This window comes from Pinus tabuliformis, chromosome 5_1 (genome assembly GCF_031772625.1).
Source record: "Pinus tabuliformis cultivar Carrire ecotype Pingquan chromosome 5_1, CPIR1, whole genome shotgun sequence".
NCBI lineage: Eukaryota > Viridiplantae > Streptophyta > Pinopsida > Pinales > Pinaceae > Pinus > Pinus tabuliformis.
In genome coordinates this window covers 83,922,430-83,994,518 of record NC_142305.1, presented here as the reverse complement: position 1 = coordinate 83,994,518, position 72,089 = coordinate 83,922,430, and the positions used below count along the sequence as shown (strand labels likewise).

Here is a 72,089-nt window from a genome sequence, read left to right as displayed (position 1 = left end):
GGAATAGTTTTGATTCTGGAGACAAAGACGGTTGACTCGTAAGTCTCCGCGAACAATGGGGTTTTAATTGACTTTCCTCCACGATTGCAGATTACTCGATCAACTAAAAATAAAGGGGAAAATGATTCCAAATTAAATGAATTTTAGATGCTTTGACACAACTTGTTTTTTCAATTTTTAAGAGTCGAGAAAAAACAAAAGATGACTCTAGTCGCCTTCGATTTTTAATGAGCCTGAAGTGACAAGTGCTCAGATGGACCTTTTCCTTTAAGGAGTCTGAAAAGGAATGAAAGAGACTACTCTGGAAATCTAGACAGAGGGATTACCAAACCAATCGCAAAACTGCAGAATACTTTTTACGGTACGGCAGTCAATCTTCCTGAATGCTGTGTTCAGTGCATTGCGATCGATAGGGCGGTAGACACGGCTTCCTATGGATAAAGGATATAGTCTGTTGTGGTCTCCCAATATATACTCGACGGTACATGGGAGCACAAGTCCGTACTGGCACTTGTTGTCTTCAAAGAGGAGGAATCACCCAACCAACAATGAAAGCGACAGTTACCAGGTTTTACGACGCCAGAATACGTCTCTAGCCTAGACTTCTAGATGGTGTGCGTTAGGTTCCAAAGCATTTTTATGTTCATTAAATTTATTTTACAGTTGATCTTTCTTAAGAAATTTTCCTTTCAGGTTCACCGCGTGATGTAGATATACAATTCTTAAAATGCAATCTAAGATGATAAACAATCATTTAATATTCTTTCTTGCAATGAAAATCCTAGCTACTAAAGAAAGAGAGATGATATTCTTTCAACATAGAGCAGAGGGCACACACTAGATGCACTGTCCTAAATCAAACCAACAAGTAGTCTAAATGCAAATGCACATGTATGTATTTGTTTTCAACTTTCTTAATGTGTGAATGACAAGAAGAATGCTAGGTACAAATCTGAATCATCTTTTCAAAGCGACAGTACTAACAAATTTCTCTTCAAAAACGAAAGGAAGATAATGACGACACTTTGCTATTTTGAATTGGAAATTGCTTTCGACACTTGAAAAAATACTAATTCAAATCAGATACAAGACTAACTGTATAATCGACCGTCAAGAACAATAGAATTCTTTTCTTTGACTGAAAACGACACTTGCGACACTTCCAAATCAAAAGACGACAGTTTGATTATGTTACTTTTTGTAAAAGAGAACTGTAAATGGCGCACAATACATAAAAACATTCACAATTCTTTGTACTATGGAGGTGGAATCATGCAAAGGAAGGGAGTTTCTATAGTGGTATACTGATCACAGACAGCAAAACTCCTGAATAGAGCTGAAAAGAGTGAAGAAAAACCAAAACCTGGAGGCAAAATTAGCCTTTTCTGATCATCGCACCTGTAACACAGGGATGCATCCCACTAAATTACAACCCTTTTCAGTACTTTGAAGCTTGCATGCCTCAATGGAAAGTTTCTCACTTCCGGTGACAGGTTTACATCAATGGCCTTCGACCAAAAGATTTTGCGTGGTGTTTGACGCCAAGCCCCTTTTCACACCATGCGAATTGTACTATAGTACCTTGAGGGTCATCATCATTATCGGTGATTCCTCTCGCGCTTGTTAACGACTTACATAATTGGCTGGTAATCAGGCGATGTCTTTCCATGTTTGACTCCAGAACATCTTTCACATGGATCGACTTGTACTCCGAGTGAAGATTGGACGAGTTTGAAGACCCTGGATCTAGTTTCATCCATCCGGGATGCAATATATTCAGGAAAATAAAGACATCAAATGTACATCATTGCTGCACAGATGATCATCCGAATCAAAAGATGATGGCTCTAGCAAAATCATCAGTCTGCCACACAGACAGTTGTCTGTCTTATGTAAACGGAAATGAATTTATAAAGCTGAGCATGGGAATGCCCGCCTCAGCTAGATTATGAAAAATATTATGAAGATAATGTATTGTATTGTATCTTATTACAGGTCGCCTTCCAGCTCGAAAAAACTTCGGATCCTCATGATAAAGCATTTCACCTGACATCAAAGGATTAATGACCTCATGCTTTAGGGGGCAACTGTTATAGACATTTTTGGGCACTGCAATCCCAATCAAACATGTCCATAAACCAAGGGCTCCTAAGTCCCTAAAAGTGTTGCTTCACACCCTAAATGAACAAGATCAGCTGATTACATCATCTCCCAGAAGTTCTCCATAGAAACTGCTCAGAACTGGTCAAAGCTGGACCATACAGGCTGCCCAGTGCAGAGGGTGTGATGCATCTCACCTGCCTAGTGTAAAGGGTGTGATGCATACTGGAAAGCCCTTCTGTAGGGTGCGATGGGCGAGAGTAGACAAATGGCAGAGACAGTTTGCAAGGTGGATCGTCATGGAATCTTCTAGAAACTTCTCCTGTGACACTTGCCTCTCTGAATTCGCCCAGGGATGAGTAAGAGATCATCAATCTCCAAGTGGAATCAAGAACTATTAGAGAGAGGACACTAATCAAAATCCCAGAAGCTGACTCACCCCCCTGCAATCATCTATATATGGATCCCTCATCCCAGAGATCTAGAGGCTGGAATTTTGTATCTTGTAAGGAAGCGCTGTTGGTTTTTTGGTGGAATATCATAGTGTTGGGTGATCTAAGATTTTCATGAGGTGAAGAAGGGCTTTCATGCTGGGAGGATGATGCTGGGTCGGAACAATTGGTTGTAATCCTCTTTGCTATTCTTGATGTTAATAAAGCTATTCAAGTTCTTCTCCACATTCTTGTATGTTTGATGATATATGCATTTGTGTGGTCAATATATATCTGGTCCTATATTGTTTATGATTGTAGATCTCTATTCTTCGATAGTATTATGCTGCTTTGATTCCATAGGTGCTCTTTGAAGCTAGGTAGACGAAGGCAAAGTGGTAAGGATCTGTCAGAAGGGAGAGGAACCAAGCAAGGAACTAAGCGCAAGACTGAGGTTGGTGTCCTTTGTTCCCCTCTTATCTATTTCTCATAAAGGAAAGCGAAAGTAGTTTTAGTTTGTTTGTTTCTAAGATAGCTACCGGTCTTAGTGGGACTAGCAGCTCTGAGTGGACACTAGATTTCCCGATAACAAAATGGAGACTCCACTGGAAATCTAGTGTCCACTCGGAGCTGCTAGTCCCACTAAGACTGGTAGCTATCTTAGAAACAAACAAACTAAAAGTACTTTCGCTTTCCTTTATGAGAAGTAGATAAGAGGGGAACAAAGGACACCAACCTCAGTCTTGCGCTAAGTTCCTTGCTTGGTTCCTCTCCCTTCTGATAGATCCTTGCCACTTTGCCTTCATCTACCCAGCTTCAAAGAGCACCTGTGGAATCAAAGCAGCATAATACTATCGAAGAAAATAGATCTACAATCATAAACAATATAGGACCAGATATATATTGACCACACAAATGCATATATCATCATACATACAAGAATGTGGAGGAGAGCTTGAATAGCTTTATTAACATCAAGAATAGCAAAGAGGATTACAACCAATTGTTCTGACCCAACGTCATCCTCCCAGCATGAAAGCCCTTCTTCACCTCATGAAAAGCTTAGATCACCCAACACTATGATATTCCACCAAGAAACCAACAACACTTCCTTACAAGATACATAATTCCAGCCTTTGGATCTCTAGGATGAGGGATCCATATAGAGATGATTGCAGGGGGGTGAATCAGCTTCTGGGATTTTGATTAGTGTCCTCTCTCTGATAGTTCTTTATTCCACTTGGAGATTGATGATCTTTTACTCATCCCTGGGCGAATTCAGAGAGGCAAGTGTCACAGGAGAAGTTTCTGGAAGATTCCATTACGATCCACCTTGCAAACTGTCTCTGCCATTTGTCTACTCTCACCCATCGCACCCTATAGAAGGGATTTCCAGTATGCATCGCACCCTTTACATTGGGCAGGTGAGGTGCATCGCACCCTCTGCACTGGGCAGCCTGTATGGTCCAGCTTTGACTAGTTTTGAGCAATTTTCTGTGGAGACTTCTGGGAGATGATGTAATCAGCTGACCTTGTTCTTTTAGGGTGTGAAGCAACACTTTTAGGGACTTAGGAGCCCTTGGTTTATGGACATGTTTGATTGGGGTTGCAGTGCCCAACAATGTCTATAACAATGAGGCCCTTTTTTTAAAAGGCCTATCTTTTTGACTTTAAAGTTTCTAATGTATGAAATGTAAATAATTATTTTCTAAATTTAATAATTTTTGAAGTGGTCTTCTTCTTCATATTTTCTTGTTTTTATTTTTATTTTTTATTTTTTGTAGTGAGGTTTTTATTGTTGTGCATATTTAAAGAAGAAGGTCAATATTTTGAATTTTTGATATTCTACATATTGATACATCGTTAATTAATTTTTCAATCCACATGAAATAATTGTCTCTAAAAAACAATAATTTTTAATAATTGACATAAAAATAACCATTTTCAACATAGATATAATTAGAAAACTACACATTTTGATAATTTTTTGCTAGAAATGACATGTCAAAATCACAATTTTTATAGGAAAATTTTAAGTAAAAATGGTTAAATAATATTTTTTTTTTTTGAATTTCATGTCAAAAAAATAATAATAATCACTGTTTTTTTCAAAAAATAATGATTAACATAAAAATTAATGCGAAAATCACATAATACAAATATTGAATGCATAACAACATTAATTGAGTGCTTATTCTTCTCATAAAATGTCAAAGTCAAAACATTACAAGTATAACTAATTAATAGTTACAAAAAATGAGTTTAATTTCCAAACATAACTTAAATTTAATCAACAATGTCACGTAATTCAAACTCTTTGTCCTCTAGAGTTTCATCATTGTCTTCTCCCACAATATTTTCTACTTCATTTTGCTCATTTTCCTCTTCTAATGGATCTTTGATGTTTGTGAATCTCCTAATGTATGCCTTTCCAATCATTCCGTGTAATGGTGGTTGGGGTTCCTTTGCCCTTTTTGCCACATGTGATTCACTAAAGTCCCCTTTCTTCAACCCAATTTCTTACATTGCATCTAGAAGAAATTGAAGAGCATTAATTCTTTACTGAATAAAATTGCATTGTATTGGATCTTTTCAATGGCAATGCAATTTCTTCATTTTTGAAGGAAACGTGCCAGTGTTGTACCTAATTATCAAGCACAAAAGAAATAATGAAGTAAATTAGTGCAATGACATATAAATTAAGAAATAACATATTGAAATTCAATTCCATATAATAAAACTTACCTGAGCCAGAAAATAAATTCAGAACCCAATCTCCTTCATTTGAACACATGTCTATAAGATAGTTAATCAATAACTGTGGGTTTTGATAAATGTTAACTATCTCTCCATTTTCTTCTTTGTCTTCATATGTTAGTTTTCTTACGACAACATCATAAGTCAGTATTTGGCTATGACTCTTTCCATCTACCCGATTAAAAACCATAGACATATAGCTATCATCTTTTTCCCAACTATCAATATGGATGAACTCACAATCATTTATAAATGGTTGATCTTTGTAAAGTTCCTGCAGAAACTCCGATAGATCTAGAATTCTAGTTAAATTAAACACAAGTAATTTGTTGATATTGAAGAGTAGAGAGAAAGAATTTGCTCCATAAAATCAATGTATTAAATTAACGAACCATAGTAATACATGAGAAACCAGACCTCTAATCCCAAAGGGAGGTGGTTATATAGAAATTGTCGAATCTAGAAAACTAAGGAAAAACTAGTAAAGAACTAGAAAGGCTAAGAAAAGATAAAGGGAGGCCTAAAATAGAAACAATGACTCAAGAAAACCTATGCCAACTATCAACCACGAGGAAAGCATGAGGAGGGGGACATTTCCCAAGGAAGACAACTTTAAAACATGCTAAAATGGTCCGGGGGACCAGATCCCTTGATTTAAGGGGTAATCTTCATGTGGGGCGCCAATCTTCAAATAACTCAAGTGGATGAGGTGTGGTTAGGTGTGAACATGCACTTAGATGTCTAAATGGTTTAGGAAAGAGGTTGGACCAATATTTCCATAATATTAAGCATTTAAAGGAAAAAAACAAGGGAAACTTGGTCCACCGAGCTAGTTTACCAAAAACCAAGTGTGAACATGATTTTTAGTGCATGTGGCTAAGTCAAGGATACTTAGGCTAAAAAATAAATGTAGATGTTAGGATTATATTCCAACACCCCCCTTCATCCTAACTCACTTATCTAAACTGAGTCCCTGCTAAGATGCCATGTTAGGTACCCAGGTACAATAAATAAAAGATTCTCATAAAATGAAGGAGGGAAAACCTCGTGGGAACCCCCCACCCCCCACCCCCCCAAAAGAAAAGAAAGAAAGAGGAAAAATGGCTAAGTGGCTAGAAGGGCCTACTCAGATATCTCCACCACTCCAAGCATAGCTCTCAGTTCTGAAAATTTCTTTTCAGTGAAAGACTTGGTGAAGATGTCTACAACCTGCTGCTCAGTGGGGCAGTACTGCAGTGATATGACTTGGTCACGGATCAGCTTGTGGATGTAATGCATGTGAATCTCGATGTGCTTGGTCCTCTGCCTCTAAACTGGATCAATAAATATCTGAATGGACCCCTGATTGTCCCAAAATATGACAGTCGGAAGTGGATACTGAATACCAAACTCAGAGAGGAGCCCCTGCAACCAAACAGCCTTTGTAGTTGCATCCACTACACCTCTATACTCTCCCTCAGATGTGGATTTCTTCTTGCTAGACCAAGAAAAAGGCCTTGAACCATAGCTAAAAACATAATCAGAGAAGGACTTGCAATCTGTACCATCACCGGCCCAATCAGAATCTGCGTACCCAATCAGTGAAAGTGGGAAATCTGCAGCATAAAAGATACCAAAACTGGAAGTACCTTTCACATATCTAAGGATTCTCTTTGCAGCTTTCTAGTGAAGCTCATGGGGCTCCTGCATATATCTAGAACAAAATCCTACTGCAAAAGATATATCAGGTCGGGTGTGAGTAAGATACAACAAACTCCCAACCAACTGTCGATACAGTGTACTGTCCACCAAAGGTGTAGTACCTGCATCCTCAAATTTGATCCCCGAAAGAAAGGGAGATGTTGCTGGCTTGCATTCTATCATCTGAAAGTGGACAAGTAGATCTAATGCATACTTAGACTGTGCCATCTTGATCCCTGAAGTAGACTGAGAAACTTCAAGACCAAGAAAGTAGTGCAACAATCCCAAATTTGTCATGGAAATTTGATAACGCAATGTTGATTTTTCTAAATCAATAGCTTAGGTAAGGTTCCCTGTCATCAATAAATCATCTACATAAAGTACTATCAGAAAAAGGGAATCATCATGTTTCAGAAAATAAACATTCGGATCAGATTTTCATCAAATGAATCCAAAGGAAAGCAGGAAAGAGTCCATCTTTGCATACCAGGCTCTGGGAACCTGTTTTAGGCCATACAAAGATTTCTTTATTTTGTAAATGAGGGAAGAGTTCTGAATGTGTCCCTATGGATGCTCCATATATATCTCCTCCTTGAGATCTCCATGAAGAAATGAACTCTTCACATCCATGTGATGAACTTCCCATCTGCGAGAAGCAGCAATGGCTAAAACTAGTCGAATGGAGTCCATTTTTGCAATAGGTGCAAATGTCTCTGTGTAGTCTATGCCATGTACCTGTGAGTATCCTTTTGCAACAAGTCGAGCTTTGTACTTGCTGATCTCACCATCTGCAACAATCTTTGTTCGATAGATCCATCGACATTGAACAAGCTTTCTTCCTTTCGGAAGTGGAACCAAGTCCCATGTGTTGTTTTCCATGAGAGCAGAGTACTCTTCATCCATGGCAGCCTCCCAAAGCGGGTTTCCAATAGCCTCAGAGTGTGACTGTGGATCTGAACCAAGTTTCATATAGCAATGTATGGGAAGAAATGGTTTGGTGGTAGCCAGGGCTTGAGGAGCCCCAAAAAACTGTGATCTAGTCCTTCTCGCATCCGCAGGATCACCGACTAGTTCACCCGCATCTTGCAGGGTTTTCTCTGCCCAAGTTGGTAGCTACGTTGGAGTAGCCATGAATTACTCCTCATCCTATAAATAATACCCAAGAGGCTTCTCTAATGGCTACTCTGAAGTGCTCGAAGAAGTTTCAGACTCCTCCTCATCAGTGGTAACAAGCGGTTCCTCAGCAGGGTTTGTTGAAAAATCATGCAGTGATTCTTCTTCAAACTTCACACTTCGAGCTACAAGGAAATTTTTAGTGTGAGAGTCCAGAAATCTATATCATTTGAAATTTTCAGGATATCCAACAAAGATACATTCAACACTTTGAGGCTCCAAAGCCTTCCTCTTATCTGTTGGAATGTGAGCCCATGCTCGTGAACCAAAAATGCGAAAGTGCGACACTTTCGGTGTCTTACCGATCCAACATTCAAATGGAGTGGTGCATTTGATTGCTTTGTGAGGAATGCGGTTCTAAATGTATGTTGCAAAATTAATAGCTTCAGCCCATAGCTTAGGAGCTAATGATTTGGACTGTAGCATACAATTTGCCATCTCTTTTAATGACTGGTTTTTCCTCTCCGCGACACCATTCTACTGTGGTGTATATGGCATTGCGTGTTGTAGCTATATACATGCATCAATACAAAGTTGCTGCACATATTTCTTGACATAACTCCCCCATTATCAGTACTGAGTATCTTAATCTTACACTCAAACTCATTCTAAGCAAGTGCTTTAAATTCTATAAGGCATTCAAATACTTTCAATTTTAATTTCAGAAAAAATACCCAAGTAAAGTGAGAGAAATCATCTATGAAGGTGAGTACATATCGAGCCTTACTAATTGAAGGCTGCGGGAATGGGCTCGTGATGTCACTGTGAATCAACCCAAGAGGTGAAGAAGCTCTTTGTGCCTTCCCTTTGTCAAACTTTTGCTTCGGATGCTTGCCAAGAATGCATCCTTGACATACACCACTTGTGAATTTAATAGCGGGCAATCCTTCTACCATGTTTTCCTTGCTGAGTTGATGCAAGTACTTATAGTTTAGATGGCCAAATATTTCATGCCATAACCTGTTGATATCATTATATTGTGACATAAATACAGTGCTAATATATTTAGGAACAAAGTGGGAGAAGAAATACAAACGAGAACCGTGATCTGCAATTCCATGTGCAAGCTGTGAGCCCGTGGAAATTTCGGTAATCATTGCGGAGTCCGGAGTGAACTCCACCTTCCTTCCAGAGCCGAAATGAGTGATTTGATATATCGAGAGAAGATTTGCGGAAAACAAGGGAAAATGAAGCACATTTTTGAAGCAGCGCCCCTTCAAGGTCTACAATTCCTTCTCCGCACACCTTTGCGGATGTGGAATCTCCCAAGTAAATTGGGGATCTAGTGCTTTCTTCGATGCAGGAAAATTCATCTTTTGATGCAGCCATATGGTTCGATGCACCTAAATCAAGGATCCAAGTTGATGGAGTGGATGTGACAGTCATTAAAGCATGACCATCTCGTGCTCTCCCTCTCCCATCTCCCATTCTGTTATCATCCTTCTTCTTTGCATTCTCAGGCACGGTGAGATTGTGCTGTTGCAATTGCTTAGCCATCTCATCGATTATTTTCCTCATGCAATTTTCTACGGGATAAAACCTTTGGAACAGTAGCTGAAAAGTGTTCTTTCCTTCTTCTTCCGACCCTTAGGAAAAGAAGATCTCTTTGAAGATTGTACGGGTCTCTCCTTCTTCGATTCATTAAATTTACCCTTCCCTTTTTGCTTATCTCTTCCACTGCTCTTTGGGGCATCAGTAGCCGCAAGTGCTTGGTTCTTTGAATGCTTGATGGCACCCATTTGGACTAACTTAGCTTGCTGTTGAGTCAATGCTGAAATGAAGTCATTCAATTGAGGCATTTTCCATTTTTCACGAGTCAATTGAGATGCTTGAAAAGACAATACAAATACAAAATATTCAGGGCCTAATTTCGAGAGAATCGAAAGGATGAGTTGATCTTCCTCTTTCTTGACTCCACATGCATCAAGTTAAATGAGGAGGGATTTAAACTTGGTGAAGTATTCTTGCAGATTGCTGAAATGAGTTGGACTGAGGGTTGTGAGTTCATTCTCCAGGTGATGCACTCTCATTTCATCCTGCTTGCCAAATAGTCCTTCCAATGTGGTCCAGACCGCATTGGGAGTAGTGGCTCCACTGACATGAAAGAGGAGTTCTCTGGAAATTTATAGGCATATCAACCCAATTGCTTCATCTAATTTATTGAAATACTTTCTCTTCTCCACTGCAGAATTCGGTTCAGTCTCCACTCCCATTGTTACCCTGTAAAGCCCTTTGCTTCGGAGGAGCAGCGTGATCTCTGTCTTCCATTCAAAGTAATTGAAAGGATTTAGAACAAGTTGTGGGTTGAGAGAGATTATCCATTGTTGCTCGTTGTGCCTCCTAATGATCTATACCTACAAATAAAACTGTGTACAATCCATTAGATTTGAACTAGATCTGATACCATGTGGAATTCCTGCAGAAACTCCGATAGATCTAGAATTTTAGTTAAATTAAACACAAGTAATTTGCTGATATTCAAGAGAGGAGAGAAATAATTTTCTCCATAAAATCAATGTATTAAATTAATGAACCATAGTAATACATGAGCAACTAAACCTCTAATCCCAAAGGGAGGTGGTTATATAGAAATTGCCAAATCTAGGAAACTAGGAAAAAACTAGTAAAAAACTAGAAAAGGCTAAGAAAAGCTAAAGGGAGGCCTAAAATAGCAACAATGACTCAAGAAAACCTATGACAACTATCAGCCACGAGGAAAGCATGAGGAGGGGTGCATTTCCCAAGGAAGGCAACTTTAAAACATGTTAAAATGGTCCGGGGGACCAAATCCCTTGATTTAAGGGGGAATCTTCATGTGGGGCGCCAATCCTCAAATAACTCAAGTGGATGAGGTGTGGTTAGGTGTGAACATGCACTTAGATGTCTAAATGGTTTAGGAAAGTGGTTGGACCAATATTTCCATAATATTAAGCATTTAAAGGCAAAAAATAAGGGAAAGTTGGTCCACCGAGCTAGTTTACCAAAAAGCAAGTGTGAACATGATTTTTAATGCATGTGGCTAAGTCAAGGATACTTAGGCTAAAAAATAAATGTAGATGTTAGGATTATATTCCAACAATCTTCACGGTTAAGAAGATTTGACTTTTGCCTGTAAAATGAAATAGTAAAAGTTCAATTAACTTGTACGTAAATGAATCTTTTAACATTAATCAAATATACATTTTAAACGTCTTACCATGTAAGCTGCATCCTTGAATTTGTTTTCCCCTTGAAGCTTGACAATAACATTGCCAATTGTGTGTTTGAATGAAATGTCACAAATCTCCATAATGGTGATGACGTGACTTCTAGAAATCCTGCAACCACTTTACTAAGAGCTTGATAAGTATAAGGGTCACTATCATAGTCAATGTTTGGAATATTGAAACCATGGGGAATATCTGCAATAACTAGGGCATAATCCCTTTTAGGTATGATTTTAGCAATGTCTTCACAGTTGCCTTGTATTACTTGATATTGAATAGTGTCAAGACCATTCCAAATGAAATGAGTAAGAGTTGGATCAAGTTCAACATTCTTAAGACATTGCTTCTTCAGTCTTTCGATCTTAATTTTTTCAATAAAGGTTCTGAAACTATCTGGTGCTCCATTTGCATCCTTCTTCATATTTTATAAAATAAACAAATATATGTGTAAGTTATAAATTAAAAATAGTATACAAATGAATAAAAATGAATGTATAAATCAACATACCTTTTTAAATGCAAGATTTTTTTTTTTAATGTTGATGTAGAACTTGAATCTGGATAGTTGCATACAACATCATCCCAACTATCTTCATTCAACAATTTAACCATTTGTTCTTGAATTTTCATGTAAACTTTGTGACTACATAGATAAAGTAAAAAAAGTTAATATAACGATATGTATAACAAATACTACCAAGAACAATATGTTATATTTAAAAGAAAACTATAATTTATAAATAAATAAAAATAATTCAACAAACCTACTTTTGAAATTCCTCAGACATTTCCTCCAATGCTAATTCCCTTGACCTTACACGAGATAATATTGCCTTGAAAAGTTTTTCATCCTTCACTCCTTGCAATGCTCTCCAAGGTGTGATAGTCATATCTTCTGGAAGCTGCTTCCTTTTAGGACCTGATTTATTGTTGCTACATATCAATGGTTTAGACCTTTTGAACTTTTGGTTTTTAATGCCAATGTTCTCCGACATGCTAAAAATCTCATTAATCAATTCCCATGTCTCTCTAATTCTAAATGCCAACTAGAAAATGTTATCAATAGCTCTGAATAAATCACTAACTCTGCCGCCTTTTGAATTGATTTTCTCTTCAATTTGATAATCTATTTCCATACAACGTTCCTTGTGGAAATCTACAGTAACATTTAGCTTATCCCCACCACATTTTTCTTCAAATTCACTATGAATAAATCTAACCCTTTGGATGAAAGTCATAGACATCCTATATTCATTATCTGAATTATGATCCCATGCCACTAACTTTGCTTTTGTATCTGATAAACTAGCATAAATGATACATTTCATTGTTTCAAAATGTGGGTTATTGGGATATTCCTCCATCATTTGTCTTTGAGCTTCTATAGAATGGTTCCCCCTAAGCACATAATAATTGTATTCAAAACATTTTCACTTATCAAATGCTTCTTTGTTAGGTACTTGAATTGGATCAACAAGAAGCACATAATTAACCACATGGTCATATGGATTGTAGCTCATCAATGTCTTCAAGTTGTGAACATGCAGATGGTGTGGCTTTCTAATTTGTTATTTACATTGTCCTTCACTTGCCTTATAGATTTGTCTGACATTAAGCTAAAATGTATGACCACCCTCAATTAAGTTTCTCTTTGTCAAGTTCTGTCGAATGACATTTTGTTTTGTTTTGATAATGCCATTCTCTAAATCAGCTCCTGGTGTAATGATTTCTCTGCTTTCTTTTGAAGTTTCACTAGGTTCTTGACTATTGGTAATGACTACTTCAAAATGTTCAACTTTACTTTTCTTCCTCATAACATTCTCATCATTAACTGGAACAAATTTATTCTTGGGCATTGTTACTTTTGGTCTTTTACGGCTCTTCTTAGTTCCAATGTCATCCTTAGTAACGACAACATATTCTTCACTGCTAGTTTCAACTTCCTCATCTTCAAAAGTAACCTGTCTACCTTTGCTAGATTTATCCACTAGAGGTTTTTTTTTTTTGATCCCTTGGATGTAGTTTTGTAGCATCATGAATTACTACATTTTTCTTGTTTGCCATATCTTCTTCTGACACTGAGTAGAAACTGCTGACAACTTTCATAATATCATGCTCTATGAAATGAATGCCTCTTAACCTTATTGAACAACTTTCAACAAAATTCTACCAAACAAAATATCATATGTCAATAAAAACAAAGTTATAAAAATATAGTGAGACAATTACAAGAACGCAAAACACAAATATAAATAACGATACTCACGATATTTTGTATCATATCATTTATGATTTGTTTACACAACTTTGTAGATACCTCTCTTGTGTCATATAATGAATATGATAACTTGTATTTAATCCTTTCATGTGACTTGGGCGGTTTTGTAAGTATGTAAACAACTTCACTGTCCGGTACTGAACACATGTCTATGACCTTTCCCATCACCTCATAAATTCCATTATCATTAGGTATATCAACATATAGATATATCTGCACATTTTGGCTTTCTCTTTCTTTCACATACCAGACATTTGTTGGAAGTTTCATTTCTTTTGATTTCTTCTAGTATGAAATCATCTTCTTATCGTTTGAGGCACTTGAAAGATTTGTAGCCATCGGCTCAGGTGGGGTTCGTTCAATAATGTTTTTTGAAGATCCACCTTTAAGAGTCTTTGGTACAGAAAGATTCATAGAAATCTTCTTTGATGCCATTTTCCCGAAAAAAAGACACATATAAATCAGTAAATCACAAAAATAATAACTTAAATTAACAATGAAAACGATAATTGATAATTAATTTTGTAAACCATAATAGTTAAAAAAAATAATAAGAAATTTAAAAAATACAGTGCCCTACCGCCCCACCCTGAAAATCGACCGGCCAAGCAAGCTGACTGTTGGGTCCGACCCCCCTACCCCACCGTGGTGGCCCAACAACTGCCCCCCCTCTTGAACCCCAGCCTCACCCCACCCCAGCGGCCTAACAGCCCGTGGGGGTCGGCCCCCAAAATCAGCTCATCACCTCTGTGGTCCGTTGGGTCGCCAAGGTGGGGCGGGGGATGGCAGCAATCGAGTCACCACCCTCGCGGGTCGTTGGGCCGTCAGGGTGGGGCAGGGGGTTGTGCCTAGCCTTCGCCCCACCTCAGCGGCCCAACGGCTTGCGGGGTGGCCGGACGATTCCGAGCATCGACCTGCCACCCCCGCGGGTCGTTGGGGTGGGGCGAGGGGCTGCCAGGGTGGGGTAGGGGGCTGTTGGGGTGGGGCAGAAGGCTGCGGCCAACACCCACCTAACCTTGACGGCCCAACGACCTGTGGGGGTGGCGGGTCAATTCCGATAATCGACCTGCCGCCCCTGTAGGCCATTGGGCTGCCAGGGTGGGGCGGGGAGCTGGGTAGCTGACCGCACCGCCCCTAACCCACGGGCCCCTTTGGCCTCTATGAGCATTACCGGGCCCATCATGCCCACTGCGGACGTAGTGGGTAAATTTGGCCCAAATTTTTTTAATTAAAAAAAAATTAAACTTCACTAAACTTATTTAATTTTAAAAATTGCAAAGCAAAAAAATTAACTAACCTTTCAAATGTGGGAATCCTCCATTGAATATGTTGTTGATATCAATGTAGCTGCTCCACAAATGCGCTCCAAGTCTTTTAACGAACCTCGGAAAACCTTGATGTGATGTGAGTAATAGTGATAATGAAATTTATTATATAGGTGAAATTATGGAAATGTTTTACCGTACGGTTAATGTGGGATTAATTTGTTTTTAAAAAAAATTAACATGTTAATTTTGTTATGGCAATATAGGAAACTATGATAAAGCGAATATTATGGAATTGTTTTACAACACAGTGAATGTGGGATTAATTTCTTTTCAAAGATATTATGAAAATAAAAATAAAACATTCAATTATCTAGTAAATATTATATAGTTTAACTATTAAATTAATTTAGGTAAAAGATTTAGTTTACAATTTTAAATTTAAAGATTTATTTCATAAAAAATATTTAGTTAAAATTTTTCAATAAATTGTAGAAGAAAATAATGGAGTGAAATATATGAAACGAAATTTTTATGGAGGAATAAATTTTGGCGAAAATGAGGAATGGGGTATTCCGTACTTGGTGGAAGAAGAAAGTGAAGAAACAGAAAACAATCAGGATCAACAACAGACAAAGGCAAAAGATGAAGAATAACAGCAACAACAACAGATACAACAACAACAATAGTAGTAGCAGTAGCAGCGGGAAGAAAAAGAGAATGATGATCAGACAAGGTTTGAAGCTACCCCACCACTTAGGAGATCAGGTAGGAAAGCTCAATTGCCTGCAAGATATAGGGAAAATGCTTTTATAACTAGTATGATGAATATTGTTGAACCTTCTAGTTATAAGGAAGCAAATGAATGTAGCGAATGGAAAACAGCTATGGAACAGGAATATGAATCTATAATTAGAAACAACACTTGGGAACTGGTTGAACTTCCTAGAGGGAAACAAACCATAGGTTGTAAATGGTTGTATAAACCAAAGATTAATGCAGATGGAACTATAGATAAATTAAAAGCTAGATTGGTAGCAAAGGGGTATTCACAAAAAGAAGGCATTGACTATGAAGAAACTTTTGCCCTTGTAGCTAAACTTAATACCATCAGAATGTTGATTGCTTTAGCTACTAAGAAACATTGGATGATTCACCAACTAGATGTAAAGTCTACATTTTTAAATGGAGAATTGAAAGAAGAGGTTTATTTAGAGCAACCTAAAGGGTTTTTCTAGAAAGGGAAAGAACATTTAGTCTGTAGGTTAAAGAAAGAACTTTATGGACTAAAGCAAGCACCTAGGTCTTGGTATGAAAAGATTGATTCATTTTTTCTACAATTTGGCTACAACAGAAGCAAAAATGACCCTAATCTTTATACCATGCAAGATGAACAAGGGCACATAGTGTTGATTTCTTTTTATGTAGATGATTTGATTATTACAGGTGATGCTACATATCTAATCAAAGAAATCAAGAAACAGATGTCACAGGTGTTCAAAATGAAACACCTTGGTGAATTAAGATACTGTTTGGGTCTTGAGATCTGGAGAGATTCAGGAAAAACATTTTTGTCCGAAGGAAAGTATGTCAAAGGACTACTAGAAATATTTAGGATGGATCAGTGTAAGCCTGTAGCAGTACCATTACAACAGAACATCAAACTACAGAGTGAGGATGGCTCTAAATAGGCAGATGCGACATTTTACAGATAGCTGGTTGGGATCCTAATCTACTTGACCACTAATAGACTAGATTTGGCTTATGGAGTCAATGTGCTAAGTCAATATATGTCCAAGCCACTTGAAAGTCATTGGAATGCAGCAAAAAGTGTTTTGAGGTATCTACAAGGTACTGTAGATTATGGTATTATTTATACTGATTCCTCTGATGTTAGATTGACAGGATTTATAGATTCAGACTGGGCTAGAAATGTAGACGATCACAGATCCATAATAGGCTATGCATTCAGCATTGGATCTAGGGTGATTACATGGAGCAACAAGAAATAGAACACAGTTTCCTTGTCTTCAGCGGAAGTAGAGTATCAAGCTATGTGTGCAACAACATGTGAGGCAGTTTGGTTGCGGAGACTTCTCCAGGATGTTGGGGAAGAACAGAAAGATGCAACAACAATCAAATGTGACAATCAGAGTTCAATCAAACTTGCTAATTGTGGAGTATTGAAGAAGGTATGTTTTCATTGACTATTTTTCCATCTTTTCTCTAGAACTCGTAACATATTTGCATCATGAACTAGGTAGATAATGGAGAATCATGAAAAAATCTATAAAGATTTATATGCAACATAAAAATGCTAATAATTACTATTTCTTATGCAGGAAAAACGAAAAGCTAAAGATTTCCGCTCCAAGGAAAAAGACAGGGCCAAGCTAACCGTTGTCCCTTTGGAGGGGAACCATATGCAAACACGACAATCTAAATTAAAACGTCTCAGCCAAGGAAAGGAAAAGGAGATATCAACTTGGCGTAAGAAGATGATTGGATAACTGAAGGATTAACAACCTGGCAAATCCCTCAGGATCCTTTGATCTTGAGGGATCACTGCTTTAACTATTTTTGCATCCTTGGTATCTCCGCTTCAGCTGTTATAAGTAGGGGCAGCATTGCTAGCCTGGGAGAGACTGTTAATTTGTCATGTAACTTTGCTCTGTACTAAAAATTTGATTATCGACTCTCGTTGAGAAGAGATTTACTGTAACTCTGTTTCAATGCTTTAATATAAATCTGGTTGCTGTTCCATTTGTAATTCTGGAATAACTTCAAGTGGTGTATCCCTGGAGGCTAAGGGCCTGACCCTGGTGGAACACTTTCTCCCGTATCATTATCTTTGGTTCGTGTGTGGTTTGTATTATCAGCTTTAATCGGTAATCTGGTGTGTTTTGTTATCTTATATTGCAGCTCTATTATATTTTATATATCGTTCTCTGCAACAAGAAAGTCGTATCGTGCATTCTGATCTTATAACGCATTGTTGTTCTTTTAAAGTCATTAATGTAATATCGCTGTTCTTTACAGAATGTTATTGTTGTTCAATTGCAGAGTAACCGAGCTGTAATCTTCTTAAGTTGGTATCACTATATTCGTCTATGGTTTATACTTCATACGATTGCTGTTCAATTGGCATTGCTGTTCCATTATGAATTGTGATCGTTGCCCTTTCTAACCGGGATCAGTACTCATGGTATCAGACTCAGATTACTGTTTTCCCTAATATTTCTGTGTGCTGTGTGTATTGTCTATTCCGGCACCGTGTATCTACGATTGGTACTACACGCTGTTCTATATTTCATTGGTAATTGGTTGTCGTTCCATTTCTATCTGCTGTCCGATTTATCCTTTGAGTAAAGATTGATATTTGATTCCTGCAGGATAAGGTTGTTATACTCGTTTCTGTAGATTAAGGTGTTGTTGTTCCTCAGACTTAGTTGCTGTTACATTTTCTAGTTGCTGTTCCATTTCTGGTTATTTGTGTTACTGATTGCTTCGGTGTGCAGAACGATCTAAAACTGTAGTGGGCATTGGCATTTGCTGTCTAGTCCCCAGATTGATGATCTATTCCTTGATTACCTTTAGTTACATCAGTTTCCAAAGGGATGAGTTATTGTTACTGGACCCTTGACTGATAAATTGCTTAGTTTTCTGAATGAATGATTTAGGCTTCAAGGTATTTTTCCGTAAGTAGATTTTCTTTCAGCGTCCGTTTACTCTTGTATTTTCTTGAGCACTATACTACTAGCATTACTCTAAAAAATGACCGCCTCAGGCTGAGTACACTCTTTGAGATAACAAATCGTTCCTAGATTGACAAGTTAATGTGAGGTAATTAGAGGTGAAAAAGACCCTTTTTACGGCTCGACATTTTGGCATCGTTGCCGGGGAAGAGTGTAGCCATTTGTTTCTTTTCCAGAGTAGTGTAAAAGCCTGCTAGGAAAGAGCTGGGTTTTAAAAACGGAAGACAAGAACATGCATGTGGAGTATGTAATAGCCCTGCTCCCCTACCCACTTTCCTATGGATTTGTTACTGTTTGTTTGGGTAGAACCTAGCTGTTGATTTGTGTGCATGACTAAGCAGAAAAAGCTAGAAAATAATCCCAAACCTCTACCCAAGCCTGATAAAGCTAAAGGGCCGGTGACCCTTGGCCGATCGACCTTTATAGACGAAATCCTTAAGAAATCAGAATCTCAGCCTTCAGTAGGACCTAGGAAAATTATTTCTAGACAGCCTACTAGTTCCCTTTAGGCCACAGGATCACCATCTGTAGCCTTTGCTGAGGTGCATAGTCAAACCGAAGAGCAAGATTTTCAAGAAATTGAAAACTCTAGCCCAAAATCATTGCAAGAAGGGAACCTTAGCAATCTCTGTGAAGGAAGGGGAGAAACATGAGAAGCAGAAGAGCCAAAATCTCCTCTTAGGGTAATTCAGCCCAGATAAGGGAAGTGCTGCAAAAATCATTTATAACAAAATTCAAGAACCCAAACCCCCTCAGACATTAGGCACTCTCATCATTCCAGATAAAGGAAGTGCTGTCAAGGCCATTCCCATTAGAGCCATTCCCTCTCGACAACCTAGGAATACCCTCCTAGATATCCCAGAAGGCTATTGGCACATATTTGACCAAATGGCCCAGAATCAGCCTAACACCCAAACCTCTACTCTGCAATACCCCATTGTAGATACTGCAGCCAATGCACCTATGAAAGAAATTCCTCTTCAGCATATCCCTACATTCCACGGCCTTACATCAAAAGATCCGGATGCATTTCTGTTTGAATTCGATGTGCTGTGTAGAGGATATGACTATACCACCGATCCCCAGAAACTAAAATTATTTCCTTCTACATTAAAAGGAGCTGCTTTGAGATGGTTTATGGGATTAGGTGGTGGTGTTATAAATAATTGGGATCAAATGAAAGAGTCTTTTCTAAAAAAGTATCAAGACTATTGCAGGTCTCGAGAATTAAAAGATGAAATATTTCAGATGGTAGCTAAACCAAATGAAACATTGGAAGAGTATGTTGAACGATTCCAGTATAATCTTCAAAGATCTCCTTATGCATCATTACCTTTACCTGATAATGTATTAAAAACAACATTAATTAGGGGAATGAAGGAACAATGGATTGAGGCATTAAACATTATGGGGAAAGGAAATATTTATCAAGAAAATTTTGCTGACATTGTTGATTTATGTATTAGGAGTTCGAGAGGCAGCACAAGACTAAAACCAGCAGAGCATGATCGATTTGTAAGAGATAAAAGAATTTCGGTAGAAGGAGTAACTCGTGCAGAAATTGGAAATTAATTATTAGAAAATTTTAAAACTGACGTATTGGGGACGCTGACAACACAACTTGATATTATGCAAGCTAAACAGAAGCAAGTAGAAGCAGAACAGAATTTGGAAATCTTCTGTCCTAGATACAGGAAGAAACATAGCCACAAGGAGTGTCCATTAGATGCAGTTCAAGTTTGCACCATTTGTACAAAAGACCACTCCACAGAGAGCTGCCCCTCACTTCCTGGATTGAAAGCAGTATACAAGGAAGCAAAAGAAGAGCTAGAACCAGTGTATCTACTTAATCAACGCCGTCAGTGGCAGCCGCAACAAACATGTATGTTTTCAGACCTAGCTTCTTCTTTCCAGCCTTAGCAATACCATGCTCAACAGTATAACTCAATGTGGCAAAATCAACCTCCCTTCCCGAATTGGTCACAACAATCATTCCTTCATCATCTCCATGGCTGAGTCAAGTAAGCCAGCCCAATTGGCCAAATTTTCCCTATACCCCCCCATATTGGCAAAACAATGTTTTTCCACCGTAACGGACTCCTCCTACTTCACAGAGTCAAACCTGGCAGACAAACTGGCAAAGACCGATGAATCAGCCAGTTGGAACTATCCCGCTCCCTCAACCTACACTGCTAGCTCTACAACAAAATCCCCAGTCTAATTTAAGGCCGCAACTCCCAGCCCAACCCAACCCCAATCCAAATAACAGACCGGTCCAGACCATTCAAATAATTGAAACATCAGAAACAGGAACCGATCTAAAGGAGTGTGATGACCTTCAATTAAGATCGGGGCGTATTATTGAAACAGAGGGAGATAAAATAGTTCAAGTTGAAAATCAGTTACCTATAGAACAACCGTTACAGGAAGAGGATGCGCCCAGACAACAAATTCATGATCCAGCAACCACATCCTCTCCTCCATTCCCAAAATGCTTAATTATACCCCGACCTATACAACATCCTGATTTTGACATTCTGGGAGAATTACGAAACCTGTACATAAAAATCCCGCTCCTCCAAGCCATTCAAGACATTCCGATATATGCAAAGACTATCAAAGAACTATGTATAAAGAAACCAAGGAGGACAATAACAAATAACCCAAAAGTCCAAGTAGTTGGCACTTTATCTGACTTACTATCAGGAAAAGAAACACCCGTTAAATACGAAGACCCAGGAAATCCAATAGTAACAGTACAAATTTATGGCCAAACCTTCTCAAATGCCTTAGTTGATCTAGGAGCTGCAATTAACATCTTAACAACCGCTACTTGCCAAAAACTGGGCATTACCTCAGTAGAACCAACCTCCACTTTATTAGAACTAGCTAATCGATCTGTAGTTAGGCCAGAGGGCACACTATAGGATGTCATGGTATCTGTTGATTCCTGGGAATATTCGGCCGATTTTCTGATAATAAACCCCAAAAACCGACTTGATGGACACCCATTGATCTTAGGCAGACCTTGGCTCGCAACTGCCGATGCTTATATTGGCTGTCGACAAGGAAATATGACCATTTCTAGGGGGACAAATATTAAGAATCTAGCTTTATACCCCCCAGCGCAGCCAAGTGTCACCATAATAAAAACTAACAAGCACCCTGTATCATACCTTACAGAAAATATTAGATCTCCATTAACCATACAAGAGGCCCTTGATTTCAAGGACCAAACAGAAGACGATGCCATTAATAATTTCATTAGCCAAGACGAACCCAGATCCCACGTACAATGTCACATGATAGAAGCAACATTTGATAATGAATTAGAAGAGGACCTTCTTAAAGACACGCATGATCAGCCAATACCTACTACCTCTGTCTCAAATAGAAAAATTGTGGAAATTGAGCCAAGAAAAACTTTAAACATCAATGCCAACCTGACTTTACAACAAGAAAAGAAACTCATCCAGTTATTGAGGAAACATAAAGAGGCATTTGCATGGGACTACCCTGATATGAAAGGAATTGATCCCCAGTTATGTACACACCACATTTATATAGAAAAGGATGCAAGACTTGTTCGCCAACTGCAAAGGAGACTCGATCCTCATCTAAAAGACATTGTAAAAGCTGAACTCCAAAAACTTTTAGATGTTAACTTCATCTACCCTATCTTCGATAGTAAATGGGTCTCTCCACTTGTTGTGGTACCGAAAAAGAATGGGAAGTGGAGAATTTGTGTAGACTATAGAGAATTAAATAAAGCAACACAAAAAGACCACTTTACCCTTCCATTCATCGATAAGGTATTAGACACTTTGGCAGGAAAGAAATTATTTTATTTCTTAGATGGCTTCACTGGATACAATCAGATTCAGATTGCCCCTGAAGACCAAGATAAAACTACTTTTACTTGTCCTTGGGGAACATTTGCCTACAGAGTTTTACCTTTTGGCTTATGCAATGCTCTTGCCACATTTCAAAGAGCTATCCTCAGCACTTTTCAGACCTAATAAATGAAGGGCTCGAAGTCTATATGGATGATTTTACACCATACGGAGATGAATTTGATCTGGCATTGGACACGCTGGAAAAAGTCCTGCAACGCTACATTGTCACCAGGATTTGCTTAAGCCATGAAAAATGCTATATGATGATCACTGAAGGGCTTATTCTAGGCCATTATATCTCAGCAGTTGGCGTACAAGTAGACCCAACCAAAATTCAAATAATTTTGCTAATTCCCACCCCTACGACTCAAACAGAGGTACACAGTTTTCTTGGATTCTCTCATTATTATAGAAGGTTTATAGAACATTATTCACATATTGCTGCACCTCTATATGCACTAACAGGTAATGTTGACTTTCTTTGGACAGAAAAATGTGACCGTGCTTTTCAAGATCTGAAGAAGCTTGTCTCCACAGCTCCAGTCCTTCGTGGACCAAATTGGAACCTACCATTCCAGATTTCGTCAGATGCCTCAGATACAACTATTGGAGTAGTCCTTGGGCAGGAAGAAGACAAAAAACCATACGCAATTTATTACATTAGCAAGAATCTATCTCCTGCTGAATTGAATTATACTGTTACTGAAAAAGAATTTCTAGCTGTAATACATGCTATCAATAAGTTTAGGCATTACATTACTGGATATCCTGTTATTTTATATACAGATCACGCTGCCATAAAATATTTAGCAACAATCACAACTGGTAGAATAACTAGATGGCTGATTTTGTTGCAGGAATTTGGTATTACAATCAAGGGCAGACCCGGAAAAGAAAATCTTGTAGCTGACTTTCTCTCACGAATGCCAAAACTAGTGGATGCAACAGTAGTTGAAGATCAATTCCTAGATGAGCATTTGTTTGCTGTCACTGTTAAAACACCCTGGTATGCTGATGTTGTGAATTACTTAGCAGTAGGTAAATTACCAAAACATCTGACCCCCAATGAACAAAAACAGATTGTCCAGAGAAGTGCTTGATTTTCCTGGATTGGGGGCTACCTGTTCCATACAGGAGAAGATATGCACATCAGGAGATGTGTCCGGGAGGATGAAATTTTTGATATTTTGAAAGCTTGTCACGACGGACCATGTGGTGGACACTTTGCCGATAAGAGAACTGGACATAAGGTGTTGCAAACAGGGTATTATTGGCCTACGATCTTCAAAGATGCAAAGAAGTTCGTTCAAGCTTGTGATAGTTGTCAAAGAGCAGGATGCCTTGGTCAGGCCGATGAAATGCCCCTGAACCCACAACTGGTTATTGAACCATTTGAACGATGGGCACTTGATTTTGTTGGTCCAATCAACCCATCCTCGAATCAGAAAACATATATTCTGGTGGCAATAGAATATGTCACCAAATGGGTTGAAGCAGAAGCATTACCGAGAGCTACAGAGGATTTTGTCATACAATTCCTGTTTCACATATTTGTGCGATATGGGCTCCCAAGAGACATAATTACAGACGGTGGACCACAGTTTGCTGGTAATAAGATTGCTGCAACACTTAAAAACTATCATATCCAGCATAAAATTACTACTCCATACCACCCACAAGCAAACGGTCAAGTAGAAAGCAGCAACAAAATAATAGAAGCAATCCTGACAAAAACCATTGCATCACATAGACGCGATTGGGCTGCAAGACTACCAGAAGCCTTGTGGGCTTACAGAACAACATGGAGAAGCACTACTGGCTATTCGCCATACCAATTGGTGTTTGGAAAGCAACCCATTTTTCCCATAGAATTTGAAATCCAAACACTGCGAACAACACAAGAAGTCGGCCTAGATCTAAACGAGGCACAGATTAATAGATTACAGCAGATCAATGAGTTAGATGAAATCAAGCTCTCTGCCCTTCAACATACCACATTAATCCAACAAAAGCGAGCTAAATGGCATGACGCTCTCATTAAAAACAAAGTCTTTCGCGAAGGGGACTGGGCACTCTTATACGATTCCAGGTTTCAGGATTTTCCCGGGAAACTTTAGACTCACTGGTTGGGGCCATATGAAATCCAGAAGGTACATGATAATGGCACCTTAAATCTAGTCACTATTGACGGATTTGGACATACCTTTAAGGTAAATGGCCACTGAGTTCAATTATACCGCAAACCACTTACTCGGGAATCCTTCTGTCAGCAACTACGCGAGGACTCCGATATGCAAATTCTACAGGGGGAAGAGCAATCTTCCTCACCTGTGATTCATTAAGTGATTCACCTTTTTTATACTTTGTACATAATTTCTTTGTTCTGTATATATTTTTGTATTTCCGTTGTGTTCTTTTTCTGAAGAAACAACGTTTGTGTGCACTTTTGTCACCTTTGCTGTTCCTTTTCTAGAAAGACAACATTTTTGTTTGCTGTTCCTTTTTCAAAAGAACAACACCTTGGTTTCAGCCGTTTTTTTTTCTTTTTCATTTTGTTGTTCCTTTTCTAAAGGAACGACATTTGAGTGTTCTGTTGTTCCTTTTCCAAAGGAACAACACTTTTGATCTTTGTTGTTCCTTTTCCAAAGGAACGATATTTGTGTGGTTTGCTGTTCCTTTTCCAAAGGAACAACATTTGAGTGTTTTGCTGTTCCTTTTCCAAAGGAACAACACCTTTGATTTCCACTGTTCCTTTTCTAAAGGAACAACACTTTCGATTTTTGCTGTTCCTTTTCCAAAGGAACAACACTTTCGATTTTTGTTGTTCCTTTTCCAAAGGAACAACACTTGTGATTTTTGTTGTTCCTTTTTCAAAGGAACAACATTTGGGTTTTCTGTTGTTCCTTTTCCAAAGGAACGACACTTTTTGATTTTTGCTGTTCCTTTTCCAAAGGAACGACATTTGCGTTTTTTGCTGTTCCTTTTCCAAAGGAACGACACTTTTCAGCACTTGCGTTTCTGCTATTCCTTTTTCAAAGGAACGACACTTTTGGTTTTTTGCTGTTCCTTTTCTAAAGGAACGACATGTTCGGTTTTTGTTGTTCCTTTTTCAAAGGAACGACACTTTCAGTTTTTGCTGTTCCTTTTTCAATGGAACAACACTTGAATTCCTTTGCCCTTCCTTTTTCAAACAACCACATTCTTGTATTCCTTTTACTTATGCTTGTAGATCCCTACTGTTCCTCTTGTTTCAGGTCTTTTGGAGCACAACTATACACTCATGCAATGAATACAAAGCTAGAGCATACCGAAATCAGCAAATTATGTAAAATCACTACATTTACAAGAAATTGCTGTGAAGTGATAAAGAGGAACAAAGAAAGGACACAATTATTCATTACTTTTGTTGTCATTACCCTATTAATACCAACATGATTGGTCATCTTTATCATGCTGGTTCTTTTTAAATTCCCATAATCTTCTTTGATAATTATTAAGGAATAAGAACAAAGGATTTATATTTTTCTATTGAGATGTTAAGACTTTTTCCAAAATTCCTACTCTTAAGGAGGGTCGAATCACCCTTTGTGTATAAATAGGAAAGCATGTTATAAAAATAAAAAAAAGACGAATGTTTTGAATTGTCAAATGCAGGATAGGGGGTCTCATCAAGAGTCAGCCTACCATGATCATAAGGAAGAAAGTGAAGTGGCATTCCCACTATGGCCACCACACTAGGGATATGGTCCAAGAGGCACATCAGAAAAAAATAAAGAGTCCTTGGAACAGGAGGTCTCATCATGAGCCAGCTTACCCACCTTTCACTCCTTCCTGGTGAATGGCATTATGATTTAACTGGTTACCAACCCAGCATAATGACCTCCATTTTGACATTGAATATAACTTCCTACGCATACGAAAAGGATCATGGTTCTATGGGTGAAACAAACAACTCTGCCAAGGTTATGGACACCTGTCGGCAGCAGAGCTCTGTTAATGGCATTAAAGTCACATTTCTTATACACCAATAGTCATCATTAATACCCTTCTCTATCTTATACCTTGATAATCTGTCAAATAACATTATGCATATCCCTTCCCCAAACCATTAAACACATGAAAATCCATTATAACCAATCATGACGGCAAAAGTAGACAGTGACCGCATTACACTCGTTATGCACGTCAACTGTCCTATCCTCCCAGCCTCGCATCATATAACTGCATTTTCTTATTTATTAAGTGACCCTATTATACACCTCAATTTCGGTAACCTGCTACTTTTGTAAACATGGCATCCTTGCATACGTTGTTCCTTTATGACCCCTGTACTAGAACAGATCGGCCCGTCGCTCCTTCATTTGACGGTCGAGGATGGCCTATCACATTGTGGGGGGGAGGGCTGACTTCATAATTTGTGGATATACGTGTCAAGCTATTACTCGTCAAATTCTTACTCGGGAATAGCAAGGCTTAACGGTATCTCGTTTTGCATGCCTTGCTGTTCCTAAGATATTTCTGTCTGTAACAATTAGTAAGATTTGAACGAGCATTGTGATTTTACTATTTTCTTCTGTGTTGCTAACAGTTCAAACAGATTTCTATTCCATTGACGTTTCTATGTTTTTACAGTGAGCTAAAGCATGGGAGGAAGGTCAATTCGAAGAGAACCATAGGTATTGACAGTTTCCGATGCAGCATGGGAAATCCTGGCAAAGGCAAGATGGTTAGTCTATCTTAATCGCGTATAGGAATCCAATGAGACTGTGGCAATAGAATTCTTCCAGAATTTACAAGAAATTCACTCCACAGTAAGGGGAAAACATATAAAAGTCACTGATGACGTAATTTCAGAGGTCTTGGGACTGCCAGCCACTAGACCTATGTGGACTCTGAAGAAGGAGAGACTGCAAAAGATCATGGAGATCTTCCAAGATGAAGGCTAGAACCTGACAGTCAGAGGAAAGGGAGTCCTACCATCGGCATTAGGAGAACCGTGGGCAGAATTGGCGAGGATCATCTAGAGCTACATCACCTGTGAAGGCAGGAAAGACGTGGTAAGACCATGACACCTTAAACTCTTAGCTGTATTAAAATAAAAATGCTCTGTGACTACTTGCATTTTTAAATTCATTACTGCATGATGTTGCTCGAAGCATGAAAAAGTCACAACATGTGGAATCTGTGTGAGTCACCATGGGCTGATACGGCTGATAGTTAGCCACAGTTTGGCTCAGCAACAAAGTAGCTGGGAAGAACTACTTGCTATAATAGATGGGGCACCGACTCCGCCAGCCCCAAAACGCAAACACACTGTCAGTACACCAACTAGACCATCAAAATGGAGAAAATCAGTTAGATTGGCACGAATTAGAGGAAGGTTGGAAAATCCCCAAGGGGGTACCAGCTAGCCTGTGGAGATAGACGATTCGGGGGATGAGCAACCCCTGTAATTGGAAGGAAAAGAGAATGAGAAAGAAGTAGAAGGAAATAAGGAAGGAGAAGCAGAGGAAGAGACTGAGCAACCTGAGCAAGTGGAGGCAGAGGCAGAACACCGTGAAGAGAGTCCATTGCAAAATCCATTGCAAGAGGACGAATTGGCCAAAATTCTGGCCAATATGGGTGAATATGGCCAGCCTCCCAGCCTGCTAGGCCTCCAGACTGAGGAAGGACCGAAAGAGCATTATGCTCAGGATAAAAGTGCACCTGAGGAATTGTGTGACGAGGAAGAAAATGAAGAGAATCATTTGGTTCATGATGAAAGCATGATAGGAGAAGGAAATGATGAAGACATAGAAGGGGAACAATCCGCCCCTAGCCAGACTACACTAGAAGAATTGCATGAAGAAGAAGGGGTGGACAAGGAAGTTACCCAGGAAGTAATAGAGCCAGCTAGGGTTTCTACTCCTGAGCAGCCTGAACAAAACATTGAAGGAGCACCCCAAGAGGAAAACCAGGGAATGGGTCAAGGTGACAGTCCAGGCCCAAAGAAATAGATAGTTGTTCCTTCTAAGGAAGCAGAGGAAATCAAATGATTACAGAAAGAACAATAAAGGTTGCTAAATGTGATAGCCTGACTTTGACAACAAATCAGGGTTTTGAGAATGCGAAAGAGAGCAAAAAGAACTTCAGGGGAAAGACATGTGGCTACTCTAGTGAAACCCCCCAAGAAGAAGATTTGAAAGTCCCCTGTTCAGCCTGCTGTTCAAACCGTTGTCGATGAATAGTCTGCTGGAACACAGTCTGTTGTTCAAATTGCTATTGACGAATGGTCTGTTGTTTAAACCGCCGAAGAACAGTCTGTTGTTCAAACTCTTGTTAAAGAGCAGACTGTCGTTCAAGAGCAAAAGGAACAGCACTCCACTGTTGCTCATATTGAAGTACAAATGGACGATATATTGGCCTGTGACAAGGAAGTTCAAACAGAGGCACAACCCTCTGAAAGGATGCAGACTATGAATACAAGGCAACGCAATAGGAAGATTCAAGTAAATCTTCCACTGGCCACTACTATGTGGGACAGTGATCCGAGGACGGTAACCCTACGAGAGGGTTTGATGCAAGCACATCAAGCAATTGAAAAACTCATGGAACAAACAGTTTCTCGAGAAAAGTATGAAGAATTGCAACAACAGCTAAGGAATGTCAATTTATCTGAGAGCGAAGCCTTTGAAGGATGGTGAAAAGAACAAGAAAAAGTCGCAAAGGTAACTCATAGATTAGATGTAGTTATCAGACAAATGGATACCTTATGCTCTTTGTACACTAACGTCCTAGCATGTAGAGGCCTTGCCAAGAATTATGCCTTGTTTTTAATGGAACGATACTTGCAATTGAAAATTAAGGCCGTAAAAGCAGGAGCCCCTATCCAAATTGATACCATTGATGATTTTGTAAATTTTTGTAAGCATTATGGAGTGAAGGTTCAAATATTACTGTGTGAATTCTATTTGCATAACCTTGTGCTAGACCAAGACACATAGCAGAACCCTGGCCCTTTCGTTGGGGATATCCAGCTGCAGGCATTTATTTCGTTTGGAATTAATCAAATTAAATGGCTCAAAGCCTATAATGCCTTCCAAAGACAAGAAAACGGATTAGACTTATGGGTAAGAGCTGAGCCTGGAGATCCATTATAGTTATGGAACAAAGATAGGAGCCTTATGAGGACTCCGGGCGTGATTGACGCATGAAAACCCATTCATACAACAATCAATCGGCAAGGGATAGAATACTTCTTTACCATTAAGGACCTTGCCATTGCAGCTGCTAAATTTCGATATCAAACCTCTAATCCGAACATCCAACTTAGGGAACCATTTAATTATGAGAATTTTAAGTTAGTCGCTGATCGTTTGAACCTATGTGGCGAAATTATATTAAGGCCAGGGCCATCTTGGTTAGGATATAGGTTTTGAAGTCCGATTATTTGGCACCCTACACCTGGATACTAAGCCCTGTATGAGATGTCTGAGGGTCAGACATGCCATCTTTTTGAACACCTAGTTAGGCATCATGACTGTAGGCCACCACATGAGATCCCATCTCCAGCCTACTCTCTCACTTCCTTACATGTCAACTACAATGTTTTCATGAGGGCATGAAAAAGGGTAAGCAGGGGGGTGTGTGGAGTATTGAGGAAGGTATGTTTTCATTGACTGTTTTGCCATCTTTTCTCTAGAACTCATAACATCTTTGCATCATAAACTAGGTAGATAATGGAGAATCATGACAAAATCTATAAAGATTTATATGCAACATAAAAACGCTAATAATTACTATTTCTTATGCAGGAAAAAGTAAAATCTAAAGATTTCTGCTCCAAGGAAAAAGACAGGGCCAAGCTAACCACTGTTCCTTTGGCGGGGAACCATATGCAAACGAGACAATCTAAATTAAAACGTCTCAGCCAAGGAAAGGAAAAGGAGATATCGACTCGGCGTAAGAAGACGACTGGATAACTGAAGGATTAACACTTTAGCTATTTTTGCATCCTTGGTATCTCCGCTTCAGCTGTTATAAGTAGGGGCAGCATTGATAGCCCGGGAGAGACTGTTAATTTGTCATGTAACTTTTCTTTGTACTAAAACTTTGATTATCGACTCTCGTCGAGAAGAGATTTACTGTAACTTTGTTTCAATGCTTTAATATAAATCTGGTTGCTGTTCCGTCTGTGATTCTGGAATAACTTCAAGCGATGTATCCCTGGAGGCTAAGGGCTCGGACCTGGTGGAACACTTGCTCCTGTATCATTATCTTTGGTTCGTGAGTGGTTTGTATTATCAGATTTAATCGATAATCTGGTGTGCCTTGTTATCTTATATCGCACCTATGTTATATTTATGTATCGTTCTCTGCAACAAGAAAGTTGTATCATGCATTTTGATCTTATAACGCATTGTTGTTCTTTTAAAGTCATTAATGTAATATCGTTGTTCTTTACAGAATGTTATTGCTGTTCAATTGCAGAGTAATTGAGCTGTAATCTTCTTAAGTTGGTATCACTGTATTCGTCTATGGTTTATACTTCATACGGTTGCTGTTTGATTGGCATTGTTGTTCCATTATGAATTGTGATCGTTGCCCTTTTTAACCGGGATTAGTACTCGTGGTATCAGACTCAGATTACTGTTTTCCCTAAGATTTTTGTGTGTTGTGTGTATTGTCTATTCCGGCACCGTGTATCTACGATTGGTACTACACGCTGTTCTATATTTCATTGGTAATTGGTTGCCATTCCATTTCTATTTGCTGTCCAATTTATCCTTTGAGTAAAAACTTCTGAATTGATATTTTATTCCTGCAGGATAAGGTTGTTATACTCGTTTCTATAGATTAGGGTGTTGTTGTTCCTCAGACTTAGTTGTTGTTACATTTTCTAGTTGCTGTTCCATTTCTGGTTATTTGCGTTACTGATTGCTTTGGTGTGCAGAACGATCTGAAACTGTAGTGGGCATTGGCATTTGCTGTCTAGTCCCCATATTGATGATCTGTTCCTTGATTACCTTTAGTTACATCAGTTTCCAAAGGGATGAGTTATTGTTACTGGACCCTTGACTGATAAATTGCTTAGTTTTCTGAATGAATGATTTAGGCTTCAAGGTATTTTGCTGTAAGTAGATTTTCTTTCAGCATCCGTTTACTCTTGTATTTTCTTGAGCACTATACTACTAGCATTACTCTGACAAATGACCGCCTCAGACTGAGTACACTCTTTGAGATAACAAATCGTTCCTGGATTGACAAGTTAATGTGAGGTAATTAGAGGTGAAAAAGATCCTTTTTACGGCTCGACACTAATAATCTGGTGTTTCACAAAAACACTAAGCACATTGATACATAGTTCCACTTTGTCAGGGAGAAAGTGCAATCAAAAGAAATCCATTTGGTATATTGTAATACATGTGATAATGTTGCAGAAATTTTCACTAAGCCTCTTGGAAAAATCAATGTGAGGCATATTTGTGAACCCCTTCTCCATTAAGGGGGAGTGTTATAGATAATGGAGAATATCTTACAATAGTGAGTTGGTTCACGAGACCTCAAGATAGAAACTAATTCCTACACTCGCGACTCATGGAGTTGGTTACCTAGTTGTCCCGATCCACATGACTAGGATCGCAAGAACCTACATGTGAGGGGCCTTGCCTTTGAACCCAACCTAGATAACTACAAAGTATGATTCAAAGTCTCGCACTCGCATCACAACAATGGATCATGACTACAGAGCCTCAAAGTCTCACACTCGCAGCACAACAATGGATTGTGCGTACAGAGCCTCAAAGTCAACCTGTCAAAGCCTGCTTTGGATGTAACAAATAGGCATAGAGAGAAAGTACATCAAAGATGAAATTAATAATTTCAGTGGTCAATATGTGTTGTAAATTCATGAGTTCCAACCACCTATAATAGATCCACCTGTATAGAATGTCATTTATTAATTTCAGTGTGATATTGGCAGTCTCATATAGTAGCAAATTTGTGAGAGGGAAAGATAGCCATACATTATAGGCTCTCTTAGTGGCTAAATGGTGACTTGGATCCAATGTGTTCTTTATAGGATACGTATATACTTGGGATTTTTAAAGGAGTGAATAATGAGTAAGGTCATGTGCTGTTGTGCATTGAAAGCTCTATTTTATTTATTAATATTTTATTTTAAAACAATTTACACTATGTTAACTTAGTATAATAGTGTGCATTTACATAATTTGCACTATATGTATTTAGTATTTTATTTGTAAGACAAGCTATATATATAGACTGAGACTCTTATCTTACCTATATATATATATATATATATATATATATATCTATAGATATGTCAAAAGAATAAATGGATATTTTGTTTGAAATAGTAATTACTCTTGCATGAAAATTTAGCAAGATTCAAGTCAAGTGATTGATGAAGAGATAAGCTAAGTTAAGTGAAATATAGATTTAGAGTGTAAGTTAACTAAGTTAAGTGTGAGTCAGGTTGAGTTCAATCTATATTTGGAGAAGTCCAAATTTAGTGTGTGCATGCATGTTAATTTATTTTAGGCAAGTCACTAGACAAAAAGGTTTAATACCTCTCACTTGTTCATTGTAATCAAGTTGAAATCAAGTTTGGTTGATCAATAGAAAAGCAACATCTCTTCTTATTGATTGTATGTGAATTTTGTGTCTTACCTCCTCTGTCTTTCCAACATGTTTGGCATTAAAATGATACCTTGGTTTGACTCTTACATAAATTTTCATGTTCAAGGAAGTTCAAACTATAGCTATTCGACTATTTTTTCCTTGCTCTAAACCTTACAAAAAGCCCCTAATAAAAGTATATATTTGCATAACATAAAAAAAATGTAGAAATTTATCTGAAATGGGAGGATCTTTTTGAACAGTTGCTCCACATAGCCAGATGTTCATTCTTCCCGTGTTGTGTTTTCTACTCTAGATTTTTTCTTCATGGGTTTTGCGGTGGTCCAAACTTCTTCCATGATGAATTTAATACCACTGTTGGAGTTTTCCTTGATTTCAGTCACTTTACTATCCATAACTGCCAATCTCGATTGAACCTCGGCTTGAAATTTCTCCATTTTGTTCTGCAGCGATTATAATTTGGTATTCATTAACAGTTGATCAACAACACAATTTGGTCAAAGAAGAACAACAAAGAGCCATATATAACCTCTATTTCCTCTAATGCATTTGAATCCATACCTAGATCCAGACTAATTTCATAGATTGATAGTTGATAAATAGGGAGGGAGAATAACAATAACTCCATTATGTGTTGAATTGAATGCTTTAGCAAGGCCGAGACTCCTCTCACTTGTGTGAACTCCTTCCCTCCTTGAAGATTTAAAACTTGTGGCCACCTTTGCTCGCATGTTGTTTCCTCCATACACCAAATGTTACTCTAGAGTATGGAGGGATAAACATTCTTTGGATTGTGTGGTTTAAGAGTTATTGCAGGTCATCTATCCATCCTTACAAATGTCAATATTCTCATTGAGATCTAGTTGCTAAACCGAAAAATAACTTTGGTGAATTCTTTATTGATTGCTTGAATTTTAATTTGGTTGTGGTAACCTTTATGGCTAGAATTTTGGACTTTCTGTTTTATATACCGAGTTCATGGAAGAGGTGAGTTCAATATCTGTTGATCCACTTCTAGGATCCCTTGCTCCATGGTGGTTCCTTTGTTTTCCAATAAATCAACCTTTTCATTCAAATGTCTATAGACATGGAAGAATTCAATTTGCTCAAATCACAATAATTGCAGTGCAATTCTTTGTAAAATAGGGGGAAGAGCTGAGTTTTGTGATCCCTTAGCTTTCTACACCTGTCAAATCACAATCATAGAGTCTCCAAACACTAGGACTTTGGTAATCTTATTTGCTATTGTTATTTATAATCCTTGCCAAAGCACAAGATATTCAACTTCATTATTGGATGCTACACCCAGGGCCTAAGAATATTGAGTCTCTATTTGATCCTTGAGGTGAAGGATAACCCCTACCACTCATGCCACCCCTTAAGTATATATTAATATTTTATTTTTAAACAATTAACACTCTGTTAATTTAATATAATTTTGATTAGTAAAATAATTATATAATAAAACATGTTTAATAAATTAATGAATTGGGTTATTTATGAGGTAATGAATCATTTACATATTTTATTTTATATTAAATGACTTAATGGTTAAAAATATATGTTTTTTAAATAGATAATAAGTTTAAATTCAAAATAATAAAATATCAAATGGTATACAATATCATTTATTCCATGTATCACATTTTTTTTATAATTTATATTTTATGTAAAAAATATTTAATTTATTTTATATTGCATTGTGGGTGTAAGAATTGTATTTTAAATAATTTAGATTGGGTAAAACTATTTTGAAAAATAATTATTTCGTCTAAATCAAATTTACTTTTTTTTTTTCTTCTTCTTCTTCTTTCCCCATAGAAAGAAGTCTATAACTTTCATTATGTTTATATAGAAGTTGTGGTTATCAACTGAGAGGGAGAGATGGCGTAAAGGTTGACGTATCTCAAGTGCCACAACTATGCGATGAAATATAACTAACTAGGTTCTAAGGACTCCACGTGGGAGGCTAATATACTAGACCAAAAAGAAGAGAGCTATTGGACATAAATGTCAAGCAAGAGAATTCATGGGGTCCCCCATCTAAGGCTATTTGAGTACAATAGGTCAATGCTTAGCAGGAACATGAGAACTATTGGAAAAGCATAGGAAGGTGTTTTATCTGGTTAATTTTTTTGTGGCCAAATTATTCAAGCATTCTTGAAAGAAGAACAAAATATTGTCAAGAAGTTTTTGAAGATTCAAAAGTCCAAGGAAAAGTAGACTGTTAGGAGTTAGGTTTAAGGTGTTCCTTTTTCTTCTTCGGGAAATGAATGTTTTCCTTGTGTTTGAAGGTTGTAAACAAAGGTTTTGATATGTTCCTATTGTGTCAAATACTACTGATACATATGATAATACGAATCGTATTCTTATGTTTTAATTAAGAGCTGTGAGATTTATTTCTCAGGCAAAAAAAATTCATTATATTAAAAAAGAAAAAGTTACATTAGTATATGCATGAACATTCTTTTTTAGGACATGACCCCAAATAAATAGTTTTTTCTATTATCATCTATATTCATTAGTAGGCCGATATGAAAGAGTCCCTCATCACTAATTTATCAAGAGAAAAATGTTGGAGAAACCAACTGAAAATATCCCCTACAAATATGACAACATAGTTGTCTTTGACGATCTCCTAGAGGTTGTGTGTTAGATACTATTAAACCAAAACAAAAAAGATATAGAAATTATGGTATCTATGAAAGTACAAAAAAATGATATGATAAATAAACTTCCAGGGAGCTAGTGAGACGCAAGGGTCAAAAACAAATTATGTCCCTGGGCCCTCTTTATTTTCAGTGACCACAATTGTTCCTTGGTTCAAATCCATTCCACTTTTCAAGAACCTATCAGTTGTTCTAGATGTAGATGTGATCAAGATTAATGCAAGAGAAAGATGAGATCTTTTTTGCGATTCTTTGATGAAGAGAGAGTATGGAATAATTACTAAGGAAAAATTTCCCTTTCATTCATTTAATGACTACCTGTGAGTTACCATACATGTGTCAAGTGTGGACATCTCAAGCAATGACCAAGAAAATGATGGTATGGAGGGAAAGTAGTTCTGCATATTTATTTGTGGTTAAACCAATATTAGAAAACAAATATAGAGAGTGGGTATCATATAGGTTTAGTATGCCATCGACTACTCCTTGAGAAGGCAAACCTTCTACTACCCCATCAAAAAAATCCTAGGGGGACTTAGTTTGAAAAATCATAGGAGCATGAAGGGTGGATGCACTATTATGGCAGGGAAGAGAAGAGGAAGCAATAACTAAACTTTGAGATGAAAATTTGGATTAGCTTGTATCTTTCTTTTCAAAGATATCTACATTCAGTTCCAACCAAATACCCCATCTAACACACGAAGAGAGTCATAGTGAGAGAGCCATGTTTGTAGGAAAAAAATGATGCTTTCTTCTTTCCAAGGTGGAAACTGAGGATAATAATATTTAATGTAAGACCGGACCCTTCTAGTAAAGGGGCATTTGATGAAAATATGGATGATAGATTTAGCATCTTGTCTGTAGAGAGATCAGAAATTAGTGCACATAAAATATCATTTTCGTAGATTTTCCCAAGTGGGGACTTCATCTTTTAACATGAGCCACATTAGAAATTTCACTTTTGAAGGACAACCAATTTTCCAAAGATATTTTCCCCTCTAGGTAGGATTCCCATACTCGTGAACCTAAGAAATGTAACCATATTTCAAAGCATAATTTCTAGAAGGGCTTGGTGTCCAAAGAAGTTGATCTCAGAATTAGATATAGAAACATTTGTAAATTTAAGGACCTTGATGTAACCATCCTCGATGCAGTGGCATTCTGACCTTTAAGTTGAAGGTCATCAGTAGATAACTAGGGTTGTGGTCCATTTGGAGGATAGGCTTAAGATATGTGTGCTAGAACAAACTTCCCAATATCAGCAAGGTGGTGAATTAATGGATCTAAAAGTTGATGTCCTTGTAGGATCCCGATCCAAGGAGCCCTCCCCATAATAACTTTTGTGCCACTACCAATATTCCAACAAAGATGATCACCTATGATGGGGAAAACTTTTACGATGCCCTTCAAGACTATAGATGCTTTCGAACTTTCTTTCAGAGGGGAAACTATCCAATCTAATATTGATAAAGGTTTGATTATTTTTATGCATGACTTGCAATTCGATGCCTTCCCCCTATATGAGACACTAGACATCCTTGGATACCAACATAGTTACGGATGAAACAGGAACTATTACCTCAAAACGGGTACTCGAGCCCAAAAACCCCAAAAAAACATGAGAAAACACCCAAAAATGAAAATTATTTATTCCAGAACGATGTTTTTTTTTAGGGTAAATTTTCAAGATGTTTTTAAATGGAACTAAAAACTTTTTTTTTTGAAAAATGGTTGAAAAAACACCCCTAAAAGAAATTGTTTATTCTGGAATAAAAAAAAGAAATGGGTTATAATTTTTACATTTTTTAGCAATGGAGTTAAAGAGAAAATATCCAGACTTTGAAAAACTGTAAAATTCCAAAAATTCTCGGACATGATGTTAAAGATAAAATATCATGTCTACTAATTCCAACTATTTCCATCCATGTTGTTAAAGATAAAATATCTTGACTCTACAACACCTTGAAATTGTAAATGTTTTCGACCATAGCATTAAAGATAAAATATTATGATTGAGAAAAACATCAAAATCTTGACAAATTTTCAACCATGCAATTAAAACCAAAGATTATGACTACAAAAAAATCTCAAGTTTTCAAAATATTTCAAGCATGACATTATGGAAAAATTTTATGACTAAATTTTTTTTAAAAATGAACACCTGAATGAAAGAGTTATTATACCAAGAGTATTTTTTTTAAATGTTAAATGTATAGCGATTTTAAAATCTTAGCCTAAGACAACTTGAGACATTGCAAAAAAAATTTAAAAATCAACTATCAAATTAACACGTAGTGTAGGTGAGCTCAACCCATTGTAATGAAAACTTAAAGAACAACCATGAAATTAACACATTGTAGGGCTCACTCGATTCATTATAACGAAAAATTTAAAATCAACTATCAAATTCCACATAATGGGATCGGGTTGCTAGACAAGCATCGACATGGACCCTAATATATATATATGAAAGATACATAAGAAAACAAAAATTCAAATATTGAAAAATAAAATAAGAAATAATAACAAGTAATAAAACATAAAAAAACATGATAAAAAAATTCAAATATTGAAGGTGAGGGGGGTGAGGGATGGGGAAGGTCGAGGGTTGGGAGGGAAGGTGGGTGAGGGAGGGCCGAGGGGGGAAGGATCGGGGGGGAGAGTCGGGGAAGAGGGGAGGGGAGAGGGGAGGCGAGGGGGGTGAGGCAGGGCTGAGGGAGAAGGGGAGAGGTGAGGGGGAGGTGAGGGGGGTGAGGGAAGGCCGAGGGGGGAGGGATTATTTGTTTATTTTTATAATTTTAATTAAAAAAATAATTCGTAATTTTAATTAATGCTTTTTTAATTTTAATTTTTTATTTTCACTTTTTTGGTAAATATTATTATTATTTATTTATTTAATTTAATTTTTATTTATTATCATTATTATTATTATTTTTAACTTAAAAAAAATTGTTTTAATATTTTTTTGTGGTTCAATTTGTTTTTCTTTATATATATATAATTTGTTTTTCCATATATATATATATATATTATTTTTTTAATTTTCATTTTTTATTTATATTTTGTTTTTTTGTTAATTTTTTATTCAATTTTTTTTACTTTTACGAGTTAATTTTGGTTTTTTTTTTTTTTTCGGTATTTGTATTTGATTTTGTATTTTTATTTTTTTGTTTTATTACTAACATGTTTTAGGATTTTTTTTGTCATGTTTTGTTTTTTGTTTTTTGTTGTTTTTTTTTTTTTATAATTTAATTTTATACATGTTTTTATTATTTTTATTTTTTTCATGTTTTATTTTTTTGTTTTATGTTTTTTTTGTACATTTTTGTAGGGATTTTTTTTTTTTTTTAAGATATATATATATATATATATATATATTTTGTGTATTTGATTTTTTTTTGTCATGTTCCTTTTTTTTTTACTAGCATGAAAATCACCAACATTTAAAAAAAAATTATCCACACTTAATTCATTAGAAAATTTAAAGTATAAAAAGTAAGCCCTTTAAACAGAAAGGGTTGGTGCTCATTGAAACTTTTCAAAATCAAGATGAAAATCACTAACAAAAAAAATGTTCACACTTGATACATAAAAAAATTTAAAGTGTAAAAAGTAAGCCCTCTAAAAAATGTCTTGATGCTGCATCAACACTTTTCAAAATCAGCACGAAAATCACTAACATTTAAAAAATATGTTGAAACTGCATCAACACTTTTCAAAATCAACATGAAAATTACTTACATCGATTTTTTTTTTCATATTTGATACATAATAAAATTTAAAGTGCCAAAAATATGCTAAAAAAAATGTATTATGGCATCACCACTTTTCAAAATTGGGTGATTTTTTGCCACCTCAAAAAAATGAGTACCGGTTCACTTTCTCATTTGATTGGTAACTATGTTTACCAAGCCTTTTATGAAATAGGGAAAATTTTTGAGCCCCTGTTACACTAAAATTTGTCACCATGACTATTTGCAATCAATATGGCTCCATTAATTGTCATACTGTCCTCCTTGGCAAGTCTTATACCTCTGCTCCTCATGTCAAACCCCAAGAAAGAGAGAAAGTCCTTAAAAATCAATATAACTCTGGTTACGCAGTTTCTCTTACCCTTACCTGCTTGTACGCACCTCAAGTTCATAATACCTGCGTACTTGTACACTCTGTCTGTAAAGGGGTGGGTGCGTACTCCTGTAAAGTTCAAAAGGCGCAAGTTTTACTTCAAAAAAGTTACTTGTGCTCGAATCTAGAGCATTCTAGAAGATGGTTTGACGTGGATTGAGCGCCTCCAGATGGTTCATGCATCCCAATGAAAGAGGAACTTATCCCATGAAGAGGGGAGCTATCCCTTTGAAAGAGGGGCTTATACCATTGATGGTGGACCTATTTAACTTCGTCCAAAGCACTATAAATATAGGCATTGGGCCAGAGGGAGAAGAGGTTGAAAGCTGAACATTCCTAAGGGTAGATGCTGCTGAAATTAGGACTCCCTTATAGAGCTTGAGAGGAGAGATTCCCATCCTTTCTTAGCTTCATTTGGAAGTGGGTGAGATGATCAAAGTAAAGGAGAACTCTTGCTGGACGCTGGGAGGGACCTGTACAACACCAAGGCACTGGTTGTAATGGTTTCTTTTGTTTCCAATTAATACAATTAAGTTCATTTTTCTCAACAAGTTGTTATATATAATTTGTTTCATAAACTCCTTGGTCTTTATGATGAATATGTTTTATTATATGAGTTATTCAGGTGCTATGTAATCATTTGCTTGTTAGTGAATGCAGGCTTCAAGGAGAAGGAGGAGCTCATCTGGATCGGAGAGGCTGGACTACTACAAACAGCGTTGGACTAAAGGTATGCCTTAAACACCTGGTTGCTTTTATTTTGAATGCATATTTAGGGAAAGATAGTGCTTGATTGTTTTGTTTGTCACTAGAAAGCCTTAGCTTCTAGGGAGGTCGGTTTTGTCTGCAAAATTGACTCTTTCCGCATGAAAAAATGGCTCTATCTCGAGCTGGTGCCCTCCAATATAAAAACACTGGTCCTGAACGTTCCATCTTTCTACCAGCCACTCTAGAAAGCACACTTGGGCCCTCATGCCAGGTATGGCCCAGTATTTATAAAGGCCGCATGCCTTCAAAGCATCAATTGACGGTTGATGATTAATGGCGGCCAAATCAACATCTTCGTGCTCTCTCTCGCGCCAATCAAGCATGGAGAACAATCTACACACCAGAAAACATCCATTAGAATCCATGAAATCAAAAATTTTTGGTCCAATTTAGAGAATTTGGGGTTCGAAAAGTCTTTGCGCAGAGTACGCACCCCGCCTTTAGGAACAGAGCATGGGTACGTGGGTTCTCTTAAGGCAAGGTGCGTACGCCTGACATTTTCCCAACTGAGAAAATGTCGGGGTACGCGAGTCCCTAGTTTGGTGCCTGCGTACGCCGAGAGGCGGTTCTTGAAACCCCAAACCCTCCAAAAAATGAAATCTAGGGCCTAAAAAAGAATTCTAAACGGATGAAAATGAAGAGGAGGATGTTCAAAATTACCTGAAAGAGACGGCGTTCGATTTCGACGGTCGGATTCTCCGCAATGTCCACGAGAAGTTTCTTGCCAAAAGCCCTTTTTCTCTCCTCAACAGTAAAATGGTAAAAATGAATTGGTAAAAGCCCTTTTTATAGGTTTTTTGGGTAAATAAATGGTAAATTTGTTTATTTTTCACCATGAAAAGGTATTTTTCAAAGTATTTTTATCAATCTTAAACAGGTATGAGTAATGTGTTGGTTTTTGCGCAGGATAAAGGATTTTCAAGGAAAATTGTCATTTTTTACAAACAAAAACATCAGAGTCATCTTTAAGCCCTTTTCTGACTCCTAAAACATGAAAAGATTGCCGAGCGTTTCTTTTACACTCGTTAAAACAGAATTAAAAGACGGTCCTCTTATAGCCCTTTTCTGACCGTAAAAACATGAAAAGATTGCCAGATTTTTGTCGTTTCAAATTCGATATTGGAAATAAAACGACGTGTCCTTGATCGCTTTTTACTTTTCACGTCAGAGACACTAATCATGAAAGTACTCCTTGGTCGTAAAGATCAAGCGGTTCTCTCAAGTACTATTTTATACTTTTTCGGGCTTGGGAGACACAAATTTACGAAAAAGGTCAACCCTGGAGTCTTCTTAAGTTTTTTCAGACTCTCTAAAATTGAAAAAACGGCGAGTTTCTCCTATACTGGAATCGTTAAAATTTCACAGTAAAGGACCTGTTCGATTACAAACAGGAACGAACCACTCCTTCTTAGGGTTCGAATCTAAACTAAGTTGGACTCATCTGAAGGATGAGCTTATAATCAAGCAAATGTTATCCTCCTCAAGCTTGTAAAAAAATAAAGAGGTACTTGCCAGAAATGGTGGGGGAAAAGAGAGAAAAATGAGCCTATTTGTTATCCTCTGTCTCAGAAAAACCTTATCACCACTCTTGAACATGACACTTTTCATTCACCTGGGTTGGGAAATCCTTTGCCTAATAGTTGATCAAACCACATTCAAAGTCTTCAGCCGATTTCCGGGTATTAACTTTGGGTCAATTGTCACCAAGCCATCTGTTGTGTCGTTATGTGTTCAAGAGGTCACTGCAAATAAACGATTCATCTGCAAAATATCTGTCATCCATCTTGACCATCCCTAAGTCAGTCCTTACAGCTACATTTCTTCAACTTGATTTATGATTTCGTGTTGTGTGCTTGCTTGCAACGGGTCGCTTTCTATCGACATCAGCACATTATCTAGAAAGATGACCTAGGAATCGTCAGTACCTTGAAATCTGCATGCCTCAATGGCAGGTTTCTCGCCTTTGACGACAGTTTACATCATTGACTTTCAATCGAAGGACTCCGTGACATGTTCAACATCAACACATTCATTCACATCTCATGGATTGTACTGGGTACTTTGAGAACCATCGACATCACTGGTGGTCTCTCTCACACTTGTTAACAGTTTACATCATCGACTGGTAATCAAGTGGTTTCTACCATGTTCGACATCAACTCATTTATTCGCATGGATAGAATCGTACTATTTTGGGAAGTAGAAATGAAGACCCTGGATTTAGCTTTCCCCATCCAGGCTGCGAGGAGTTTTGTATTCATTATATAGTAGACTAATCATAAACAGATGGCTGCGTCCATACTGTGTCTACATGAGTCTATGATTATGATGTACTGCGAAATCATTCCTATATCAGAGCAGTAGTTAGTTTGTTAGTTAAAGTTTTCGATCTAAGTATGGGAATGCCTACCTCAGCGATGATATAATCTCATATATGTATTTTGTGTTGAATATTTGCAGGTTCCAACTGGGCTCTCCACAAGATAATCCTTGAAATGATAAAGTGCTTCACCCTTCCTAGATGATATGAAACCCTAATCTACTACAGGCTTCGCACTTTAGGGGGCAATCTGTTACACTAAAATTTGTCACCATGACTATTTGCAATCAGTATGGCTCCATCAATTGTCATACTGTCCTCCTTGGCAAGTCTTATACCTCTGCTCCTCATGTCAAACTCCAAGAAAGAGAGAAAGTCCTTAAAAATCAATATACCTCTGGTTACGCAGTTTCTCTTACCCTTACGTGCGTGTACGCACCTCAAGTTCATAATACCTGCGTACTTGTACGCTCTGTCTGTAAAGGGGTGGGTGCGTACTCCTGTAAAGGTCAAAAGGCGCAAGTTTTACTTCAAAAAAGTTACTTGTGGTCGAATCTAGAGCATTCTAGAAGATGGTTTGACGTGGATTGAGCGCCTCCAGATGGTTCATGCATCCCAAAGAAAGAGGAACTTATCCCATGAAGAGGGGAGCTATCCCTTTGAAAGAGGGGCTTATCCCATTCATGGTGGACCTATTTAACTTCCTCCAAAGCATTATAAATACAAGCATCAGGCCAGAGGGAGGAGAGGTTGAAAGCTGAACATTCCTAAGGGTAGATGCTGCTGAAATTAGGACTCCCTTTTAGAGCTTGAGAGGAGAGATTCCAATCCTTTCTTAGCTTCATTTGGAAGTGGGTGAGCTGATCAAAGTAAAGGAGAACTCTTGCTGGACCCTGGGAGGGACCTGCACAACACCAAGGCACTGGTTGTAATGGTTTCTTTTGTTTCCAATTAATACAATTAAGTTCATTTTTCTCAACAAGTTGTTATATATAATTTGTTTCATAAACTCCTTAGTCTTTATGATGAATATGTTTTATTATATGAGTTATTCAGGTGCTATGTAATCGTTTGCTTGTTAGTGAATGCAGGCTTCAAGGAGAAGGAGGAGCTCATCTGGATCGGAGAGGCTTGGCTTCTACAAACAGCGTTGGACTAAAGGTATGCTTTAAACACCTGGTTGATTGTATTTTAAATGCATATTTAGGGAAATATAGTGCTTGATTGTCTTGTTTGTCACTAGAAAGCCTTAGCTTCTAGGGAGGTCGGTTTTGTCCGCAAAATTGACTCTTTCTGCATGACAAAATTTTATTAATTGGAAACAAAAGAAACCATTACAACCAGTGCCTTGGTGTTGTGCAAATCCCTCCAAGGTCCAGCAAGAGTTCTCCTTTACTTTGATCAGCTCACCCACTTCCAAATGAAGCTAAGAAAGGATGGGAATCTCTCCTCTCAAGCTCTATAAGGGAGTCCTAATTTCAGCAACATCTACCCTTAGGAATGTTCAGCTTTCAACCTCTTCTCCCTCTGGCCCAATGCCTTTATTTATAGTGCTTTGGAGGAAGTTAAACAGGTCCACCATCAATGGGATAAGCCCCTCTTTCAAAGGGATAGCTCCCCTCTTCATGGGATAAGTTCCTCTTTCATTGGGATGCATGAACCATCTGGAGGCGCTCAATCCACGTCAAACCATCTTCTAGAATGCTCTAGATTCGACCACAAGTAACTTTTTTGAAGTAAAACTTGCGCCTTTTGACCTTTACAGGAGTACGCACCCACCCCTTTACAGACAGAGCGTACAAGTACGCAGGTATTATGAACTTGAGGTGCGTACACGCAGGTAAGGGTAAGAGAAACTGCGTAACCAGAGTTATATTGATTTTTAAGGACTTTCTCTCTTTCTTGGGGTTTGACATGAGGAGCAGAGGTATAAGACTTGCCAAGGAGGACAGTATGACAATTAATGGAGCCATACTGACTGCAAATAGTCATGGTGACAAATTTTAGTGTAACAGATTGCCCCCTAAAGTGCGAAGCCTGTAGTAGATTAGGGTTTCATATCATCTAGGAAGGGTGAAGGACTTTATCATTTCAAGGATTATCTTGTGAGAGCCCAGTTGGAACCTGCAAATATTCAACACAAAATACATATATAAGATCATATCATCACTGAGGTAGGCATTCCCATACTCAGATTGAAAACTTTAACTAACAAACTAACTACTGCTCTGATATAGGAATGATTTCGCAGTACATCATAATCATAGACTTATGTAGACACAGTATGGACGCAACCATCTGTTTATAATTAGTCTACTATATAATGAATACAAAACTCCTCGCAACCTGGATGGTGGAAACTAGATCCAGGGTCTTCATTTCTGCTTCCCAAAATAGTACGATTCTATCCATGCGAATAAATGAGTTGATGTCGAACATGGTAGAAACCACTTGATTACCAGTCGATGATGTAAACTGTTAACAAGTGTGAGAGAGACCACCAGTGATGTCAATGGTTCTCAAAGTACCCAGTACAATCCATGAGATGTGAATGAATGTGTTGATGTTGAACATGTCACGGAATCCTTCGATCGAAAGTCAATGATGTAAACTATCGTCAAAGGCGAGAAACCTGCCATTGAGGCATGCAGATCTCAAGGTACTGATGATTTCTAGGTCATCTTTCTAGATAATGTGCTGATGTCGATAGAAAGCGACCCGTTGCAGGAAAGCCCACAACACGAAATCATAAATCAAGTTGAAGAAATGTAGCTGTAAGGACTGACTCAGGGATGGTCAAGATAGATGACAGATATTTTGCAGATGAATGGTTTATTTGCAGTGACCTCTTGAACACATAACGACACAACAGATGGCTTGGTGACAATTGACCCAAAGTTAATACCCGGAAACCGGCTGAAGATTTTCAATGTGGTTTGATCAACTATTAGGCAAAGGATTTCCCAACCCAGGTGAATGAAAAAGTGTCGTGTTCAAGAGTGGTGATAAGGTTTTTTCTGAGACAAAGGATAACAAAAAGGCTCATTTTCCTCTCTTTTCCCCCACCATTTCTGGCAAGTACCTCTTTATTTTTTTACAAGCTTGAGGAGGATAACATTTGCTTGATTATAAGCTCATCCTTTGGATGAGTCCAACTTAGTTTAGATTCGAACCCTAAGAAGGAGTGGTCCGTTCCCGTTTGTAATCGAACAGGTCCTTTACTGTGAAATTTTAACGAGTCCAGTATAGGAGAAACTCGGTGTTTTTCAATTTTAGAGAGTCTAAAAAAACTTAAGAACACTCAAGAGTTGACCTTTTTCGTAAATTTGTGTCTCCCAAGCCCGAAAAAGTATAAAATAATACTTGAGAGAACCGCTTGATCTTTACGACCAAGGAGTACTTTCATGATTAGTGTCTCTGATCTAAAAAGTAAAAAGCGATCAAGGACACGTCGTTTTATTTCCAATATCGAATTTGAAACGACAAAATTCCAGCAATATTTTCGTGTTTTTACGGTCAGAAAAGGGCTATAAGAGGACCGTCTTTTAATTCCGTTTTAACGACTGTAAAAGAAACGCTCGACAATCTTTTCATGTTTTAGGAGTCAGAAAAGGGCTTAAAGACGACTTTGATGTTTTTGTTCGTAAAAAATGACAATTTTCCCTGAAAATCCTTTATCCTGCACAAAAACCAACACATTACTCATACCTGTTGAAGATAGATAAAAATACTTTGAAAAATACCTTTTCATGGTGAAAAATAAACAAATTTACCATTTATTTACCCAAAAAACCTATAAAAAGGGCTTTTACCAATTCATTTTTACCATTTTACTGTTGAGGAGAGAAAAAGGGCTTTTGGCAAGAAACTTCTCGTGGACATTGCAGAGAATCCGACCGTCGAAATCGAACGCCGTCTCTTTTAGGTATTCTACAACATCTTCCTCTTCATTTTCATCCGTTTAGAATTTGTTTTTAGGCCCTAGATTTTATTTTTTGGAGGCTTTGGGGTTTCAAGATCCGCCTTTCGGGGTACGCAGGTGCCACACTAGGGACCCGCGTACCCCGACATTTTCTCAGTTGGGAAAATGCCGGGAGTACGCACCTTGCTTTAAGGGAACCTGCGTACCCATGCTCTGTTCCTAAAGGCGGGGTGTGTACTCCGCGCAAAGAGTTTTCAAACCCCAAATTCTCTAAATTGGACAATTTTTTTTTGATTTCATGGATTCTAATGGATGTTTTCTAGTGTGTAGATTGTTCACCATGCTCGATTGGCATGAGAGAGAGCATGAAGATGTTGATTTGGCCGCCATTAATCATCAACCGTCAATTGATGCTTTGAAGGCATGCAACCTTTATAAATACTGGGCCATACCTGGCATGAGGGCCCAAGTGAGATTTCTAGAATGGCTGGTAGAAAGATGGATCGTTCAGGACCAGTGTTTTTATATTGGAGGGCACCAGCTCGAGATAGAGCCCTCAGATATCTACTTTCTCACTGGTTTGCCCAAGAGAGGTGAACACTTGACTCTGTTCGGGACTAGGTCGGGTGGCCAGTCCATCGCTAGTCTCCGACTAGAGTGGTGTAACACTCAGACTCAGGAGAAGGGGATAGAGATCAAAACTATATCTCGCCTTGAACTTATGGTGATTGCTTTTACAGTTACCAGAATTTGTGGGGCTGCCGCTTTACACATTGCCACTAGTTCCCAGATGCGGATGGCGATTGATTGCTATCGAGGTACCATTTTCAACTGGTGTGATGTTGTGTTGGCCAATGTAAAAGGCCAACTAACTAGAGCCAAAAACGGACAGCTAAAGACTTTTGGTTATGGGCCTTTAGTTGTGAGTTTTTTCTTAGAGAGGGTTCCGATGATGATCCCACAGCAGCTCACTGTTGAGGCTGTGGTTCCTTGAGAGCCCAAATTGATGCGATGGGTTGCGGTTATGGCCCGTCATCCTTATGAGGGCACGGAGGTTGTCCAATTTACTCCGGAGTACTTTCACTGGTTAGAGGACCAGGTCTTTTCTATACAGGATTTTCCTTATGCCGGAGTTGATTTTCGTGGAGATCCGGACATGGTTCTTCCACCGGGAGAACAATGGGATGACACAGGTAACTTCATTTTCACAAGTTTTTTAAGCTATCTATTTTTTTTTTGTTTTTATATCGTCTCAAAATTGATAGTAACAATTTTCAAAATGCAGATGTAGGCCCACGTCGTCCAGCCAATCTCCAGCCTTTCGAGAGGAGACTACCAGTTACAGTGGCACCGGCCCCACAGGACGAGGCCACAGAGACTTTGACCGAGTTGGAACATGACCTAGAGCGTCTTACAACAGACATACCAGAGACTACCATAGATGATATTCCTATCAGGCTTCAGCGCTATGTAGTCGGGGTCCCAGGACCTTTTAGGAGGTTCTTGTGTAGGGTGGCCCATGCAGTGGTGTCATATAGAGATCATCACCAGTGATTGGATGGTCGTTTTGTAGACACATGTGACATTTTGGTTTTTTGTACTTATCATTTTTGCCGATCATAAGGTGTTTTTCAACCTATGATCGAAGACGATGTATTTTTTGACACACTCCTATCTATATATATCATTATTACCGGCTTATCTTGTTTAACATGTGTGATGAAATGTTTTTAAATTTACATGTATGATTATTGCAAATGTCTATTTAACATTCGAGAAGCAATTGCATCTGCTAATGTATTTAAAGACCTTGGAATATGTTGATATTCAATGTAATCAAACTCACGTTCCAAGAGACGCACTCTCAAAAATAACCTTAATAACATTGGATTTCTAATGGCATACACTCTATTAAGCTGTAATACAACGAGTTCAGAATCCAACCTCACTATCAAACTCCGAATCCCAAATGAAATAGATTCAGACAATAACTCAATCACTGCAATGTACTCGACAATGTTGTTTGTTGTTTGACCGAGGCTTACCCCATGCATAGAAACTAACTCGTCAGAGGGCGAATAGATAACCCAAGCTGCGGAAGAGATATTCCGTGTACTACGACAAGCACCATCAACAAATCCATTGTATGTTTGGAGAGGCATCGACATCTGCAATATCAAGAGTAAAACCAAGATAAGCCAGAATAACGACGAAAAACACACTCTCTAAGCTAAGCACACTGTCTAAACTAACAAACACACCAGCTAGAAAGAAAACTAACCTAACTAAAAATTCTCCATACCCATCTTTTAAGCATAATACCTCTTTAGGTAAAGTCCATTTCTGGGTTTACCCAAAGAGTCCCCTTCAAAGTCTACCAGCTCATAGGCCCCTTTTTCTAGCTTTCGCTTGACAATATAGGGCCCATGCCACATAGGAACGAATTTTCCAGCACCTAATTTATCATTAGCTTGATCATATAATAGCACTAGGTCTCCTTCCGAAAAATTTCGAGGGGTCACATTTCGATCATACTGAGCTTTCATACATTTTGCGTGAGTCTCGATCGCCAATGCAACATCACGTCGAGTCTCATCTAATTGAGCTAAGTATAATAAACGCTTTTCCTCTTTGGAAGTAGCTGGAAGTAACTCGATGGCCATTTGCAGTGACGGGATTTCACATTCAATGGGTAACACAACTTCCAAACCATAAACTAGTTGGAAAGGAGTGAACCCTGTTGATGTTTTCACTGAGGTTCGGTACGCCCAAAGCGCTGAAAATAACATGTTGTGCCAATTCGACCGATGAATACCAATGATTCGTCAGATCATGATAACTAAAACTTTGTTGATGGACTCAACCAGACCATTCGCTTGTGGATAATAAGGAGTTGAGCTATCGTGACGCAAACCAAGCTGGCCTGTAAGTTCTGTCATCATAACATTTCGAAAATGGAGCCCATGGTCAGTGATTATCGCTTGTGGGACACCAAACCTAGCAATTATATGATTGAACACGAAAATTGCAGCTGTCTTACCGTCTGCCTCGAATGTAGGCATCGCATCGGCCCAATTAGTAAAATAATCTACCGCAAGGATGATATACGCATGCCCCCCGGCCGAGTGAGGGTTACATGTAATAAAATCGATACCCCATTTGGCAAAAGGACCAACGGCAATTATAGGGTGGAGAGGAGTAGGTGGATCGCGCATCTTTCGATCAAACACTTGACAGTTGTGGCATTTTCGGACCGCAGTAATACAATCTTTAAACAAGGACGACCAGAAGTAGCCAGCGCGCAATATCTTTTGGGCTGTGGCATACCCAGACATATGACCGCCACACGCTCCAGAGTGACAATCATTCAGAACCCTTTCAGCTTCTTCGTGAGTTAAGCAACGTCGAAAAACCAAGTCCGCCCCACGGCGATAAAGAGCATCTCCAATAATTTTGTATTGTTGGGACTGGAATCGAATTTTCCGACGTTCCGACTTTGAAACTTCGGGCTGAAAGCATTGGGTCTGGAGATAGATGATGATATCCCCATACCACGGATCTAAAGTGCTGATTAGAAACAAAGATTCGTCCACAATGGGCTCCTCTGCCACAGTTTCCGTGTCAGCACGCGGGAAGTCACACATTAACTCTGCAAAAACTAAAGATTTCTTAGACTTAGATTTCTCAAACTCCAAGTCGAACTCTTGCAGGATAACAATCCATTTAGAGTACTTGCCCCCTAGCAATTGTTTAGTCAAAATGTAGATCATAGGGTTGCAATCCGAAATGACTGTAGTTTTACGGAGTAAAATGTAGTGACGAAAACGTTGGATAGCTTGAACGGCTGCCAATGCCAATTTCTCCACATGTGAATATTTTAGCTCAGTTGGGTTTAACGTCCGACTAAGGTAATATATCACATGTTCCGTTCTGAATTCGTCTTCCTGAACTAAGACCATCCCAATGGTGGAATGAGCGGCGGCGAGGTACAAAAAGTAATCCTGGTTGTAGTTGGGAGGATGCAACAACGGTGCATGGGTCAACGCGTGTTTGAGTGCATCAAAAGATTTCTGAGCTATCTCATCCCAAGAGAATTGAGCGTTCTGTTTCAACAACCGTGTAAAACCCTTTGTAACTTCGGCGTAGTTAGGAATGCATCATCGTAAAAAGTTTGCTTTCCCCTACAAACTTTGGAGTTGGCGAAGACTCAAAGGAGGAGGCAATTTGATGATAGCTTCTACCTTCGAGGGATCGACGCGAATGCCGGCTTTCGAAACTACAAACCCTAGCAATCGTCCCACTTCTATACAGAAGACACATTTGTGTGGGTTCAAGCGAATACGATAATGCCTACACCTCATGAAGATTGCTCGTAAATGGACAAGGTGATCAACTCGATGTAATGAATGAGCAGGCAAATCATCGAGATAGGGTTGCACAATGTGCTTGATGTCATGAAACGCATAAGACATCGCCCTTTGAAGAACTTTCTCCGGAAGAAGAAATAGGCGTCCCTATCCCTAAAAATCAACCTACTATTGATCTAAGGGAGCGTGAATCCATTTTTTACAGTCCACCTAGAAGTACTACTTGGTATCTTTCTTTAACTAATTATTTGGACAACTCAGGGTTAAGTTTTTCACCACCTCGTGCTCCTTATCCACCTGGAGGTCTTTATACTCCCGTAAATATGTCTGGTCAGTCGTCCATGTTTACTCAATTTCCTGAATCCTTTTTGTACGGCGGTCCTTCTGTTCCCTCTGGGTATCAGTCACTTTCTGGTACTTTTGCGGGAGCATCTCCTCAACCCATTGAACATGGGTTATTAACTGGAAACAATGGTAATAAACCGTTGAGCGTAGGAGACATTTTCATGATGTCGGGTTCTATTCCCAGTTCTCAACCTCAAGGTGGCCAGTTACCGCCTGGGGGGCAGCCTCAATTAACGCCTGGGGGGCAACCTCAAGGTACACAAATTGTGTCTGGGGGGCAACCTCAAGGACAGTATGTACCCATGGTACAATACATTCCTCAAGGTCAATCCCAGACTCAATATGTACCCCAAGGTCAACCTCAGTATCAATTTATACCTCAAGGTCAACCCCAGTATCAGTACCTACCTCAAGGGTATCTACCCCAAGGTCAGTACTCGAGTCAAGGTTTCCAGCCACCCCAAGGTCAATCTTATGTTCAAGGTATGGGAAATGTACCTTTCAATTATCAATCCTACCCTCAATCCGGTTATGGATCTCAATATCCTCAACCTGTTATGGGTCAATACCCCGGAATGAATATAGTGTGGGATCCATCACAAATTCAACATGTATTGCAGCCAAGTGTACAGTTGTCATCTCAAACTGGACAACCCTTAGTTTCTGGTTCACCCCAGCAACCAGTCCAGTCTAATGTTAAAACTTCTGTACCTTCGGTAGTTTCTCAGTCTGGGCCTATTGCACCTAGTACTCCATCTCAAACGACTGCTGCAACTACCGCAACATCTGTTCAATCTACCCCACATACTTCTGGAGTATCGACAGCTCCGGTTTCTACTGTCTCTGTAACTACTCCTCAGACATCTTTACCATCGTCTGGATCCATGATTCAAACTACGGTTCAGATGCCTGTAGGACAACCTGGTTTAAGTACGGTTGTTACTAGTCAACCACAATTCACTTATCAACCGTACCAGGGATAGTACCAATTCGGTCCTGCTGTCCAGCAGCCAGTTTACCAGTATCAACCGTATCCTGGGTACACTTATCAACAATCACAATAACCCCAGTATGGTCCGGTTAATACTAGTTTTCCGGGAGGATACAATATCCTGAACGCGATTCCTATTCCTAGTTATCCTAGATATCCTCCTCCTAGGACTGGTCTCGTGACCCAGAGTTTTAGGGATCCTAATCGGCAGTTACTGTTTATCGCAACTTTGGACTTACCAGACTTGTCGCGCCTAACGAACAATCCAATTAATTATCTTCCGTTTTGGCCGCCAATGCCGAATAAGTTGCCCAGTGACATTCCCAAGTTCGAGGGTAAGTCTGGAGAGGACCCGTCGAATGATATGATGACTTACCACCTCTGGTGTGCCTCTAATTCTATCTCGGATGATTCGATCCGCTTACGTCTTTTCCAGCATACTCTCATTGGTCTTGCGGCCAAGTGGTACATTGAGTTACCACGGGCCTCTTTTTATAATTTTAGCCAGTTAGCTACCTCGTTTTTAACTCATTTTCAGTTGCCGGTCAGATATGATAATGGCACGGAGTTACTAACTTCATTAAAACAATCGACGTCCACATATATTTTCGATCATATTCATGAATGGAGACGTCGAAGGCGGTTAGTGAAAGTTTTTGTCCCGGACCAGATCTTAGCTGAATGGTTTGTTAAATCATTGTTACCGAAGATTACTGAAGATGTAGCTAAGGCCGGAGTAGTTACTAAGGAGCAAGTGATTGCTCAAGCGCAGTACCTTGACTTAGTTTATACTCAGTCAGGTACGTTACACGAAAAGATGCCAGATCTTCCTAAGTCAAATCAAATCGCTGCTGCTCCTTCGGGGTCTCATGCCGCTGATGGTATGATTGGTACGGTGAACACTAAAAGCAAGAAGAAATCCTCAAATAATTCTTCTCCTATTATAACCTTACCAGACTCCCCGACGGGAGATTCTTCTGCTGAAGTTTCCGCTGATATTCACACTGTAGAGTCATCTACAGCTAAATCAAAATCCAGTGGTGAAAAGAAAGCAAGAAGAAGAATAAAGCAGACAAAACTCAAAAGGAGAAATCTGAAAAGTCGGAAACCAATGACGAAAAGCGCAAACCTCGTTATCCTTGTCTTATTTGTGAAGAGGATCATTTTACAAGAGATTGCCCTCATCGGGCAGAGGTTGCGAAGATTGTTAAAGGTTCCCAAACTCCTGCTGTTTTGAAAGATCCATTTCCAAAGCAGGAGAGTAAGATGATAGGTTCTTCCTCGAGTGCCAGTGAAGAACCCATATTGATGATGTCTCATGTAAGGATTGCGACTCGATCGCAAGATTATGGTAGTAAAAGTCCTGTTGATGGCAAAGAAGCAGAATCTTCTCATTCTAATCCATCAACCTCAGCTCTCGGTTCCGATCCACTACAGATCGAGAAACCTAACCCGGACTTACTAATCAAATCGCCCGCCAAGGGTATACTTCGAAAGTCTGCTTTCAACCCACATGCGAGAGCGGCCCAGAATTATAACATTGTTGAGGACTTAGCTGTTTCACCCTCAGCAATGTCGGCTTTGGAAGTGCTGCAATCGTGTCCAGCACAGCGTAAATTACTTTTGTCGGCTATAGGAGCTGTTGATGTTTAGGACCCAAACCTAATAATCTTTGATCTAGAAAATAGTACACCATGTTTTCTTCATCAAATGGCTTTCCAGATCCCAGTGATAGTCAAGAACAGGCCTATTCATCGGACTGTAATTGATGAGGGAGCTTCCACGTGTATTATGTCGATACAGTGTTGGAGATCGCTTGGTTCTCCTTCACTAAATAAATCCCCGACAATTCTTAAGGCCTTTGATGGTCGTGGGTTTCATCCTTTTGGCATTCTACAGGATTTGCCTATAGGGGTTGAAGGAAAAACCGTTAGTCTAGATGTGGAGGTGGTTGATGCCCCTCTAGACTACAACCTTCTCTTGGGTCGAAGTTGGTCTTACACTATGACAGTGGTCGTTTCATCGGTCTTTCGAGTAACAAAGTTTCGACATAATGGAAAGATCGTAACAATAGACCAGCTGGCTTACTTTTCATCCGACCCATCCTCTTCAGAGAGTATTCAGCATGTCGGTAAAACGACTATCCCTTATAAGGATGTCGGAGTAGGATTAGTTAAAGATGTCGGTTTACTGGGAACTTTTCCTTTTCCTCCAATCAACGCATTGTCTTCATTTGCATCCATTCATATGATTACATCAGATACCATTGTTTATGACGATCCTTGGATCGTTCCTTCTGAATCTGAGATAGACTCATTTGGTGATGCTATGCCTTTGAGTCCATATGAAATTGCCTATGAAGCCGTGCAGTCTTTTACCGACCCGCGTTCAACCAAATGAATGTGGTCCGTGAGGAATCACTTTTCACATCAACCTCGGAGTTAATAGCGTTTCCCGAAGTTGTGTCATCTGATGAGAAACTTCATGAAGTCCTGTGTTTAGACGATTTACCATGGGAATATCTCCATCACAGATCTTCGTTTTTACCTGAGGATGATCGTTTTGAAAATGATTTCTCATCAATCTTTACAGCTGAATATGTCAAAAAAGCTCAGAATCCAATGAAACATCCCGATTCAGAGCTGAATTTGGGAAACATCTCTCGAACTATTCCCATTGACATTTCAGTCATGCCTGGAATTGTTGAGAACATTCATATAGGTGCCTCGTGTACAGATGATGAAATTCAGACATATAAGGCCCTATTTCAAGAATTCCGCGACGTGTTTGCCTGGTCCTATGAGGAAATGCCAGGAATTGATCCTGTGATTGTTGTCCATGAGATCAAGACTTACCCGGACGCTAAACCCATCCAGCAACGTTTGCGTCAGATTCACCCATGAAAAGCGGCTGCTATTAAAGCAGAAGTTGAGAAACTGTTGAAAGCAGGTTTCATTTATCCAATCCCGTTAACGGATTGGGTATCGAATATTGTTCCAGTTAACAAAAAACAGGGAACAATAAGAATATGCATCGATTATAGGGACATTAATCGAGCTTGTCCAAAGGACAACTACCCAACACCCTATATCGATCAAATAATTGATGATTGTGCTGGCAGTGAAATATTTTCCTTTATGGACGGTTTTTCCGGTTACAATCAAATCAATATTCTACCTGCCGATCAACCAAAAATGGCTTTCATTTTTCCATGGGGGACATTTGCTTACTGCAAATTACCTTTTGGGCTTAAGAATGCTGGAGCAACTTTTCAAAGGGTGATGTCTTATGCGTTTCATGACATCAAGCACATTGTGCAACCCTATCTCGATGATTTGCCTGCTCATTCGTTACATCGAGCTGATCACCTTGTCCATTTACGAGCAATCTTCATGAGGTGTAGGCATTATTGTATTTGGTTGAACCCACACAAATGTGTCTTCTGTATAGAAGTGGGTCGAGTAATGGGATTTGTAGTTTCGAAAGCCGGCATTTGCATCGATCCCTCGAAGTCGAAGCTATCATCAAATTACCTCCTCCTTCGAGTCTTCGCCAACTCCAAAGTTTGCAGGGGAAAGCAAACTTTTTACGACGATTCATTCCTAACTACGCCGAGGTTACAAAAGGTTTTACACGGTTGTTAAAACAGAACACTCAATTCACTTGGGATGAGATAGATCAGAAATCTTTTGATGCACTTAAGCACGCGTTGACCCATGCACCGTTGCTGCATCCTCCCAACTACAACCAGGATTACTTTTTGTACCTCGTCGCCGCTCATTCCACCATTGGAATGGTCTTAGTTCAGGAAGATGAATTCGGAACGGAACATGTGATATATTACCTTAGTCGGACGTTAAACCCAACTGAGCTAAAATATTCACATGTGGAGAAATTGGCATTGGCAGCCGTTCAAGCTATCCAACGTTTTCGTCACTACATTTTACTCTGCAAAACTACAGTCATTTCAGATTGCAACCCTATGATCTACATTTTGACTAAACAATTGCTAGGGGGCAAGTACTCTAAATGGATTGTTATCCTGCAAGAGTTCGACTTGGAGTTTGAGAAATCTAAGTCTAAGAAATCTTTAGTTTTTGCAGAGTTAATGAGTGACTTCCCGCGTGCTGACACGGAAACTGTGGCAGAGGAGCCCATTGCGGACAAATCTTTGTTTCTCATCAGCACTTTAGATCCGTGGTATGGGGATATCATCGTCTATCTCTAGACCCAATCCTTTCGGCCCGAAGTTTCAAAGTCGGAACGTCGGAAAATTCGATTCCAGTCCCAACAGTACAAAATTATTGGAGATACTCTTTATCGCCGTGGGGCGGACTTGGTTTTTCGACGTTGTTTAACTCACGAAGAAGCTGAAAGGGTTCTGAATGATTGTCACTCTGGAGCGTGTGGCGTTCATATGTCTAAGTATGCCACAGCCCAAAAGATATTGCGCGCTGGCTACTTCTGGCCGTCCTTGTTTAAAGATTGTATTACTACGGTCCGAAAATGCCACAATTGTCAGGTGTTTGATCGAAAGATGCGCGCTCCACCTGCTCCTCTCCACCCTATAATTTCCGTTGGTCCTTTTGCCAAATGGGGTATCGATTTTATTACATGTAACCCTCACTCGGCCGGGGGGCATGCGTATATCATCCTTGCGGTAGATTATTTTACTAAGTGGGCCGAGGCAATGCCTACATTCGAGTCAGACGGCAAGACAACTGCAATTTTCGTGTTCAATCATATAATTGCTAGGTTTGGTGTCCCACAAGCGATAATCACTGACCATGGGCGCCATTTTCGAAACGTTATGATGACAGAACTTACAGGCCAGCTTGGTTTGCGTCACGATAGCTCAACTCCTTATTATCCACAAGCGAATGGTCTGGTTGAGTCCATCAACAAAGTTTTAGCTATCATGATATGACGAATCATTGGTATTCATTGGTCGAATTGGCACAACATGTTATTTTCAGTGCTTTGGGCATACCAAACCTCAGTGAAAACATCAACAGGGTTCACTCCTTTCCAACTAGTTTATGGTTTGGAAGCTGTGCTACCCATTGAATGCGAAATCCCGTCACTGCAAATGGCCATCAAGTTACTTCCAGCTACTTCCGAAGAGGAGAAGCGTTTATTATACTTCGCTCAATTAGATGAGACTCGACGTGATGCTGCATTGGCGATCGAGACTCACGCAAAACGTATGAAAGCTCAGTATGATCGAAATGTGACCCCTCGAAATTTTTCGAAAGGAGACCTAGTGTTATTATATGATCAAGCTAATGATAAATTAGGTGCTGGAAAATTCGTTCCTATGTGGCATGGACCCTATATTGTCAAGCGAAAGCTAGAAAAAGGGGCTATGAGCTGGTAGACTTTGATGGGGACTCTTTGGGTAAACCGAGAAATGGACTTTACCTAAATAGGTACTATGCTTAAATGATGGGTATGGAGAATTTTTAGTTAGGTTAGGTTTTTCTTAGCTGGTATGTTTGTTAGTTTAGACAGTGTGCTTAGCTTAGAGAGTGTGTTTTTCGTTGTTATTCTGGCTTATCTTGGTTTTACTCTTGATATTGCAGATGTCGATGCCTCTCCAAACATCCATTGGATTTGCTGATGGTGCTTTTCGTAGTACACAGAATATATCTTCCGCAGCTTGGGTTATCTATTCGCCCTCTGACGAGTTAGTTTCTATGCATGGGGTAAGCCTCGGTCAAACAACAAACAACATTGCCGAGTACAGTGCAGTGATTGAGTTATTGTCTGAATCTATTTCATTTGGGATTCGGAGTTTGATAGTGAGGTTGGATTCTGAACTCGTTGTATTACAGCTTAATAGAGTGTATGCCATTAGAAATCCAGTGTTATTAAGGTTATTTTTGAGAGTGTGTCTCTTGGAACGTGAGTTTGATTACATTGAATATCAGCATATTCCAAGGTCTTTAAATACATTAGCAGATGCAATTTCTTCTCGAATGTTAAATAGACATTTGCAATAATCATACATGTAAATTTAAAAACATTTCATCACACATGTTAAACAAGATAAGCTGGTAATAATGATATATATAGATAGGAGTGTGTCAAAAAATACATCGTCTTCGATCATAGGTTGAAAAGCACCTTATGTTCGGCAAAAATGATAAGTACAAAAAACCAAAATGTCACATGTGTCTACAAAACGACCATCCAATCACTGGTGATGATCTCTATATGACACCACTGCACGGGCCACCCTACACAAGAACCTCCTAAAAGGTCCTGGGACCCCGACTACATAGCGCTGAAGCCTGATAGGAATATCATCTATGGTAGTCTCTGGTATGTCTGCTGTAAGACGCTCTAGGTCATGTTCCAACTCGGTTAGAGTCTCTGTGGCCTCGTCCTGTGGGGCCGGTGCCACTGCAACTGGTAGTCTCCTCTCGAAAGGTCGGAGATTGGCTGGACGACGTGGGCCTACATCTGCATTTTGAAAATTGTTACTATCAGTTTTGAGACGATATAAAAACAAAAAAAAAATAGATAGTTTAAAAAACTTGTGAAAATGAAGTTACCTGTGTCATCCCATTGTTCTCCCAGTGGAAGAACCATGTCCGGATCTCCACGAAAATCAACATCGGCATAAGGAAAATCCTGTATAGAAAAGACCTGGTCCTCTAACCAGTGAAAGTACTCTGGAGTAAATCGGACAACCTTCGTGCCCTCATCAGGATGACGGGCCATAACCGCAACCCATCGCATCAATTTGGGCTCTCGAGGAACCCCAGCCTCAACAGTGAGCTGCTGTGGGATCAGCATCGGAACCCTCTCTAAGAAAAAACTCACAACTAAAGGCCCATAACCAAAAGTCTTTAGCTGTCCGTTTTTGGCTTTAGTCAGTTGGCCTTTTACATTGGCCAACACAGCATCACACCAGTTGAAAATGGTACCTCGATAGCAATCAATCGCCATCTGCATCTGGGATCCAGTGGAAATGTGTAAAGCAGTAGCCCCGCAAAGTCTGGTAACTGTAAAAGCAATCACCATAAGTTCAGGGCGGGATATAATTTTGATCTCTATCGCCTTCTCCTGAGTCTGAGTGTTACACCACTCTAGTCGGAGACTAGCGATGGACTGGCCACCCGGCCTAGTCCCGAACAGAGTCAAGTGTTCGCCTCTCTTGGGCAAACCAGTGAGAAAGTAGATATCCGTGGGCTCTATCTCAAGCTGGTGCCCTCCAATATAAAAACATTGGTCCTGAACGTTCCATCTTTCTACCAGCCACTCTAGAAAGCGCACTTGGGCCCTCATGCCAGGTATGGCCCAGTATTTGTAAAGGCCGCATGCCTTCAAAGCATCAATGGACGATTGATGACTAATGGCGGCCAAATCAACATCTTCGTGCTCTCTCTCGCGCCAATCAAGCATGGTGAACAATTTGCACACAAGAAAACATCCATTAGAATCCATGAAATCAAAAAAATTTGGTCCAATTTAGAGAATTTGGGGTTTGAAAACTCTTTGCGCGGAGTACGCACCCCGCCTTTAGGAACAGAGCGTGGGTACGCAGGTTCCCTTAAGGCAAGGTGCGTACGCCCGACATTTTCCCAACTAAGAAAATGTCGGGGTACGCGGGTCCCTAGTGTGGCACCTGCGTACCCCGAAAGGCGGTTCTTGAAACTCCAAAGCCTCCAAAAAATAAATCTAGGGCCTAAAAACAAATTCTAAACGGATGAAAATGAAGAGGAGGATGTTGTAGAATACCTGAAAGAGATGGCGTTCGATTTCGACGGTTGGATTCTCCTCAACGTCCACGGGAAATTTCTTGCCAAAAGCCCTTTTTCTCTCCTCAACAGTAAAATGGTAAAAATGAATTGGTAAAAGCCCTTTTTATAGGTTTTTTGGGTAAATAAATGGTAAATTTGTTTATTTTTCACCATGAAAAGGTATTTTTCAAAGTATTTTTATCTATCTTTAAACAGGTATGAGTAATGTGTTGGTTTTTGTGCAGGATAAAGGATTTTCAGGGAAAAGTGTCATTTTTTACAAACAAAAACATCAGAGTCATCTTTAAGCCCTTTTCTGACTCCTAAAACATGAAAAGATTGCCGAGCGTTTCTTTTACACTCGTTAAAACGGAATTAAAAGACGGTCCTCTTATAACCCTTTTCTGACCATAAAAACATGAAAATATTGTCGGATTTTTGTCGTTTCAAATTCGATATTGGAAATAAAATGACGTGTCCTTGATCGCTTTTTACTTTTCAGATCAGAGACACTAATAATGAAAGTACTCCTTGGTCGTAAAGATCAAGCGGTTCTCTCAAGTATTATTTTATACTTTTTCGGGCTTGGGAGACACAAACTTACGAAAAAGGTCAACCCTGGAGTCTTCTTAAGTTTTTTCAGACTCTCTAAAATTGAAAAACGCCGAGTTTCTCCTATACTGGACTCGTTAAAATTTCACAGTAAAGGACCTGTTCGATTAAAAACAGGAACGGACCACTCCTTCTTAGGGTTCGAATCTAAACTAAGTTGGACTCATCCGAAGGATGAGCTTATAATCAAGCAAATGTTATCCTCCTCAAGCTTGTAAAAAAATAAAGAGGTACTTGCCAGAAATGGTAGGGGAAAAGAGAGAGAAATGAGCCTATTTGTTATCCTTTGTCTCAGAAAAACCTTATCACCACTCTTGAACACGACACTTTTCATTCACCTGGGTTGGGAAATCCTTTGCCTCACAGTTCATCAAACCACATTGAAAATCTTCAGCCGGTTTCTGGGTATTAACTTTGGGTCAATTGTCACCAAGCCATATGTTGTGTCGTTATGTGTTCAAGAGGTCATTGCAAATAAACCATTCATCTGCAAAATACCTGTCACCCATCTTGACCATCCCTGAGTCAGTCCTTACAGCTACATTTCTTCAACTTGATTTATGATTTTGTGTTGTGGGCTTGCCTGCAACGGGTCGCTTTCTATCGACATCAACACATTATCTAGAAAGATGACTTAGAAATCGTCAGTACCTTGAAATCTGCATGCATCAATGGCAGGTTTCTCGCCTTTGACGACAGTTTACATCATTGACTTTTGATCAAAGGATTCTGTGACATGTTCGACCTCAACAAATTCATTAACATCTCATGGATTGTACTGGGTACTTTGAGAACCATTGACATCACTGGTGGTCTCTCTCACACTTGTTAACAGTTTACATCATCGACTGGTAATCAAGTGGTTTCTACCATGTTCGACATCAACTCATTTAATCGCATGGATAGAATCGTACTATTTCGGGAAGCGGAAATGAAGACCCTGGATCTAGTTTCCACCATCCAGGCTGCGAGGAGTTTTTTATTCATTATATAGTAGACTAGTCATAAACAGATGGTTGCGTCCATACTGTGTCTACATGAGTCTATGATTATGATGTACTGCAAAATCATTCCTATATCAGAGCAGTAGTTAGTTTGTTAGTTAAAGTTTTCAATCTGAGTATGGGAATGCCTACCTCAGCGATGATATGATCTCATATATGTATTTTGTGTTGAATATTTGCAGGTTCCAATTGGGCTCTCCACAAGATAATCCTTGAAATGATAAAGTCCTTCACCCTTCCTAGATGATATGAAACCCTAATCTACTACAGGCTTCGCACTTTAGGGGGCAATCTGTTACACTAAAATTTGTCACCATGACTATTTGCAGTCAGTATGGCTCCATTAATTGTCATACTCATGGAAAATTTTAGGGGCTAATGTTCGCCCAGTGGGCTAATTTTCCATGATTTTTCCACAAAAAAGATTCGCCAATTTCCAATTTTATAAAAGATGATTCGCCCAAATTTTAGAATATAAAATTTTTTTACCTTAAAAATCGCCAACATTATATAGAGACTATATATAAAATAATTATAAATTTGAATAATTTTACAAATATATCAATAAACATTTATAATTTGCATATTAGGGATTAGTGAGATTCGCCAATGTTTTAAACTTCAAAAAAATTTTCCATCCTTAAAATTTTCCTTGGTCATACTGTCCTCCTTGGCAAGTCTTATACCTCTGCTCCTCATGTCAAACCCCAAGAAAGAGAGAAAGTCCTTAAAAATCAATATAACTCTGGTTACGTAGTTTCTCTTACCCTTACCTGCGTGTACGCACCTCAAGTTCATAATACTTGCGTACTTGTACGCTCTATCTGTAAAGGGGTGGGTGTGTACTCCTGTAAAGGTCAAAAGGCGCAAGTTTTACTTCAAAAAAGTTACTTGTGGTCGAATCTAGAGCATTCTAGAAGATGGTTTGACGTGGATTGAGCGCCTCTAGATGGTTCATGCATCCCAATGAAAGAGGAACTTATCCCATGAAGAGGGGAGCTATCCCTTTGAAAGAGGGGCTTATCCCATTGATGGTGGACCTGTTTAACTTCCTCCAAAGCACTATAAATACAGGCATTGGGCCAGAGGGAGAAGAGGTTGAAAGCTGAACATTCCTAAGGGTAGATGCTGTTGAAATTAGGACTCCCTTATAGAGCTTGAGAGGAGAGATTCCCATCCTTTCTTAGCTTCATTTGGAAGTGGGTGAGCTGATCAAAGTAAAGGAGAACTCTTGCTGGGCCCTGGGAGGGACCTGCACAACACCAAGGCACTGGTTGTAATGGTTTCTTTTGTTTCCAATTAATACAATTAAGTTCATTTTTCTCAACAAGTTGTTATATATAATTTGTTTCATAAACTCCTTGGTCTTTATGATGAATATGTTTTATTATATGAGTTATTCAGGTGCTATGTAATCGTTTGCTTGTTAGTGAATGCAGGCTTCAAGGAGAAGGAGGAGCTCATCTGGATTGGAGAGGCTGGACTGCTACAAACAACGTTGGACTAAAGGTATGCCTTAAACACCTGGTTGCTTTTATTTTGAATGCATATTTAGGGAAAGATAGTGCTTGATTGTTTTGTTTGTCACCAGAAATCCTTAGCTTCTAGGGAGGTCGGTTTTGTCCACAAAATTGACTCTTTCCACATGACAGCCCCCAATCTCCATAAACTTTAGGCTTGGAGATGGAGCTCCAAGTTGTGAGGGAAAAAAAGTTTATTTTCTTCTTTTCTAAGCCATAGAAACCACATAAAAAATTCCTTTATCTTCTCTAGAATACCTAGAGGAATCCATGCAAGGGAATCCCAATACACATGAATGGATTTAATGAGTGATTTACAAAGGGAAAGGTGACCAATACTTGAAATCCACCTGTTTCTCCATAGTCTAATTCTTTTTTCCACTACTTCTAGTAGCCAAGACCAATCTTATTTATGATAGATGCAAGGTTTAAGGATAAAACCTAGATATTTTAATTTAAGCCTTGAACAATAATCATTATTTGAGCTAAAAGGATATGTTCAATAATATGTTTTTCATCTTCTAGCACATGCCATCTGATGATAGAGGGTTTTTTTATTATTGATAATCATGTGAGTTGTGCGATTGAAGATTCCAAGGATATCCTTTAGACCTTGCATGTGGGGAAGAGCATAATCCAAGAAAATAAGAACATCATCCATGAAGAAAGTATGAGAAAGAGAAAAACCAGGAGAGGTGAATACACATTTGAAGCTTCCTCTGCAAACTGTGTATGAAATCAACCTACTTAGACCCTCGACCACCAAAATAAAGAGAAGGTGGGAGAAGGAATATCCTTATCATAAGCACCTCTCTATATTGAAGAAAGGGGAAGTATCTATGTTTATGAGGATGGAAAAATGATTGTTGATATCGTTCATAATCTAGGAGACAAAGGAATGTGAGAAGTCTAGGTGAATCATAATCAAATGAAGATAAATCCAATTGGCTATATCAAAATATTTAGAGAGGTAAAATTTGAAGACTAAAATTGATTGACAAAGGGCGTTGATTGAAAGAAGAACTTCTTAAGCCATTCCAATAAACTCATGAATATGCTTATCATATGAGAAACCAAATTGATTTTAGAGGGAGATATGGTTTACAAGAGTGTCCCTTAATCTAAGAGTGATAGCGTTGGAGATAATTTTGTAAATGGTATTACAAAGGGAAATGGTCCTAAATTGTTCAAAGTAATTGACATTATCAATTTTTGGAATAAGGGTAATAAAGGTGGAATTAAAGGGAGCTAGAATGAGAATAATGGACCTAGAGTAATCAACAATAGAGAGGAGATCATCACCCAAGATATCTAGGAATTGGGAGAAGAATTCAATAGGGATCCCTTCTGGTATAGGGCTTTTTTCCTTTTCGAAACTATGAAGAAGTCTTTCTAGTTTAGGTCTGAAGACCTCAGCCATGGGAGATTTGTTTTGATAGTCATCTATAAAAGTTGGGAAGTGTCTAGATGTTGACAATATTTTTTTTACATAAGCTCTCTCATCTTGATGAAATATAGTTTTGAATTAAGATCAACCTTCTTTAGCTATATCATAAAAGATGTGGCCATATTTTCATTTCCCCCTTTTATACCCCAAATGGTATTTATGGTTTTGCTATGGTTGGTCAACCTATGAAAGTATTCCGTGTTGTCATCTCCTACATGGAGACATAGGATTAACCTTGTAACCTCCATTCCTTTTCCTAGTCTAGGAGGATCTTCCTTTTAGATTTTTGTAGTTCCAGAATATGAGAATTTAGATCCTCTGAGGGATCCCCAATAACATTTTGGTTCAAAGGGAGAGGAGATGGGATTTGATTTCCTTCAGGGCTCTAAAGTTCTCTTCTTTCATCTTTTTTTCCCATTTGATTATGACTGACTTGTACTTTTTGAGATTCTATTGGAATTGAATAAGGGGAGATTCAGAGGAGTTGGGGTAGAGACAAGTCCAATTATTGTTTAGGAAAGAAAGCATGGAGGGATTATCAATCCATGAGGGATTGAGCTTGAAAGGACAAGGTAACTTATGAGGGAAGGGTTCCATATCAAAGAGAATAAGGACTTGGTCGAAGTCTCCACTAATTGAAGTCCATTTTCTTATTTTCAGATTGAGCTACAGAAGAGCATCCAAACTAGGAATCAATCAAGATTCTTTGCGATTTTGGTGGATCCATTTCCGTTTTTTATCCATGTAGGAAGAACCTTGGGAGGGAGAATGTTGCTAAGACTAAGATTATCTAGTAGGTATACAAGGAAATATGAGAGGGAAAAAAGTCTGGCTGGAAAAACCCAAATTTCAAAGTTACCAAGAGTAAAGTTTAGGCCCCACCAAAAATGACTCTACTTGAGATGAAAGCGGAAATCTTTGTAAAATTATCCCAGAAATGTCATCTATTAGAGTATGGAACATGGAGGTTTATGAATAGGAAGGATAGATTTAGATCATAGAAGTGAAGGTTCAAGACCAAACTACAACAAATTGACCATGAGTTTTGCAGTTGCAAGGAGTGGGATATCCATCTTGTGGTCAAACCCCCTAATATTTCTACAGTGTCAATGGATAAAAAATCCCAGTCTAGAAGATAATTACTTAAGGAATTGATATCTTTATCAGCTCCTTCAATTGTCAATTCTTATTAAAAAAGGATTTGAGGAGAATTTAAAAATGAGTCATTTAAGAGCCATTTTTTTCCTAGGGTTGGCTAGATCCTGACAATTCAGAGAGATAAATTTCATTAAGAAACCAAGATAGGGCTTGATGGTCTAAGTATCCTTAAAATTGATGATTGTTTCCCACATTAGATTTTGAAACTAGCTTGATGTTATTCTTTTGAGAGGAGATGCCCTTTTCCTTTGATGGAAGGGGATGAGGTAGGTCCTTGAAAGTGCCTAGATCCTCGTGACAGCTAGAGACAAGGTCAAGAGGAACAAAAGGAGGCGGGGGGAAGAGATACTATAGGAACAAATATTGTAGCGAGGGGGGATAGAGGGAGATGAGAGGAAGGGGATGGGGGGATATAAAGAAGAGGTTTACAATGGGGGAGGGGGAGGCAATGGAAGGATCCAAAGTTGATGCCATTTGTGAGTAAGATGAGGAGCAGAAGGAGGGTCACCGTTTTGGCCCAATGCCTCTCGATTAGAAATTACAGGGGAGCCTAGTGAAGTAACATAATATATTTTACTTTTCCTAAATCATTTCTTCCTTTTCATTTTCCCCATTGCATAGTCTTGGGTAGGGTGACCATAGGCATGCCATCAAGCACACTTGAAAGGAATGCCTTCGTAGTTGATATTCTAGTGATGTGTGATGTCTTTGAAACTAATAAATATTGATTCAAGAAAACTTAGTGAAATATTTAACCCCACCCGTATGCGATCAATAACCATATAGCCAATTTGTTAAAAGGAAATGTTCACCTCATAGAAAAATTCCATAGCGTTCCCCACTTCCTTAAACACACTTTTAGACTAGAGAAAGGGTAGTAAGGTAAGGAGCCAAACCCAGATAGGATTCAAGTCTAGTTTCTTCGATCATGTGTTAAAATTGAGAGACCATTTCTTCACAAATAACACTTGAGAGATCTAGGACCACTTCTTATACAGGATTTTTCAAGCATAATTTGTTGATAAGAATTTCTACCCCATACACCATTTTGCTAATATCATGTAGTGTGAGAGATAACCAAGGAGAAACTTGAATTTTTGTTGCTACCACCTTCTCAAAACAACCATGGATATGTGCTTGCTATTGAAGCATCCTACAACCACCAAATTTTCCATATTTTTAATTTCATTTAACTGGACGTCCTTCCCAAGGGCTAGGGATGGAACTTCTAACCTCCTTTTGATGCATTTACAATTGATTTTTGGTAGGTGGCTGACTGGAGGCCCTTGGGGGTAACCTGTTGCTATTGTATCTAGGCTCTATTATGCATGTTTGGAGTGAGAAAACTACTAAGAAACTCTAGATAGAGGTAGGAATTGTGAAGGGACAACGATGTTCAACAGTGGATGCCAACAGGATAGAATGGAGGTGACCAAATATCAGAATAAAAAATAGAGGTGGGATAGAGGGACCCTAAGGTGTCACACATAGAGAGAAGTGGATTAGAGGGAGTTGGGGTGGCCTACCATATTTCCATTCCAATGGCATGAGCAAGGTCTTCCATATTAGATGGAGGTAGGATTGAGGTGGTTGATGGATCAAGCCAATTTTTTGTACCTTCCCACGGGACTAGTGAAAGATCCACCAATACTTCGTACATTGTGATCACAGTATTAACAACAACATGGAATCATTTCCTGGCAAGGGAGTTAGTCTGATTTGCTTGGATCAAAGCTCACTAGACTAGAACCCAGAAACCCTAATGAAAAAACCTAACCCTTATCTATATCAAATTTTACTTATAACATAAATATTTATTTTATTATTATTGTAAAATTAAAAAAATGAAATATAACAAAATTATAGATATCTTTTTGAAAACATTGGTTAAAAGAAAGAAAGTTGTTAAATAAATTTCTTTTTATTAATATTGAAGTTGTTAAAAGCATTTTTTTATGGTTAATATTTAATAGTATGTTTCTTATATATATGTAATTAATAAAAAAATGTGCCATATTATTTATAATAAACTATATAATGGTCTGACACGTAAGAAGGGATGGGAATAAAGTGGCTGACTACTTGGCCAATCGGGGTTGCAACCAACAACATGGTCTGCTGGAAAAATTATGGCCACTACAACCCAGGGATGACAGACTCAAAGCCCTGAGGGACATTATGGGCCAAGACTACCAACAAAGCCAGGAAATTGGGAACATAATCAACCATAACCCTGATCAGGGTGTGTGTTGGAGGTTCGAAAGGATGGGGAACAATCATGTTAGTTATGAGGATTAATGGAAGGGTACCCTCCACCGTACCCCACGTACTCATGGTGATGGGTGTGGTGGACTCCCACATGCATACTGATAGAGGAGAGAAGAAAGGTGGCGGGCATGGAAAGGATAAGGTGGGAGGTGATGCATGTAACGAAGGACAAGGGAAAGGATATGGCAGGTTAGATTGTGGAGTTAAGGCAATTCGGGAGAGGGATAATCATAGTGCTACAAACGTTGGTGGGAGTTGGAGCACTGGAGCAAGCAGGCAGAACTACCATCGATGGCATTAGCGGAGTGTATTCAGGTATGTTTCTTGGTCCTGCAATCCCCTTGCTATGGCAACATTGTTTGTTTATGGATGGGGGGTTCGGGAGAAGCCAGGGGAGGGGAACTGGGGGGCTATCCAGGGAGAACACCATAGGCTTGGGTTGGCTGTGGTCTGGCTTAGTGTTTTGGCTTTGAGAGCCTTGAGTGTCGACTGGGCAAGTAGATGGGAAGCTTCTCTTGAGAGAAGCATAGTGAATTCGCATGACTATGCAGGTGGAGTGGCAGAAGCAATGCAATGGGGAAGTTTAGGCATGAGGGAAAGCAGAGGAGCGACACAACTTAACTGGGCAGAGGGGAATGGGAAGGCTCAACCTCGCTGGGGAACCCTTGACTGGGTAGAGGGGAATGGGAAGGCTCACCTAGGCAGGGGCACTCTTGCTTGGTCGCGTGAGGGGTGGGTCAACCGAACTATGTATGAGTGGCATGGGGAAGGGAACAAAGAGCAGCACGATAGGGAAAGATGATTGGCCTCATTTCCTGAATGGGCTGTCACCCAACCTGCGTCTGTCTCTGAAAGCATTAGGGATAGACCAAAGAATAAGCATAACGGTGGTATTGAAATGCAACACCAGAGGTTAACTCATCGTGCCTTTGAACAGGGAGTGGACAAAGCGGAGATGGCTCAGCCAGCAAGAGGAAGAGGGCGCGGAAGACGTGGGAGGGAGCCTGCACGGGCAAATGGCCCGAGCACCTCAGAACCGAGACGAGGTAGAAAACCGGTAGAACACCTCATCAGCGAAGCTGTGGCGGCCTACAGGGAGGGAACAGATGCTGGCATCCACAAGTTTTTGGAAGAATGGGAGGGGGAAATTAAACAGGAAGGCGAATTCGAGGAGGAGATGGAGAACTGGCAGACTGTAATCCTAGATCCCGGGAATACCAGAGGCAAAATAACCCAATTTAAACAGACCCTTTATCTATACTGGCTTATGAAGAGCCTTATGGGGAAGGCAATTAAGAAAATATTAGTGGGGATGACACTGACTCTCCAAGACATGCCTAACTATAAAAAAAGATTTGCAACAAATTCAATTTCAGCTTCACAAGCAAGACATTCGCCTGGACAGAATTCAAAGGCACGTCCCTTGCATCATCAAACTAGCTGAGATACCTTGTGACTCTGCCAAGGACCCAACACTAGTCAAGTCATCTTCAGAAGAACAACATGAATAGCGAGCTACTTGGGCGTTTTTTTCTTTTATGGGTAACATTTACTTTAGGATATGAATGCTTATGATAGATAGACATATAGAATCTTCCCATGAAATTGATACTTATCTAGCTTGGTTAAAACGACTGATACTTTACTGTTTTTGGATGGCTTATAATGAGGATAGGTGGCCAACAGACTTGGTTTCCCACTGGGCAAGTTGAGGCCACCTATCTCACATATGTGGTGTAAATTTGTTGTTTATAAATAGAAAAAGAAGGACCTGCCAAGGTTAACAAAAAAATAATTTCAATAACATTATGTGTTGTAAATTTATGAGTTCCGATAATAGATCCACCTGTATTGGATTTCATATATCATATTCAATGTATATTGGTAGCATCAATGTATCATAATTAGTTTGCGACAGGGAAAGATAGTTATACATTGAAATCTATTTTAATGCTTGAATAATTACTTGGACCTCGTGTGTTCTATATTCGATATCTATGTACTTAGACCTTTTTGAATGAGTTAATAATGAGTAAGGTCCTATGTTGGTCTATTTTAAAAGCTCTATTTTATTATTTATAATGTATTTTAAAACAACTTGCATTGTGTTAATTTAGTGTAATTATAATTAGTAAGATAAATATATATTGGGCTTCGAGTGTGTCCTAAAACTACTTTTGATTGGCTGGGGTTTTATTTCCTTGGACGTAAGAAATAAGTTAATGGCCCAAGACCCACAGGCATCTGGTAGAAGTTAAATTCTCCCCCCTTAAGGACTACCAATGGGGTAGTTACAGGTGACCTGATTTTTCTTGAATAATGGTGACAAGTTAGCGATAAGCAACAAGTTAATGGCCCAAGACCTAGAGTCATATGGTAGAAGTTTAATTCCTCCCCTTAAGAACTACCAATGGGGTAGTTCCAGGTGACCTAATTTTTCATGAAAAATAGTGACAAGCTAACTTGCATTTGCATAGAATGATTAATGATGGTTGTTCCTACTGTTGTTTTGACTATTGAATTATAATAAGTTTTCCCATGGTTGAAATATAAATATATATTAATATTTTATTTTTAATTTATTTGCATTGTGTTACTTTAATTAAATGTAATCTTAATTAATAAATTAAAAGGATATTAATATTCTATTTTTAAGCAATTTACATTGTGTTAATTTAATGTAATCTTAGTTTGTAAAATAAAAATATAGTGAGATATTTTCTAATAAATAAATAATGAATTAAGTTATATAAGATGATAACACATCATCAATATATTTTATAATTTTATAATTTTTTATTTATATGTTGAATGATTTAATGATTAAAAATATGTATTTTATTAAATAAATAGTAAATTTATATTCAAATAATAAAATATTTATCAAATTTAAAGCAATAAAAAAAAAAAAAAACAAACATTATCCTATATATTATTTTTATTTATTTATATTATATTATATATTATACCATTTATCTTGCATTTTTAAAAATTGTATTTTAAGCAATTTATATTATGTATTTATTCATATTATATTATATATTCTACCATTTATCTTGCATTTTTAAAAATTGTATTTTAAACCATTTATATTATGTCATAAACTATTTTTTTAGATGTATAAAAATATTTTTTATATTCTTATTATTTTTAATTTGTTTTTTAATATACGATAGATAGCTTTCTGAAAGCACCCTTTAAAAACAAGAATGTTATTAAATTCATTTCTTCTTATTAATAGACTTTGTTAAAGGTATTTTGCCTCTTTGATATCGTTTTTAAGTCATATATGTATTGTCTTATTTATAAAAATGTGTTTTATATTTTTATAATAAAAATGAGGTGTGAATAAGTTAAAGTGTAATTCAAAGTATTTTTATTTATTCATTATTGTATTGAGATACTGTTATGTATGTAGAATGATAAGTTAAATTAAAAATTAATAATATTAAAATATAATATTGATTTAATTAAAAAAATAATAAAAATAAGGGTAATAATTCAATCAACTTTTATTGAAAGTTTATATCAATCATTACAATGAGCCATCTTCGGAGATGGCTCATTGTAATTATAGATTATTTTTGCGAATTGTTGATAAAACAATAAATAAAGTGCCCGATACAACCATCAGAGTCAGAAC

At 38.5% G+C, this 72,089-nt stretch overlaps 1 pseudogene; it reads left to right on the top strand.

Annotated features, from left to right (window-relative positions):
- The first annotated feature begins 35,066 nt into the window (after window positions 1-35,066).
- On the top strand, window positions 35,067-35,405 carry LOC149163562 (large ribosomal subunit protein eL34 pseudogene; annotated as a pseudogene).
- Window positions 35,406-72,089: the final 36,684 nt, after the last annotated feature.